This window comes from Grampus griseus (genome assembly GCF_964374135.1).
Source record: "Grampus griseus genome assembly, chromosome: 4".
Classification (NCBI taxonomy): Eukaryota; Metazoa; Chordata; class Mammalia; order Artiodactyla; family Delphinidae; genus Grampus; species Grampus griseus.
Genome location: NC_138997.1, coordinates 98,298,732 through 98,370,820, shown reverse-complemented (window position 1 = coordinate 98,370,820; position 72,089 = coordinate 98,298,732). Strand labels below are relative to the sequence as shown.

The following is a 72,089-nucleotide window of genomic DNA, read 5'->3' as shown; positions in this document are numbered from 1 at the left end:
TGAGGTACTGGGACTTAGGGTTCAACATATGAATTTGAGAGAGGGTCACAATCATCGCATAACAGTTTCTGAGTAGTATTGAATAACATCAATAAAGATGTTATAATAAAGGCCATATCTAACAAACCTACAGCTAACATCATACTCAATGGTGAAAAGCTAAAGGCATTTCCTCTAAGATCAGGAGTAAGACAAGGATGTCCACTCTCACCACTTTTATTCAACATAGATTTGGAAGACCTATCTATGGCAATCAGAGAAGAGAAAGAAATAAAAGGAATCCAAATGGGCAAAGAAGAAGTTAAACTGTCACTGTTTGCCAATGACATGGTACTATACATAGAAGATCCTAAAGACACTACCAGAAAACTACTAGAGCTCATCAGTGAATTTGGTAAAGTTGCAGGTTACAAAATTAATACACAGAAATGTGTTGGTGCTTCTAAACACTAACAATGAAAGATCAGTAAGAGAAATTCAGGAAACAGTTCCACTTACCATTGCATCAAAAAGAATGAAATATCTGGGAATAAACCTACCTAAGGAGACAAAAGACCTGTACTCCAAAAACTATAAGATGCTGATGAAATCCACAATGACACAAACAGATGAAAAGATATACCATGTACTTGGATTGGAAGAATCAATATTGTCAAAATGACTATACTACTCAATGCAATATATAGATTCCATGCAATCCCTATCAAATCACCAATGGTATTTTTCACAGAACTAGAACAAAAAAATCTTAAAATTTGTATGGAGACACAAAAGACCACAAATAGCCAAAGCAGTCTTGAGGAAGAAAAACGGAGTTGGAGGAATCAGGCTCCCTGACTTCAGACTGTACTATAAAGCTATAATCATTGAAGCAGTATGATACTGGCACAAAAATAGAAATATAGATCAATGGAACAGGATGGAAAGCCCAGAAATAAACTCACGCACCTATGGTCAATAAATCTACGACAAAGGAGGCAAGAATATACAATGGAGGAGAGATGGTCTCTTTAATAAATGGTGCTGGGAAGACTGGACAACTACATGTAAAAAAATGACATTAGAACATTCTTTAACTCCAAACACAAAAATAAACACGAAATGGATTAAAGACCTAAAAGTAAGAACAGACACCATACAAATTTTAGAGGAAAACATAGGCAGAACAATCTATGACATAAATCACAGCAATATCTTTTTCAATCCATCTCCTAGAGTAATGGAAATAAAAACAAAAATAACAAATGGAAGCTAATTAAACTCAAAAGCTTTTGCATAGCAAAGGAAGCCATAAACAAAACGAAAAGACAACCCACAGAATGGGAGAAAATATTTGAAAATGATGTGACTGACAAGAAATTAGTCTCCAAAATTTACAAACAGCTCATGTGCCTTAATATCATCAAAACAATGACCCAATCAAAAATTGAGCAGAAGACCTAAATAGACATTTCTCCAAATAAGACATACAGATGGCCAAGAGGCACATGAAAAGATGTTCAACATTGCCAATTATTAGAGAAATGCAAATCAAAACTACAATAAGATATCACCTCACACCAGTGAGAATGGCTATCATAAAAAATCCACAAAAAATAAATGCTGGAGAGGGTGTGGAGAAAAGGGAACACTTGTACACTGTTGGTGAGAACATAAATTGGTGCAGCCACTATGGAGAAGAGTATGGAGGTTCCTTAAGAAACTAAAAATAGGGCTACGATATGATCCTGTAATCCCACTCCTGGACATATACCTGGAGAAAAACATCTTCTGAAAGGACACCTGCACCCCAATGTTCATTGCAGTACTGTTTACAATAGCAAAGACATGGAAGAATGGATTAAAAAAATGTGGTACATATATATAATGGAATATTACTCAGCTATTAAAAGGAGTGAAATATTGCCATTTGTGGCAACATGGATGGACCGAGAGATTGTCATAATGAGTGAAGTAAGTCAGACAGAGAAAGAGAAATATTGTATGATATCGATTATATGTGGAAACTAAAAAAAAGATACAAATGAACTTATTTACAAAACAGAAACAGACTCACAGACTTAGAGAAAGAAATTAAGTTTACCGGGGGGAAGGGTGGGGGAGAGGGATAGTTTGGGAGATTGGGATTGACATGTACACACTGCTATGTTTAAAATTGATAACCGGAGAGGAGCTTCAAGATGGCGAAAGACTAAGATGCGGATATCACCTTCCTCCCCACAAATACATCAGAAATACATCGAGATGTGGAAAAACTCCTACAGAAAACCTACTAAACGCTGGCAGAATACCTCAGACCTCCCAAAAGGCAAGAAACTCCCCATGTACCTGATGTAAAAGAAAAAAGAAAAAACAGAGACAAAAGAATAGGGACGGGACCTGCAACAGTGGGAGGGAGCTGTGAAGAAGGAAAGGTTTCCACACGTGAGGAAGCTCGTTTGCAGGCAGAGACTGTGGGTGGCTGAGGGGGGAAGTTTCAGAGCCACAGAAGAGACAGCAGCAACCGTGGTGCGGAGGGCAAAGCGGAGAGATTCCTGCACAGAGGAGTGGTGCTGACCTGTGCTCACAAGCCCGAGAGGCTTGTCTGCTCACCCGCCGGGATGGGTGGGGGCTGGGAGTTGAAGCTCGGGCATTGGAGGTTGGATCGCAGGGAGAGGACTGGGGTTGGTGGCGTGAACACAGCCTGAAGGGGGCTAGTGCGCCACAGCTAGCCCAGAGGGAGTCCGGGAAAAAGTCTGGAACTGCTGAAGAGGCAAGAGACTTTTTCTTGCCTCTTTGTTTCCTGGTGGTCGAGGAGAGGGGATTAAGAGCGCCGCTTAAAGGAACTCCAGAGACGTGCGCGAGCCACAGCTATCAGCGCGGACCTCAGAGACAGGCATGAGATGCTAAGTCGGCTGCTGCCGCCTGTGTGAGACCACAGGTCACTCTCCACACCTCCCCTCCTGGGAGCCTGTGCATCCCACCACTACCAGTGTCTCGTGCTCCAGGGACAACTTCCCCAGGAGAACCCACGGTGCACCTCAGGTTGGTGCAACATCACACTGGCTTCTGCCGCCGCAGGCTCACTCCGCATCCGTACCGCTCCCTCCCCCAAGCCTGAGTGAGCCAGAGACCCCGAACCAGCGGCTCCTTTAACCCCGTCCTGTCTGAGCGAAGAACAGATGCCCTCAAGTGACCTACATGCAGAGGCGGGGCCAAATACAAAGCTGAATCCCAGGAGCTGTGCAAACAAAGAGAAAGGGAAATCACACCCAGCAGCCTCAGGAGCAGAAGATTAAATCTCCACAATCAACTTGATGTACCCTGCATTGGTGGAATACCTGAATAGACAATGAATCATACCAAATTGAGGAGGTGGACTTTGGGAGCAACACTATATATACTTTTTTCCCTTTTTCTCTTTTTGTGAGTGTGTATGTGTATGCTTCTGTGTGTGATTTTGTCTGTATAGCTTTGCTTTTACCATTTGTCCTAGGGTTCCTTCTGTCCGTTTTATTTTTTTTATTATTTTTTATTATAATATCAGCGCTTATTACCATTGATGGATTTGTTTTTTCGTTTGGTTGTTCTCTTCATTCATTCTTTCTTTTTTTTAATTGCATAAATTTTTTTAAAATTAATTTTTGCTTTTTATTTTAATAACTTTTTAAAATCTTATTTTATTTTATATTTTTATTTCTTCCTTTTTTCTCCCTTTTATTCTGAGCAGTGTGGATGACAGGCTCTTGGTGCTCCAGCCAGTCATCAGGGCTGTGCCTCTGAGGTTGGAGAGGCAAGTTCAGGACATTGGTCCACCAGAGACACCCCAGCTCCAAGTAATATCACATGGGGAAAATTTCCCAGAGATCTCCATCTCAATGCCAAGACCCAGTTCCACTCAACGACCAACAAACTACAGTGCTGGACACCCTATGCCAAATAACTGGCAAGACAGGAACACAATCCCACCCATTAGCAGAGAGGCTGCCTAAAATCAAAATAAGGTCACAAACATCCCAAAACATACCACCAGACCTGGACCTGCCCACCAGAAAGACAAGATCCAGCCTCATCCACCAGAACACAGGCATGAGTCCCCTCCACCAGGAAGCCTACACAACCAACTGAACCAACGTTAGCCACTGGGGGCAGACACCAAAAGGAATGGGAACAATGAACCTGCAGCCTGTGAAAAGGAGACGCCAAACACAGTAAGTTAAGCAAAATGAGAAGACAAAGAAACACAGCTGATGAAGGAGCAAGGTAAAAAACAAACAGACCTAAAAAATGAAGAGGAAATAGGCAGTCTACCTGGAAAATAATTCAGAATAATGATAGTAAAGATGATCCAAAATCTTGGGAATAGAATGGAGAAAATACAAGAAGATTTTAACAAGGACCTAGAAGAACTAAAGAGCAAACAAACAATGATGAACAACAAAATAAATGAAATTAAAAATTCTCTAGATGGAATCAATAGAAGAATAACTGGCAGAAGGACGGATAAGTGACCTGGAACATAAAATAGTGGAAATAACTACTGCAGAGCACAATAAGAAAGAAGAATGAAAAGAATTGAAGACAGTCTCAGAGACCTCTGGGACAACATTAAACGCACCAAGATTTGAATTATAGGGGTCCCGGAAGAAGAAGAGAAAAAGAAAGTGACTGAGAAAATATTTGAACAGATTATAGTTGAAAACTTCCCTAATATGGGAAAGGAAATAGTTAATCAAGTCCAGGTAGCACAGAGAGTCCCATACAGGATAAATCCAAGGAGAAACAGGCCAGGACACATATTAATCAAACTATCAAAAAATAAATACAAAGAAAAAATATTAAAAGCAACGAGGGAAAAACAACAAACAACATACAAGGGAATCCCCATAAGGTTAACAGCTGATGTTTCAGCAGAAAATCTGCAAGCCAGAAAGGAGTGGCAGTACATATTTAAACTGATGAAAGAGTAAAACCTACAGCCAAGATTACTCTATCCAGCAAGGATCTCATTCAGCTTTGACGGAGAAATTAAAAACTTTACAGAGAAGCAAAAGCTAAGAGAATTCAGCACCACCAAACCAGCTTTACAACAAATGTTAAAGGAACTTCTCCAGGCAGGAAACACAAAAGAAGGAAAAGACCTACAATAACAAACCCCCCAAAATTAAGAAAATGGTAATAGAAACATACATATCGATAACTACCTTAAATATAAATGGATTAAATGCTCCAACCAAAAGACATAGACTGGCTGAATGGATACAAAAACAACACCCATCTATATGCTGTCTACAAGAGACCCACTTCAGACCTAGGGACACATACAGACTGAAAGTAAGGGGATGGATAAAGATATTCCATGCAAATGGAAATGAAAAGAAACCTGGAGTAGCAATTCTCATATCAGACAAACTAGACTTAAAAACAAAGATTATTACAAGAGACAAAGAATGGCACTACATAATGATCAAGGGCTCAATCCAAGAAGAAGATATAACAAATGTGAATATTTATGCACCCAACATAGGAGCACCACAATACATAAGGCAAATACTAACAGCCATAAAAGGGGAAATCGACAGTAACACAATCATAGTAGGGGACTTTAACACCCCACTGTCAACAATGGACAGATCATCCAAAATGGAAATAAATAAGGAAACACAAGCTTTACATGATACATTAAATAAGATGGACTTAATTGATATTTATAGGACATTCCAGCCAAAAACAACAGAATACATGTTCTTCTCAAGCGCTCATGGAGAATTCTCCAGGATAGATCATATCTTGGGACACAAGTCAAGCCTTGGTAAATTTAAGAAAATTGAAATCGTATCAAATATCCTTTCTGACCACAACACTGTGAGACTAGATATCAATTACAGGAAAAAATCTGTAAAAAATACTAACACATGGAGGCTAAACAATACACTACTTAATAACCAAGAGATCACTGAAGAAATCAAAGAGGAAATCAAAAAATACCTAGAAACAAATGACAATGAAAACACGACAACCCAAAACCTATGCTATTGAGCAAAAGCAGTTCTGAAAAGGAAGATTACAGCAAAAAAATCCTACCTTAAGAAAAAAAGAAAGGTCTCAAATAAACAACCTAACTTTGGGGGCTTCCCTGGTGGCACAGTGGTTGAGAATCTGCCCGCTAATGCAGGGGACACGGGTTCGAGCCCTGGTCTGGGAAGATCCCACATGCCGTGGAGCAGCTGGGCCGTGAGCCACAACTGCTGAGCCTGCGCATCTGGAGTCTGTGCTCCGCAACAAGAGAGGCCACGATAGTGAGAGGCCCATGAATCACGATGAAGAGTGACCCCCGCTTGCTGCAACTAGAGAGAGCCCTCACACAGAGACAAAGACTCAATGCAGCCAAAAATAAATAAATAAATAAATTAATTAATTAAAACAAAATCAAGAAAACCAACCTAACCTTACACTTAAAGCAATTAGGGAAGAAGAACAAAAAAACCCCCAAAGTTAGCAGAAGGAAAGAAATCAAAAAGATCAGGTCACAAATAAATTAAAAGGAAATGAAGGAAACGACAGAAAAGATCAATAAAACTAAAAGCTGATTCTTTGAGAAGATAAACAAAATTGATAAACCATTAGCCAGAATCATCAAGAAAAAAAGGGAGAAGACTCAAATCAATAAAATAAAAATGAAAAGGGGGAAGTAACAACTGTCACTGCAGAAATACAAAGGATCATGAGAGATTACTACAAGCAACCATATGCCAATAAAATGGACAACCCAGAAGAAATGGACAAATTCTTAGAAATGCACAACCTTCCAAGACTGAACCAAGAATAAATAGAAAATATAAACAGACCAATCACAAGGACTGAAATTGAAACTGTGATTAAAAATCTTCCAACAAACAAAAGCCCAGGACCAGATGGCTTCACGGGTGAATTCTATCATACATTTAGAGAAGAGCTGACATCTATCCTTCTCAAACTCTTCCAATATATAACAGAGGGAAGAACACTCCCAAACTCATTCTACAAGGCCACCTTCATCCTGATAGCAAAACCAGACAAAGATGTCACAAAGGAAGAAAACTACAGGTTAATATCACTGATGAACAGAGATGCAAAAATCCTCAACAAAATACTAGCAAACAGAATCCAACAGCACATTAAAAAGATCAGACAATATGATCAACTGGGGTTTATCCCAGGAATGCAAGGATTCTTCAATATACGCAAATTAACCAATGTGATGTACCATATTTACAAATTGAAAGAGAAAAAGCATATGATCATCCCAATAGATCCAGAGAAAGGTTTGGACAAAATTCAACACACATTTATAATAAAAACTCTCCAGGAAGTAGGCATAGAGGGAACTTTCCTCAAAATAATAAAGGCCATATATGAAAACCCACAGCCAACATCGTCCTCAATGGTGAAAAACTGAAACCATTTCCACTAAGATCAGGAACAAGACAAGGTTGCCCACTCTCACCACTCTTATTCAACATAGTTTTGGAAGTTTTAGCCACAGCAATGAGAGATGAAAAAGAAATAAAAGGAATCCAAATAGGAAAAGAAGAAGTAAAGCTGTCACTGTTTGCAGATGACATGATACTCTACATAGAGAATCCTAAAAATGCTACCAGAAAACTACTAGAGATAATCAGTGAATTCAGTAAATTAGCAGGATACAAAGTTAATGCACAGAAATCTCTTGCATTCTTATACACTAATGAAGAAAAATCTGAAAGTGTAATTAAAAAAACACTCCCATTTACCATTACAACAAAGAGAATAAAACACCTAGGAATAAACCTACCTAAGGAGACAGACCTGTATGCAGAAAATTATGACGCTGATGAGAGAAATTAAAGATGATACAAATAGGTGGAGAGATATACCATGTTCTTGGATTGGAAGTATCAACTTGTGAAAATGATTCTACTACCCAAAGCAATCTATAGATTCAATGCAATCCCTATCAAACTACCACTGGCATTTTTCACAGAACTAGAACAAAAAATTTTACAATTTGTATGGAAACACAAAAGACCCTGAATAGCCAAAGCAATCTTGAGAAAGAAAAACAGAGCTGGATGAGTAACACCCCTGGACACCAGACTATACTACAAAGCCACAGTAATCAAGACAGTATGGCACTGGCACAAAAACAGAAATATAGATCAATGGAACAGGAGAGAAAGAATAGAGATAAACCCATGCACATATGGTCACCTTATCTTTGATAAAATAGGCAAGAATATACAATGGAGAAAAGACAGCATCTTCAATAAGTGGTGCTGGGAAAACTGGACAGCTACATGTAAAAGAATGAAATTAGAACACTTTCTAACACCATACACAAAAATAAGCTCAAAATGGATTAAAGACCTAAATGTAAGGCCAGACACTATCAAACTCTTAGAGGAAAACATAGGCAGAACACTCTAGGACATAAGTCACAGCAAGATCCTTTTTGACCCACCTCCTAGAGAAATGGAAATAAAAACAAAAATAAATAAATTGGACCTAATGAAACTTAAAAGCTTTTGCACAGAAAAGGAAACCATAAACAAGATGAAAAGACAACCCTCAGAATGGGAGAAAATATTTGCAAACGAAGCAACTGACAGAGGATTAATCTCCAAAATTTACAGGCAGCTCATTCAGCTCAGTACCAAGAAAACAAAAAACCCAATCCACAAATGGGCAGAAGCCCTAAATAGACATTTCTACAAAGAAGATATATAGATTGCCAACAAACACATCAAAGAATGCTCAACATCATTAATCATTAGAGCAATGCAAATCAAAACTAAAATGCGATATCGTCTCACACCGGTGAGAATGGCCATCATCAAAAAATATACAAACAATAAATGCTGGAGAGGGTGTGGAGAAAAGGGAACCCTCATACACTGTTGGTGGGAATGTAAATTGATACAGTCACTATGGACAACAGCATGGAAGTTCCTTAAAAGACTAAAAATAGAGCTACCATATGAAACAGCATTCCCACTACTGGGCATATACCCTGAGAAAACCTTAATTCAAAAAGAGTCATGTATCACAATGTTCATTGCAGCTCTATTTACAACAGCCAGGGCATGGAAGCAACCTAAGTGTCCATCGACATATGAATGGATAAAGAAGATGTGGCACATATATATAATCAGATATTACTCAGCCATAAAAAGGAACGAAATTGAGTTATTTGTAGTTAGGTGGATGGACCTATAGTCTGTCGTACAGAGTGAAGTAAGTCAGAAAGAGAAAAACAAATACCATATGCTAACACATATATATAGAATCCAAAAAAAAAAAGGTCATGAAGAACCTAGGGGTAAGATGAGAATAAAGATGCAAACCTACTAGAGAATGGACTTGAGAACACGGGGAGGGGGAAGGGTAAGCTGGGACAAAGTGAGAGAGTGGTACTGTATATATGGACATATATACACTACCAAATGTAAAATAGATAGCTAGTGGGAAGCAGTCGCATAGCACAGGGAGATCAGCTCGGTGCTTTGTGACCAGCTAGAAGGGTGGGAGGGAGGGAGATGCAAGAGAGAAGAGATACGGGGATATATGTATATATATAACTGATTCACTTCGTTATAAAGCAGAAACTAACACACCATTGTAAAGCAATTATACTCCAATAAAAACATTCAAAAAATAAATAAATAAAATTGATAACTAAGATGGACCCACTATATAGCACAGGGAACTCTACTCAATACTCTGTAATAATCAAAATGCGAAAAGAATTTGAAAAAGAATAGTACATTTATATGCATAACTGAATCACTTTGTTGTGTACCTAAAACTAACAGAACATTGTTAATCAACTGTACTCCAATATAAAATAAAAAGTGAAAAGAAAGATATCATAAAGAGTCTTTCACATGACATCTACTAAATAAACATGACATTTTTTCTGAAAAAGAAAGAAAAGGGAACACTCTTGCACTGTTGGTGGGAATGCAAATTGATATAGCCACTAAGGAGAACAGTATGGAGGTTCCTTAAAAAACAAAAAATAGAACTACCATACGACCCAGCAATCCCGCTACTGGGCATATACCCTGAGAAAACCATAATTCAAAAAGAGTCATGTACCACAATGTTCATTGCAACTTTATTTACAATAGCCAGGACATGGAAGCAACCTAAGTGTCCATCAATAGATGAATGGATAAAGAAGATGTGGCACATATATACAATGAAATATTACTCAGCCATAAAAAGAAATGAAATTGAGTTATTTGTAGTGAGGTGGATGGACCTAGAGTCTGTCATACAGAGTTAAGTAAGTCAGAAGGAGAAAAACAAATACCGTATGCTAACACATATATATGGAATCTAAGAATTAAAAAAAAAAGGGTCATGAAGAACCTAGAGGCAAGATGGGAATAAAGACACAGACCTACTAGAGAATGGACTTGCTATGGGAGGATAAGCTGGGAGAAAGTGAGGGAGTGGCATGGACATATATACACTACCAAATGTAAAATAGCTAGTGGGAAGCAGCCACATAGCACAGGGAGATCAGCTCAGTGCTTTGTGACCACCTAGAGGGGTGGGATAGAGAGGGTGGGAGGGAGGGAGACGCAAGAGGGGAGAGATATGGGAACATATGTATATGTATAACTGATTCACTTTGCTATAAAGCAGAAACTAACACACCATTGTAAAGCAATTATACTCCAATAAAGATGTTAAAAAAAAAAAAGAAATTGACGTGACGTTTCGGACTTTATTTAGCTCCCACACACAAAAACATGTAATATCCTTGATGATGCCGTAGCATTATTATCTTTGAAAGGAACGATATTTTTATGCTAGTGGCTCCAAAATGTATGAAGTCATTGCTGTATATTGATATATTGAAATGAGTCCTTGGTGCTTTTGTCTTGGTGTCTGTTGAAACAGTTTATTATCTGAGTTCTAATTGCATTCTTTCTGGGTAAATGAACTTTTGCAGATGACCTACATGCCTAGAAAAGTAATGATGGTATGAAGTCGGATTTCTTTCTTGCTCAGGTATATGTAGCCTCATAACACTATGCTTATACCCATGTAACAATCTTACTCTTGCTTGGAATCTGAAATTCAGTTGCTCAACAGTTAAAATTCACAGTATAAGGTCAATCATTATGGATGATACTAGCTTAGAGCTAAGCCTCCTCCTTGTCTTTGTTTGTATGTCAGTGGGATTTCTCTGTGAGCGTAAAACCCATCAATATCCATCCAAGGAAACTAGCTTGAAGAATAATTGAGAGTGCGTGCGCGCAATGATCAAACAAAGGTTTTTGTACTCTCAGAATAAATTTCAGGGAATGTAAAGTAAATATCCCATTTCAGCAACTAAATGCAAATGTTTATATAGTAGGGTAGACTACAAATATGGACTCTTTCATCAAATGTCAGTAACGGTGGTTATAATAGCTGTCATTCCCCAGGAGAAGCAATATAGTATAGTTGTTATAAGCATAGGTAGCTCAGTGGTTTCTCTCACAATCCTGCTTCTGCTATTTTTTGGGGGGGGCCGGGGCAAGTTTTCTTAACCTCTTTCTGACTCAGTTTACTTTCCTAATGAATGCAGATGATGAAAATCATGCATGATCGTAATGAGACTTAAATATGAAAATGGATTTAAATGTCTTAGCCACAGTGAACAGCGTATATCGAGTTCTCAGTAAATATTAAGTTTAAATCTTATCCTGTAATGCATTGTAAAATGCAGTTTTCTAGCAGATCTGAAATATATCATAGAGGTCAAGTAATATTCCTGACTCTTTGTATTGAACACCAAGTTTCACGTTATCCTGAGTCTTATTACAAGAGTCCTAAGTTTTACTTCATTCATATGTTATTGTCATGAATGGAAATTTCCCCCAGGGGCATTATGGTTGAGCAATACTTGAACATCCACAGCACAGAAAAGCAGGGGAGATACGCTTTTCCACAGATTTCATTCCATTTATCATTTTCATTAATTTACAAGAAAAATTACTTGGCATATTTTCTATTTGCTCTTTTTTCCTTTACCAATCTTACCTATAGATAGCTGCTTGAAAAGGAAACAAAAAAATTAGTTCTTGTTAATTATTGTCAAATTATTCACAGATGTGCTCAATACTATTGATGACATCTTAATAGTATCTAACTGAGATGTGCTTTTAACTTAAAAAATGGTGCCCAACAATTTGTAATAATAATAATGAGAGAGAGAAGCAGATACAGAGTGGAAGAAGAGGAGGAAGGGGTGGAAAAGAAGAAGAAGAAGAAAACAAGGGAGAAGAGGTGGAGTAGCAGGGGAAGAAGAACAATAAGAAAGAGGAAGAGAAAAGGAGGGAAAGAGAGATAAGAGAAGATAAATGCCCCAAGTCTGATACTTGGAAGTTCAAAGTAAGAATATGTTTAAACATCTTTTCCTCTCACCTGGAATCATCATCTTCTTCAGGAAGCTATTATGTTAAAAATGCTTATATAAGTAGAAAAGATTCAATTAAATTCCATTCTACAGATAATTAATGAAACATATGTATTCAATTTCCTGTGAGATTTAAAGAAAAAATGTATTTTTGTTTATTGTAAAATTAAAGTGGGTTTTGAGTCACATTTAGGTTCAAATCCCAGCTCCAACATATGTGACTTTCCCTTGGGAAAGTGTCTGTTTCTTCTTGTACATAATGGAGGTAAAGTATTCTATTTTAAAGAATTGTTTTAAAGAAAAGTCAAACAATGTATTTGAAGTACTGAGAAGACCAAATACACACCAGATTTGTAATATATTTTAGTTTTCTGTCTGCTTGCCTTTAAGAAACTTGGATTTTCCTTGATGTGATACAGCATGAGTATCTGATACTTTTAATCCACTACCAGGTTGTACGTGGTTATGGAGCAAGATAAGCCACTCAGTAAGGCATGCAGAGAATTTAGGAAAAGGACCATGCTGGAGCCTCAGGGACCAGAAGGGACTGGGGTTGGTGGCTGAAAGGAAAAGAGGGGGAGTCTTTGCAGAAAGGGAGATTGGTGTTTAAGCAGGGCAATGAAATCAGAGGCAGCTAGGAAAGATGAAGAAGAGGCTAACATTTCTTAATCTCCTGTGGTTGAAAAGCATCATACACAGCTTCTTTGGCAGAATTGTTGGTTCAGATGATGACAAGAAGACAATGCTCCTCTGATGCAGTAAAATCACCAAATACGAACCTAGGAAAACAATGCCATTGTTGATAGCTCCTGCAGGAGGCTTTCTTCCTGGGACCAGATCATGACATCTATAATTGGGGAATCTGGAAAAAGGGCAAAGGAAGCTATGTTAATTTTCCTTTTAAGACAATGAACAGTATTCATAACCATTTATTGAGTGTTTCTATTTTTCAGCCATGGTACTGAGCACCTCAGAGAATTTACCATTAATTCTTACATTTTTAATTAATTGTTAATTAAAGAGAGAAAACTGAAGCTGTAAGAGTTTAAGCAACTTGATCAAGGATCCACAGTTGTAAGTGGAGTGACCAAGTCTTGAATCATGACTCTTCTTTCCCCCACGAGTACTAAAATTTTATTTTTTAAATATGATAGTACAGTAAAATTGACTTTTTCACTTTTATAAAATTAATTGACTTTACATTTTTAAAGATGTACAGATTTGTGTGACTACCACTATAATCAAGATTCAGAACAATTCCATCACCCTCAAAAATTCACTTGACCTACATCCTTATAGTAATCCACTAGTCCTACACTTAACCTCTGGTACAAAATCATACAGTAAATAACTGTTTGACACTGGTTTCTTTTACTACATACAGTTCCCTTGTGACTCATACAAATTGTTGTGTGTATCAATAGTTTGTCCTTTTTTGTTACTGAATGGTATTCCAAAGTATGGATATACCACTGGCTTTTTTTGTTGTTTTTTTTTTAATCCAGTCACTCACTGAGCAGGATGAATTCAGATTTATTTGATATTTTCTATCACAAATCTAAGGGGACTTTTCTATAAGCCCTTAGGAAAGTTTTATATCTCATTAATAATTCAGAATGTTGATTTTTCTTAATCTTACTTCCTTTGATAACAGTCTATCTCTTCTTTCTCGTCTTACGTACATAAGTCAGTAATAGTGTAATGGTTGGAAGTATATATTCTCTAGCCAGAATTCTCAGGTTTAAATATGTGCTCTGCAATTTACTTGCTATGCAACATTGGTAAGTTAATTAATCTTTATGGGCCTCAGTTTCTCTATCTGTAATTTAGGAATAATAATGCCTATGTCATCAGGGTCTTGTTAAGATTAAAAGAAATGATACACACAAAATTCTTTGAAAACTGCCTGCCACAAAGTTATTACTGTAAAATGTCAGCTGTCTCCAGACACCTGTACTTGGGTGTAGTGAAAATATTACACCAACAAATTTTAAAAGTTTTTTATATGTGTATGCATATAGGGAATTAACAGGTTTAAGTTGAATTTCCAATGTTAAGTACTGACCATGAGGCTAAAAAATTAGACATGATACCATATAACAAGCTTTTAGAGTAGATAGAGTATATGAAAATTCATCAACACTACCTATGTCTTTTGGAGAACAGCTCTGAAAACTGACAGTGAGAAATGGATCAGATTTTATGATGGAATTATGTTTCTAAATTCAATTGCATTTCAAGCAGCAAAATAAATGTGCTGTTCTTTGCTGCAGGTTGACAAAATGGCATTGACTCTACTTCCATTTCTTATGTTATCCCCATTCCTTAATTTCTTAAAAGAGAATAGCAAAGAGAGAAGACTGTAAAAGCAAAGACCTCCTTTTCCTTTGTTCTTTGTTGTAAAAAAAAATTTTTTTGGCATCGATCTTTTAAAAGTGGTTATATTTCCTTTCTTCCTAATTCAGAAAGCTAAAGGTGGGCTTGTGTTCTGTATACAAAGAATATTCACTTTTTGTATTTAACTAAAGCTTATATAAATCTATTTGGATCACTAATATATCGTAATTACATTGAAAATCTGTTAAAATATGGATTTTCCTTGAATGTTCAAGTGCCTCTGGTTTACAAATAAAGCCAAAACATTTAACCTGAATACTTTTGGACTAGGACAGAACATGACATATTTACTTTCCTCCTGAAAACAAACAAAACCAAAACTATCTTTCATCATATCCATAAATAAAGAAAATAAATACAGACAAAAAATAGAGTGACACATGCTTACAACACAAAAATCATAATCCATGCTGGTTCTTCCCCATAAAGGGAAATGTATATATGTTCTTTTCTCCTTTATCCATTAATTACTAAAACCATTTACACAGCACTTTTCATATACTTTCACAAATTCCTCATTTCTGAAAAAGATCTCCATTTATCTGTCCCTGACTATAGAACACTTGACATTGTCTTTATGCCTAACTTCATAAACTATAACCATGTTTTCCAAATAATATGACTCTTTGACATTTGACTTGTGTCTTCTTTGAAGTTTTCTTTGATTTACACATGTTATTTTTCTGCCATCCATTCTGAAACTACTCTTAAGAAGGCCAGATTTATCTTATAAATGGATTCTAATCATAGTCTTTCAGTAATCTTCCTGTTTTTAATGTCTCCTGTTTGCTTATCCTACTTACAGCCCCAAATACATTCCTAAATCTCTCCTTTCTCACCTCTCTGTTCAAAAGCTTATTCCTTCCCCATGCTTCCTCAAACTATAGTCATCCAACAATTCATTTGATAGCAATTCTCACCCACCTCTCTATTGTTTGTGTCAAACATTGTGTAGTCATACTTAATTTTTGCCTTTTCTCAAGTTCACTTGCACATCAGTCACTGAGATGATCCATTATGCTCTACGTCAATTGTATTGAGACTCCAAACTATTCTCTCTCCTCTACTGCTACTTCCCTATGGATTAAGCAATAGCTTATACTTTATTTATCTATAGCTTCATAGATTGCTCCAAATTACTTCAAAACTTTTTTTGTGATTTAAAGCAATATTTTACTTTTCTCCATTGTTCTCTGGGTTGAGTGGGCTCAGCAGAGTGATTCTCACTTGAGGTCTTTCATGCATTCACAGCCTGATAACACATGAAGACTGGATGTCCAAGACGGTTTATTCACTTGCCAGGCCGTTGATCCTGGCTATTGACTAGAGCTCATCTGGGTCTGTCAACTGGATGATCTACATATGGATTTCCCATGTAGTCTCTGTTTCTCACAGGATGGAGACTAAGCTCTAAGCTGGAGCTTCTCGACAGTGAGATTTAAGAAAATTATTTCAAAGCTGTGGGACTTATGAAGACCTTCTATTTCTCCCATATCATTTAATTACTCAGACAAGTTATTAAGTCTGCCCCAGATTCAAGAGAAGAGGGATGAGTGAGCCCCCAGCTCTTAAAGTTGAGAAGCAGCAAGTGCATAAATCAGGGAGGGAAAGAATTAATCTAGATTACCTTGGGGACTCCTGATCATAGCTTCTTACTTGTCTTTGTTTCCATCTTTGCTGCCCTTCACTTAATGGTTGCTGACTCATCAAGAGTAGTTCTAAATGTTTGTCAGAACATATTAGTCCTCTGCTCAAAACCCTGTAATGGTTCTCAATATAAGTCAGAGTAAAAGCCAAAGTTCTTACAATGACCAACAAAACCCTACACACTGGCTCTCTGTTGCCTCTTTAAACTTAGATTCTACAACCATTCAATTGCTACTTTTCTTTAGTCACACTGGTTTCCTTATAGTTTTTCTTAAACACTCCAGGCATTTTCCTGAGTTAGGGCATTTGCACTGGCTATTCCCACTGCCTAAAATATTCTTCACTTACATACCTACATGGTTACATCCCTCATGTGTTTCCAATCTTTATTTAAACCTCAGTTTCTCAGTGAGGTCAAAGTGAATATCTAATTTAGAATTACAACTCCATCCCAGTTTAGGGCTCCTCAGTAAGGTAAGCGTCTTCACTAATTTCTGTTTTGATAGTGATCTTGATTTGTTAAACAGTTTGGTGCACTCTTACTTCTATACAATCTATAGGAAATTAGTTTTGGAGAACATTTTTCTTATTTGGAAGTATATATACCTGGTATGTATCCTCAAGTATCTATACATGTCTTAGATGTGCTGCATCAGCATTACCACACTTGAAGAGGCCAGGGTCTTCTAGAACAAGTATTTTAGTCAAGTACTTTCCTTCTACCTTAGTCAAGTACTTTCTTTTCTCCATTCATTTTCTCTTTCTTTTCCTGGTATAAGAAATGTCTTTGACCATTTTCATCAACTTACCCATTTTCAAATATCAACTTCTAACCCTGCTTTAACTCTTCCATATATATCCATGCTCCAAACTCTTATTGTAAACATAGTTAGTTTCAGGAGAATATCTTTTAATTCGATGGTTTTCAAAGCATGGTCCCTGGTGGTTTCTGAAGCTCTTTCAAGAAGTCTTTTGGATCAAAACACTTCAAAATAAAACTAAAATCTTATTTGTCTGTTTCACCCTCTTGCTCTGCAATAAGGCAGCATTAAACCCATACCAATTGATGAATTAGGTTCTGCAATACAGCTCAGAATATCATATCCTGTGGCTTTAAATGGGGTAGAAAAAAGAGAAAAAACCACACATCCATGTTTTCCAAATAGAATGCGCAGAAGAAGAAAAAGTGTAATTGTAAAACTGGTTTAAAAAAGTGTAATTTCAAAGTCAGATAAAAATGTAAATTGATACAGCCACTATGGAGAACAGTATGGAGGTTCCTTAAAAAACTAAAAATAGAACTACCATATGACCCAGCAATCCCACTACTGGGCATATACGCTGAGAAAACCATAATTCAAAAAGAATCATGTACCACAATGTTCATTGTAGCTTTATTTACAATAGCCAGGACATGGAAGCAACCTAAGTGCGCATCAACAGGGGAATGGATAAAGAAGATGTGGCACATATATACAATGGAATATTACTCAGCCATAAAAAGAAATGAAACTGAGTTATCTGTAGTGAGGTGGATGGACCTAGAGTCTGTCATACAGAGTGAAGTAAGTCAGAAAGAGAAAAACAAATACCGTATGCTAACACATATATATGGAATCTAAGAAAAAAAAAAAGGGTCATGAAGAACCTAGGGGCAAGACAGCAATAAAGACACAGACCTACTAGAGAATGGACTTGAGGATACAAGGAGGGGGAAGGGTAAGCTGGGAGAGAGTGGCATGGACATATATACACTACCAAATGTAAAATAGATAGCTAGTGGGAAGCAGCCACATAGCACAGGGAGATCAGCTTGGTGCTTTGTGACCAGCTAGAGGGGTGGGAGGGAGGGAGACGCAAGAGGGAAGAGACATGGGGACATATGTATATGTAAAACTGATTCACTTTATTATAAAGCAGAAACTAACACACCATTGTAAAGCAATTATACTCCAATAAGGATGTTTTAAAAAAAATTCAGATAAAAAAAGATCTTGTGTAAAACTTTGAGAAATAGATTACCAAAATGTTTGTTTCAGTCAGAGGAGTTCCTGTCCTAATTATTAACACCTAATCCTGGTACTTCAGTCTTTGACTATGTTTCCTGATTGCCCCATTGTCAACGATACATGGGGTGTTAGAATGAGAACAAAGTTAAGACAAGGTGTCAACTACCACATCTGGAATGGATTGAACCCGCCTTCTACCCCTACTGTTAACACCCTCTTTACACCTTTCTTTTGATACTGCCTAGGCCAGGAAGGGGTAAATTGGTGGACAGGTAAGACTGTACAGCTGGAAGTACTTGTCTACTGTATTTATAACCTTCTTGATGGGAAGAATTATTCTATACTATGGATAGAATTGATTTCTGCTTCTGTGGACAGTTTCATCTACTTAATTGTCAGCCCACTCTCCTTTGCTGCACGTATCCCCAAATAAGTCAATGGGACAACTGAATCAAATAAAATACATTGAGTCCCTGTTTTATAGATAAAATGAGAGATCTTTTATCAGAAAACATATTGAGAGATTAAACAAACACAGGGAGTAGATTTTGAACAGCTTTCCAGAAAGATAATGGGATTATACTGAGTCACATTTTCTTTTAAAGTTCTCCTTATACATCACCTGTTCATACTTGCAAGGCAGCTTGAGTGGTATAAGAGGGAGACTGTAATCTAAAAAGAAAACAACCTCTACTCATACCAAGGATGTACCTAAGATTCCAGCTGTCCTGGTCCAGAACTGTAAAAAATGTAACATTAAGAGACTATGGAGAGAGCCTTGTTTCTATTGGTACTGAGAACCAGCAGATATAAGTTGTCCAAGTCATGACATTTACCAGGCAAAAGTGCCCCTTCATTTCTGTAGGTGCCATTTTCTTCGAGTGTAAAGTAAGAAGGATTCTAAGCTCCTATGCAGATCTGAAAATCCTATAACTTTAAGTAAATATGTACTTTTAAGCCCATGGATATGGTGGAAATGCCAGCTACAGGCACTTGTCCTCTGAAGCACATCAGTCTGTGATGATGTGTCTGTTTTGAGCTAAGCTGTCACTCTGATTTCTGTCTCCCAGTCCCTGTCCCTGCAGCCACTCAAAGGACAGACCCACTCAACTTTGCGACATAAACCAAAGAGAAGTGACAGTCATGCAGAGGTCTCAGCCACCAACACGTGTCTTGCAGGGCGTTGCCATAAGCATTCAACCCTTGGAGCCACAAGGGCAATAAACTAAGTCAAAGGAAGCAAATGCATCTACTTAAAAATATGGCTGGCTGACACTTCATAGTGTATCTTGAAAGGAAAAGAGAAATTCAGTGATCTAAAATGATGGCAAAATGGATACCTAAAAGATCATATAATCTTTGGATACTTTTGGTTTCACTGTAGGACACTAATATTTCCAAATAAGAGGAATATAATTGGTATTTACTTCCTTTAGTCATTCAGCGGATTCATATTAATCAAATAAATTCATCAGAATGCATTTTGATATAACCTGACTCCATAGAAACTTTATTGCAACTTAGCCTTCCTTTAAATGTTTGCATGCAATATGTGACTGATATTTTTAATCAAAACCACATTCGTGTACCCTAAATCCCCTACAGCCCTCATTAAAAATGAAAAGTCTTCTGTCTTATAACTCCTGAGGTCATTGAATTTCCTAAACTCACCCTTACCCCTTCCTGAATTTTATTTTACTACTTGGTCAACAGGAACTGTTTGCTGCATTTGGAGATTTTAGGTCTTATTTGTCTAGTGTAAAAGTTGGCACTGAATCCTAAACTAGATTTGCCACATGGGCTTTATGGGGAGATTCTAGGTGAAATGAAATATTTTGCAAAGATAATAATACTCTCATAGTCTCCATGTAGTAAATTGTCAAGTGTAGTGACAGTCTTTAATACCATTTTCTCCTTTTATTTTTTTAGCAGTGAGCAATAAATATTTTCTCCTACGCCCAACACACACATAAGTTGACCATTATTTTCTGATGAGAGGGATTTGTTTTGCTTAGACACATAAAGCCTTTTAAAAATAAATATATATATATACACACACACAGACAAGGCATATGAAAAGGCATATCTCTATGTGATGGTATAAATTGGCTGACTGTTTAATCGTCTGTATTTTCCAATTTTCTCTTATTATACATTATTTACAAAGTTTCTCTAGAGAAGATTCTTCAGATGTTGTACACATTTATACACATCTATTGCTGAAAATTTCTCCAAATAACAATGGACGATGCTAGGATATTTTTGATTGTTGGCATAGATCTTCACAAGAAGCTGAGAGGGGATGGAAGCATTTGGGATTCAGAGGTAAAAGAATTGGCATCTAAAAGCAACACAGAGGATGTTTTCTTAGATGCCCACGATTAGGAACATTTTCTCCCTTCCTTTACCTTCCAAATCATAGCAGGTTAATGACATTGCCTCCATAGGGAAGCATGAGCCTGCCATCTCAACAGTTGGAAGAATTAACTTGACTTCCAAGGGAAGCTGCACAGTAGTACCAAGCAATAAAGAGCCTGGAGCCCAGGAATGAGAAACAATTAGACATCACTTTATTAATGCTTAATGATGCAGAGCAGGCATACAGCAGAGCTGATTTGTGTTCTGTCTTGGCCAATGATTCTCACATAATGCCAGTGTGCTATTATAAATGTCTCTGTTCTGTTGGCTAGGGATCAAAGAAGCCAGGAGATGAAATTTTCCGGGGAACCTTAGTATGACATATTGGAGAAAAACCAGAAAATGAGCAGTATGGATACCACTGTCGATCTCAGTGCAGGTTGGGGAAATGTTATATACTTTTTATATTTGGTTTCCTAAGCCTAATTCTTAATAGGCATGGTTAAATCCCACTGAGAATTTCTGTTCCTAATAATGCATTAAGCATCTCAGTTGGAAGTTTCCATAAAACATTTTCCCCTCCTTTTTTCCCTATCATACTGCAGTGAAAAAGGATTAAGAGTATACTGCACAGGTGCAAGTTGCAGCTGTTGAGGGTAAACTCTGTTCTACTATATTAATTCATATCCCACCAGGGGAATTGGAGAATAGTTTAGTTCCCATAAAAAGAAAAAAAAAGTTGTCTTCATCAAGGAAGAAAGAAATTTCTTATCCAGAGTAAAACACTGTTTGTGGCCAGAGGGGTCTTTATAAATACAATTTCCTAACCCAGTCAAACAATCATAGAAATAAAAACTCCTTGGTTTTGGTTAAAAATTATTTATTTAAAGTTATATATATGTGTGTGTGTGTGTGTATGGGTGTATGTGTACACATATACAGTATGCTGTACATATATGGTATAATGACACATACACAGAAAACCTCAAGAAGCTACATTTTAATAAAATGTTTAGTGATCAAGGTCAAATAAGCAGAATCACATAGTCAGAGCCTTTTATTGTGCTTAATTCCTGGGTCAAAAAAAATCAATGACAAAATATACATTTATATTACATATTCATTTCAAAAGTAGATCATATATCAAGGCATCCTTGCCATAAAAATATGGTTCCATCTTCTTTATTTCCTGTAGTCTCATGTATAACTGTGTATGTTTATTGCTTGTGTTCACAGCCATGACCTCCAATGTATAAGCTTTGAACTATTAAATGAAGGTTTACATATGCTCAGTCTGGTAGGAAAGAAAGAAAGAGAAAGAGGGAGGGACGGAGGAGAAAGAGGAAGGAAGGAAGGAAGGAAGGAAGGAAAGGAAAGGAAATAAATGGAAAAAGAGAAGAGGAAGAGGAGAAGGGAGGGGGAGGGGAAACGGAAAAGGAGAGGTCTTGCAGCACATTCTCCTTCCCAGACTCTCTGGCTCCAGGGTGATTTTTAACTTCTAGGAGCCTCAGTTACTTCAGAATGGATAATAGTTCCTGACCTGCTTGTCTTCCAGAATAGTCATAAGAATCCAACAAAATCATGATCAAAGATCTACTGTAATCTATAAAGATGTATATAATCATATTATGCTCTTTGTAACCCGTATCACCCTGTGCTGTGATATTTTCATAAAGTCTTCTTGGCTTTCCTATAATGTTTCAGAAGAATCCATTGCCTCTCCAAGAATTGTGTAACTTTTACATTGTTATGGTCACTTTCAGCTCTGTTTTCCTCACAACTATACTAAACTCTCTAACCTACGGGAGCCATTTTATTTTGTGACTATTCTCTTCTCTCACCTGACTCAGATTTTAGTTGAAATCCCTTGAGTTCATGAAACAGCAGTCACACAGGGCAGGTTTGCCACAGAAGTTGACATTCAGTGTCTGTACATCCTTTGACCTTCTCTGTCAGGGACAGTTCTCACACTCCATATTTCTTTGTCCATCTCCACTAAGTCATCTTCCATTCCCCCTCTCTTTCCCTTTTCTCTTTTCTCATCTTTCAACAACTCCCAAGTTCATGTTTATTTTTAAAGAGCCATATATCTGCCACTGATTTCTTATCTCATCTAAATAAGGACATGTGAGAAGATGAAGGACATCTCAATTTTAGCACCCAACATAGCAAATAGAAAAAAGACCATGTGTTCTAGAAAGAAATGGTGACAGTCCATTTTGGATAGGAAAACCGATTTAAAGAACTGTTTTATATAATGTTTTATTTTATTTTCATATTTTATATTCCCAAGTCTAAAAATCACAAGTATGCGGTGCATATGTCCTCATTTTCTCTTTACTAAACCCATGGCAGACGTTCCTAAACAAACATGACCTTCTGTCTAGAATTCAGAAATGACATTAGAATTCTTGTGAATAGAGAGCTTCTGACCAACTCTGGTACTCTATAGATTGTACCTCTTTTCCATCCATACCTTAGAACATCTGTACCAAGGCAGGAATGAGAAGTACTGCATTAATTCTTTCAATAAGTATATACTTATATGTTGGGTACTTTGATAATTGCTGAGAATACACAGGTAATATTTTCACAGAGATGATAGTCTAGTGGAGGAAACACCAATGCCAATAAATAAGTGGCAGGAAATTTAACAGATGATATGACTGAAGTATGGTTGAGGCCTTGTAAAGGCACATAAGAAGGGGTGATCAGTGTACAACTGAGATTAGCAAAAAACTCACAATGGAAGAAGTACTTTATAGCTGCCTTGAGAGTAAATGGAAGTTTAAAAGATGAATAAGTTAAGAGACCAGGAAAGGCATTCTGGGAAAGAGAAATAATATGAAAAGTGTACACACACACACACATACACAAACACACACACATATATGTATATTACCTCTACATATATAAACAAATGCAATGATAGTGATTTTAAAAATAGGTATTTTACAAATAAAACTCGAACAGTATTTTTGCTATTCAATATTTTAATTAAATTATATGGTAAGTATGCTCACACCATATTCTTCTCAATGATAGTGATTTTTTTATATTGTGTACCAATGCATCTTTAACGTCAAAAAGAGTAATTGGCACAGAGAGGGTGCTTAATAAATATCTGATTAATTTAATTGAGAGATATATGAAGAAATGTCCTCTTTCTTTGTAGGCTCTATTTACCTTGTTCTTATACCACTCCAATGGGAAACTATTTTGGGTTCTATGTATATCTTCACAGAACTTTTAGGTAGCCAAATGCAAAGTATAATGCTTTTTGATCTGTTTGATTTTTTGCCAGCTTTCTTAAGGTATAATTGGCATATAGTAAATGACAAGTGTTTAACATGCATAATTTCATAACTTATAGACACACCCACGAAACCATCTTCAAATCAAGGGAGAGAAAATATTTATCACCTTCAAAAGCTTCATTGCAGCCCTCTGTTATTTCTCTTTCCCCCAATCCCTGCCACCCCTACCTCTATCCCCAGGCAACCACTGATCTACTTTCACTATAGATTAGTTTGTATTTTCCAGAGTTTTATATAAATGAACATACAACATATATTCTTTTTTTTTCTGGCTTCTTCCATTCAGCGTAATTGTTTGAGCTTCATCCATGGTGGTACATGTTCCTTTAACTGCTGAGTAGTGTTCTGTAGTACTGTAGACCCATTTGTGAGTTTTAAGCAATTGGATGAAATTGTCATTTTACATGCATTGAATTCAAAATGAGCTAAATCTAATCCTATTGCTAGGCTAGTTTTCTACTACTCTCTGCTCTTCTTTGTAGGAATACTATATTATTTTTTTCCCATGAACTGACTGTTTTGGTTAAAGGCCTTTAATCTTTCCATATGCTAATCACTAGCTTAGAAAAACATCCCCTTGACTGTTCATGTAGTGAATGCCTATTTATCATTAGGAGCTCTGCATTTGAACATCTCTAAAATACACTCTATCTGATGGGAGTGTTCAACTTCTGTTCTTTGTTATTTCAGAAACTTGTGAAGATGCTGGAATTACCCAAGTTACCCAGTTCTGTGGGTATGCCACTTAGGAATTTCTGTGCATTTCTTTCTTACAGAGCTGCAGCAATGCTAAGGTTTTATAGCGCTCCAGAGATTTTGGCAAGAAAGAGAACTACTGAATTTTAATTTTAAGATATATTTTAAATATATATTTTAAAATATTTCTTTCAGTATTTTGTATTTACACTTATGGAGTAGTATTTCTTTCCCTTGCCAAAATATTTTAAAAAGTTATCACTCAATTTATATTTGTCATAAAATGGGTTGCATTTGAGAATTAGAGAACTTCACTACATCAGGATCGAGTACTGCTTATAAGAACATTCCTTTTAACCTTAGGACTTCGGATGTAGTGCCTTGAATGTCATCTATAGCAGATATGATTCAAAACTGTGCACTTGGGCTTCCCTGGTGGCGCAGTGGTTGAGAGTCTGCCTGCTGATGCAGGGGACACGGGTTCGTGCCCCAGTCCGGGAAGATCCCACATGCCGCGGAGCGGCTGGGCCCGTGAGCCATGGCCGCTGAGCCTGCGTGTCTGGAGCCTGTGCTCCGCAACGAGAGAGGCCACAACAGTCAGAGGCCCACATACCACAAAAACAAAAAACAAAAAACAAAACAAAACAAAACAAACTGTGCACTTAGTATTTGCAGAGACTTTGCTGTTTTAAATATTTTTGAGTGTAAATCCCACGTGAAAATTTTATGAGCATTGATTTTGTAGACACACATAGGTTCTAATTTCCAGCTCCAAGATTTACCAGTCATGTGTCACCACATATCTGACATGTATGTATATATGCAAGTATGTACCTGTGTATGTATGTACAATATGTATGTGTGTGTCCAAGGGTTAGCTCAGTACCTGCTATATATTAAGTACTCCATACTTGATAACTATTATTAAGTGTATCCGGGTTTTGGCCTCGCATCCTCCTTCTGTCAAGCATACTTATGTATGTAAGCAGAGGGTTTAGACCAATTGACACTTTGGAGAGCTTCCCCAGTGCTGTATCTTTCTGCTCCTCTCCTAGCTCTGACTCTACCTATTCTCTTGGACCATTCAGCACCTCTGGGAACTCAGACAAATATATCTAATGCATGCAATGACAGCAGAGTCTCCACAGAAACCACCAGGAGACAAAGCTGGAAATGTCTTCCTTCCCCCTGGCATCTTTTCCCTTCCTTCTCCCAAAGCCAAAACACCAGCTGTACAAAGTATAGACAGAATTACATACTGAAAGTTCGGGCTACGGTATTCAAAAAACCCGAAACCAAAACAAAAAACAGTGAAGGATTTTGTGTACAGTGGAGATGGAATTCAGGAAAACTTCCAGCTTAGGCATAGATTCCTCCACTATGATTTTTTGTTCACTGGTTCTCAAATGGACTGGTTCCATTATTACAGATGTCATAACAAGAGATCTGTAGTCCAAATCCAGTCTGAAAAATAAAGAGCTTGAACAAAAATTGAATTACTGATAACTATTCCTTTTAAGATTAGAAGAGCTGACATAAAGATCTGAAATTCTAGTCTATGTTTAGATATCAGGAGACCTGGTACTCATGAGCTTTATTGTTGCTTGACAAGAATCACCTATAGCTTAGTAGGGACTGCTGTGTTTTAATTAGCTACATTCCTCATCAGTGCCTATGGTTTTATATCAGGTATGTTTCATTTGTTTACATCATCACTTATCTGCTTGCTCCTCTCAATAGAAGGTGACAGTGAATAGTCCAGATTAAAACCTGTTTTTGGAAAGGAAATGTTTCTTAATTAGTAAGGTAACTCAGCTTTCTTCAGATTCAGTGCTCCCATTATCCATTCTTTTTTTATATTTTTATTTAATATTGGAGTATAGTTGATTAACAATGTGTCACATTGTTACAGTGTACAGTAAAATGATTCAGCTATACGTATACATGTACCTATTCTTTTTCAAATTCTTTTCCCATTTAGATTATAACAATGTGGAGCAGAGTTCCTGCTATATTATCCATTCTTAAGAGCAGTATTTCCCATGGGGCAGCACATAACTGCATCAAAAGTACCTGGAATGCTTATTAAAATGCTATTTCCTTGGCTCCTAACTGGGCCTACTAAATCAAAATAACTGAGATTAAGGCCCAGGAATATGAATGTTTAATAAATTCCTAAGATAATCGTACATAAATTTAAAGACTGCTGTCATCCCCAAAACTTTAGAAAATTGATTCTTCTGGGCTGACATTAGGCATGAGTAGTCTGTTATGTTGGAAAGACTCTGGAATTAACATATTTCTGGGCTCTCTGGTGTAAGAGCATTTCAAGGTCTTTTAGGTAAATTATTATAAATCATTTTATTTGCATCATGATTACCATTATCAATTTCATCATCATCTTTATCATAACATGTACTCTGAGTTGGCACACTCAGTACTTTAGAAGAATTCCCTATACAACCTGAGCACCAAGGACATAGGTGAGAACAACCCCAGGGATCAAATGACAGAGTATATATTTTAGTTTAGAAATATTTTAGTACAGTGGTTCTCAACCGGGGACAATGTTGTCCCTCAGAAAACATTGGGCAATGTCTGGAGATATTTTTGATTGTCTTATATTATGTAAGTGATGTTAGTGGCATTTGGTGAGTAGAGAGGCCAGGGATACTGTTGAATATCCTACAGGGATGCTGTTAAACATCCTAACACACAGAGGAAAGCTTCCCAAAGCAAAGAATTATCAAGCCTTGAAATGTCAAAATTGTTGCGCTTGAGACATCCTGCTTTAGAATTTTCTCTCAGATTGTAATGCACTAAACGCCAAGAGTATTTACTTTGGATCATAGTTCCACTTCGGCTCATAATTCCACTTCTAAGTGACGGCAGCAGAAATTTATCCTGGCTCCTGGGGCACAGGAGCATGGGAACTTAAGGGGGGTCTAGGATTGGAAAATACCTACAGTGGTACTTAATTACATAGAGTGTATAATCCAAACTGTTTGGCCTTGTGGTTCAAAATCATTAGCACACATCAGAACTGCCTAGAGGATCATTAAAACCCAGATTTCTTAGCCTCATCCCCAGAGGTTCCAATTGAGTAGGTCTGCAGTGTTGCCAGTAATTTGCATTTCTTACATGCTCCCTGGAAGTGCTGATGCTTCTGGTCCAGGGACCACCCTTTGAGTACCACTGTGTGTCACTCTCTGTCTGTCTGGTCCCAGTCTGTCTTTGGAACCTTATTAACTGTCTCCAGTCAAGCATTTGCAGCAAAATGAGGTGGAAATCCTCTTTGATTCCTCTTACATATGCTGCTTATTTCTTTATTTATTTGCTCATTTTTACATAGGTACTTTAATTCTGTTTTTATTTTTCTCAGAATGGCCTTTATTGTCATGTTTCACAGCATCTCCTTTTAAGAAAATAGTGCCAGGAAAAAAAACAAAGCACAAATCAATAAGCAGCTAACAAAACAATCCTTTTCCTTCCCCTTTAGCAGACTTAGCAATTATTGATATAATAACTGACAGTATTTTTCTCTTCATTTGGTTAGAGGCAAATTTACATCCAACCTCCTAAACAAAAATTAACTGAATACTGTGAATTACAATTTGCTAATGTTATACCTTTCTTACTTCCTTTTTCTTTTTCACTCATTATTTTCCCCTACCTCCTGTTTTCTGCTCCTTGCTATTTTTAAATTTTGTTTTATAACATGTTTATAAGAATTTTATATCTTTTGAAAAACAGGGCAAGGTATAAATTATGAATAATACAGCCTTCAGGGTGTCTTAAAATGCTACCACACGCAAGAATTTCCCTGCTTTCACGATCTTAAAATAATATTGTAATGATTCTCTCTTCTGAATGCTCATAGAATGTTATTTATACCCCTTGTATGTCATGTTTTTTAATGTTTTAATGTGTTATATTATTCAGTATTTGATAACTTAGTAGAAAATATGTAACATAAACATAAGTCAAGATACAGCAATAGGACAGAAGCCCCTGAACTCACCTTGTAACTTAGGTAATCTAGTGGTACAAACACTTCTGGGATCAACCTTGACATGTGACCTTGTCCTGTAAGCAGGTGCTTCTCTAGGACTGATTTTAACTTTATAGCTGAATAGAACTGCCAGATTACAGTGTATGTGTATGATCAATTTTGTGACATACTCTGGATTGTTTTCCAAAATGGTTGTGCCACTTTCCACGTCTCACGGCACCAGATGAGAGTTATTCTTTCTTTAAGGCTTTAGCAATACATTGGTAGGGTCATATTTCTTAAATTTTGCTAATTCATTCAGAAGGAGTAAAATATCGATAGTATTTCATTATGGTCTTGGGTTGTCTTTCTGTGATTGAAATTGGAAATTAATTTATCTTTATTTTATTTTTTGCCTATCGCATTTCTTTCTTTTAAAGAGATTATAAAACAGTTATTATTTTTTTTGTGATAACTTAAGTACAACAAATACAACATTTGTTTCATAAGACATTAAATGATGTCACCAACATACTCTCTTTTGCTCTGGTCCAGGCTACTGGTTTCAGAGAAAATAAGCAACACTTATTGCACAATCATTTTATTGCAGGAAAATGATTTTTAAAATGGCAGAATTAGAAGGGCAAGACATTCCTTTAAGCCCTGGTTTCCCAATCTCAGTTGGCCATCTCCTACATTCTGTTAAGATTATAAACACCAGATACAACTCTAATTGTCATGGACATAAAATGAAAATAATTTTATTTCCAAGGCCAATTTATGTTAAAATTATCTTCTAATTAAGAGGGATCTGCCAAGCCCATTTCTTCTTTCTTAACCCTGTTTTGTAAGAGATCTTGGGCCTCACAACCATGTTTCTACTACAGGAGCCTGTTTAACCTGTTTCTAAATCTGATTGTATCTGAATGACCCAAGATTTATAATCAGACTACCTCTTCCTGATATTTGGGAGTGGGTTTGAGGGACACTGAAGCGTCTGGACAGGTTGCATGAACAGAGGACACAGAAGCTCAAGAGAGACAGGGCGGCAAAGTAAGACATGCATTCAGAAGGAGGGCAAACCATTCTGCAAAGACGGGGAAGATTAAAGTAGACACACAGAGAAAAGCTGAGAGGAAGATAGGGAGCAGTTGCCTGGGTTCATAATGGTTTTCCTTGGGTTGAAAATAATCACTATTGGGCTTCCCTGGTGGCGCAGTGGTTGAGAGTCTGCCTGCTGATGCAGGGGACACGGGTTTGTGCCCCGGTCTGGGAGGATCCCACATGCCGTGGAGCGGCTGGTCCCGTGAGCCGTGGCCACTGAGCCTGCGTGTCCGGAGCCTGTGCTCCGCAACGGGAGAGGCCACAACAATGAGAGGCCCGCGTAGAGAAAAAAAAAAAAAGAAAATAATCACTATTAGTAATGATACTTTTTGAGAATTTACTATATGCTGGCAACTGTTCCAACCATTTTACCCATGATATACTGACTCTTTCAACGCTTACAGCAGTAAGATGACTAAATACTCTTAGCAACCCTAAAAATGGAAGGAGAGTTTATCTATCTATGGTCTCAGAGCTTGCAATGAGAAGAGCAACAATCTGAACTTAGGCTGAATGACTGCAGAGCCTAAGTTTGCTCTCTTTCCCTCTCTCTTTTAACTTTTATTTTAACTCTGTTTCTTTTTTCCCAACAAGTTTTATTTTGAAAAGTCCTTCTTGGTCCCTAATATTTTTTTTTCTTTTTACATCTTTATTGGAGTATAATTGCTTGACAATGATGTGTTAGTTTCTGCTTCATAATAAAGTGAATCAGTTATACATATACATATGTCCCCATATCTCTTCCCTCTGGCGTCTCCCTCCCACACTCCCTATCCCACCCCTCTAGGTGGTCACAAAGCACTGAGCTGATCTCCCTGTGCTATGCGGCTACTTCCCACTAGCTATCTATTTTACATTAGGTAGTGTATATATGTCCATGCCACTCTCTCACTTCGTCCCAGCTTCCCCTCCCCCTCCCATGTCCTCAGTCTCTCCTCTACATCTACATCTTTATTCCTGTCCTGCCCCTAGGTTCATTAGAACCTTTTTTTTTTTTTTAAGATTCCATATATATATGTGTTAGCATACGGTACTTGTTTTTCTCTTTCTGACTTACTTCACTCTGTTTGAAACTCTCTAGGTCAATCCACCTCACTACAAATAACTCAATTTCTTTTTATGGCTGAGTAATATTCTAATGCATATATGTGCACATCTTTATCCATTCATCTGTCTATGGACACTTAGGTTGCTTCCCTGTCTGGCTATTGTAAATAGTGCTGCAATGAACATTGTGGTACATGACTCTTTTAGAATTATGATTTTATCAGGGTATATGCCCAGTAGTGGGATTGCTGGTTCATATGGTAGTTCTATTTTTAGTTTTTTAAGGAAACTCTATAATGTTCTCCATAGTGGCTGTATCAACTTACATTTCCACCAACAGTGCAAGAGGGTTCCCTTTTCTCGACACCCTCCCCAGAATTTATCGCTTGTAGATTTTTTGATGATGACCATTCTGACTGGTGTGAGGTGATACCTCATTGTGGTTTTGATTTGCATTTCTCCAATAATTAGTGATATTGAGCATCATTTCATGTGTTTGTTGGCAATCTGTATATTTTCCTTGGAGAAATGTCTACTTAGGTCGTCTGCCCATTTTTGGATGGGTTGTTTGCTTTTTTGAGCTGAATGAGGTGCTTGTATATTTTGGAGATTAATTTGGAGATTAATTTGGAGATTAATTTGGAGATATATTTGGAGATTAATCCTTTGGTTGGTTCGTTGGCAAATATTTTCTACCATTCTGAGGGTTCTCTTTTCATTTTGTTTATGTTCTCCTTTGCTGTGCAAAAGCTTTTAAGTTTCATTAGGTCCCATTTCTTTATTTTTATTTCCATTTCTCTAGGAGGTGGGTCAAAAAGGATCTGGCTGTGATTTATATCAGAGAGTTCTGCCTATGTTTTGCTCTAACAGTTTTATAGTGTCTGGCCTTGCATTTAGGCCTTTAATTCATTTTGAGTTTATTTTTGTGTATGGTGTAAGGAAGTGTTCTAATTTCATTCTTTTACATGTAACTGTACAGTTTTCCCAACACCGCTTACTGAAGAGACTGTCTTTACTCCATTGTATATTCTTGCCTCCTTTATCAAAGATAAGGTGGCCATATGTGCGTAGGTTTATCTCTGGGCTTTCTATCCTGTTCCATTGATCTACATTTCTGTTTTTGTGCCAGCACCGTACCGTCTTGATTACTGTAGCTTTGCAGGATAGTCTGAAGTCAGGGAACATGATTCCTCCAGCTCCGTTTTTCTTTCTCAATATTGCTTTGGTTATTTGCGGTATTTTATGTTTCCACACAAATTGTAAACATTTTTGTTCTAGTTCTGTGAAAAATGCCATTGGTAGTTTGATAGGGATGGCACTTAATCTGTAGATTGCTTTGGGTAGTATAGTCATTTTCACAAAGTTGATTCTTCCAGTCCAAGAACATGGTATATCTCTCCATCTGTTGGTATAATCTTTAATTTCTTTCATCAGTGTCTTATAGTTTTCTGCATATAGGTTTTTTGTCTCCTTAGGTAGGTTTATTACTAGATATTTTATTCTTTTTGTTGCAATGGTAAATGGGAGTGTTTCCTGAATCTCTCTTTCAGATTTTTCATCATTAGTGCATAGGAATGCAAGAGATTTCTGTGCATTAATTTTGTATCCTGCTACTTTGCCAAATTCATTGATTAGCTCTGGTATTTTCCTGGTAACATCTCTAGGATTCTCTATGTATAGTATCATGTCATCTGCAAACAGTGACAGTTTTACTTCTTCTTTTCCGATTTAGATTCCTTTTATTTCTTTTTTTTCTCTGATTGCCGTGGCTAAAACTTCCAAAATTATGTTGGATAATAGTGGTGAGAGTGGGCCTTGTTCCTGATCTTAGAGGAAATGGTTTCAGTTTCTCACCACGGGCAATGTTGTTGGCTCTGGGTTTATCATATATGGTCTTTACTAGGTTGAGGTAGTTTCCCTCTATGCCTACTTTCTGGAGGGTTTTTTATCATAAATGGGTGTTGAATTTTGTTGAAAGCATTTTCTGCATCTATTGAGAAGATCATATGGTTTTCATCCTTCAAATTGTTACTCTGATATATCACATTGATTGATTTGTGTATATTGAAGAATCCTTGCATTCCTGGGATAAACCCCACTTGGTCATGGTGTTTGATCCTTTTAATGTGCTGTTGGATTGTGTCTGCTAGTATTTTGTTGAGGATTTTTGCATCTATGTTCATCAGGGAAATTGGTCTGCAGCTTTTTTTTTTGTGACATCTTTGTCTGCTTTTGGTATAGAGGTGATGGTGACCTCATAGGATGAGTTTGGGAGTGTTCCTCCCTCTGTTATATTTTGGAAGAGTTTGAGAAGGATAGGTGTCAGGTCTTCTCTAAGTGTTTGATAGAATTCAGCTGTGAAGCCATCTGGTCCTGGGCTTTTGTTTGCTGGAAGATTTTTAATCACAGTTTCAATTTCAGTGCTTGTGATTGGTCTGTTTATATTTTCTATTTCTTCCTGGTTCAGTCTTGGAAGGTTGTGCTTTTTTAAGAACTTGTCCATTTCCTCCAGGTTGTCCATTTTACTGGCATAGAGTTGCTTGTAGTAGTCTCTCATAATCTTTTGTATTTCTGCTGTGTCAGCTGTTACTTCTCCTTTTTCATTTCTAATTCTGTTGATTTGAGTCTTCTCCCTCTTTTTTCCTGATGACCCTGGCTAATGGTTTATCAATTTTGTTTATCTTCTCAAACAACCAGCTTTTAGTTTTTTTTGTTTTTCTTTTCAGTACGCGGGCCTCTCACTGTTGCGGCCTCTCCCATTGTGGAACACAGCCTCTGCACTCGCAGGCTCAGTGGCCATGGCTCATGGACCCAGCCAATCCGCAGCATGTGGGATCTTCCCTGACCGGGGCATGAACCCATGTCCCCTGCATCGGCAGGCGAACTCTCAACCACTGCACCACCAGGGAAGCCCCCAGCTTTTAGTTTTATTGATCTTTGCCATTGTTTCCTTCATTTCTTATTCATTTATTTCTGATCTGATCTTTATGATTTCTTTCCTTCTGCTAACTTTAGGTTTTTTTTGTTCTTCTTTCTCTAATTGCTTTAGGTGTAAGTTTAGGTTGTTTATTTGAGATTTTTCTTGTTTCTTGAGGTAGGATTGTATTGCTATTAACTACCCTCTTAGAACTGCCTTTGCCTCATCCCATAGGTTTTGGGTCATTGTGTTTTCATTGTCATTTGTTTCTAGGCTTTTTTTGATTTCCTATTTGATTTCTTCAGTGATCTCTTGGTTACCTAGTAGCATATTGTTTAGCCTCCATGTGTTTGTGTTTTTTACAGTTTTTTTTTCCCTATAATTGATATCTAGTCTCATAGCATTGTGGTCAGAAAAAATATTTGATATGATATCAATTATCTTATATTTACCACGGCTTGATTTGTGACACATGATATGATCTATCCTGGAGAATGTTCCATGTGCACGTGAGATGAAAGTATATTCTGTTGTTTTGGGGTGGATTGTCCTATAAATATCAATTAAGTCCATCTGCTCTAATGTGTCATTTAAAGTTTGTGTTTCCTTATTTATTTGCATTTTAAATAATCTGTCCATTGGTGTAAGTGTGGTGTTTAAGTCCCTTACTATGATTGTGTTATTGTTGATTTCCCCTTTTATGGCTGTTATGGCTGTTAAAATTTGCCTTATGTATTGAGTTGCTCCTATGTTAGTTGCATAAATATTTACAATTGTTATAGCTTCTTCTTGGATTGATCCCTTTATCTTTTTGTAGTGTCCCTCTTTGTCTCTTGTAATAGTCTTTATTTTAAAGTCTATTTTGTCTGATATGAGAATTGCTACTCCAGCTGTCTTTGATTTCCATTTGCATGGAATATCTTTTTCCATTCCCTCACTTTCAGTCTGTATGTGTCCCTAGGTCTGCAGTGGGTCTCTTATAGAGAGCATATATATGGGTCTTGTTTTTGTGTCCATTCAGCCAGTCTGTGTCTTTTGGTTGGAGAATTTAATCCATTTACCTTTAAGATAATTATCGATATGTAAGTTTCTATTATCATTTTCTTAATTTTGGGAGGTTTGTTATTGTAGGTCTTTTCCTTCTCTTGTGTTTCCTTCCTAGAAAAGTTCCTTTAGCATTTGTTGTAAAGTTGCTTTGGTGGTGCTGCATTCTCTTAGCTTTTGCTTGCCTGTAAAAGTTTTAATTTCTCTGTCAAATCTGAATGAGATCCTTGCTGTGAAGCGTAATCTTGGTTGTTGATTTTTCTCCTTCATCGCTTTAAATATGTCCTGCCACTGTCTTCTGGCTTGCAGAGTTTCTGCTGAAAGTTCAGCTGTTAACCTTATGGGGATTCCCTTGTGTGTTATTTTTCCCTTGTTGCTTTTAATATTTTTTCTTTGTATTTAATTTTTGATAGTTTGATTAATATGTGTCTTGGCATGTTTCTCACTGGATTTAACCTGGATGGGACTCTCTGTGCTCCTGGACTTGCTTGACTATTTCCTTTCCCATGTTAAGGGAGTTTTTGTCTATAATCTCTTCAAATATTTTCTCAGTCCCTTCCTTTTTCTCTTCTTCTTCTGGGAACCCTATAATTCGAATATTGGTGCATTTAATATTGTCCGAGAGGTCTCTGAGACTGTCCTCAATTGTTTTCATCTTTTTTCTTTATTCTGCTCTGGGCAGTTATTTCCAGTTTTCTCTCTTCTGGGTCACTTAACCGTTCTTCTACTATTGATTCCTTCTAGAGAATTTTTAATTTCATTTATTGTGTTGTTCATCACTGTTTGTTTGCTTTAGTTCTTCTAGGTCATTGTTAAACGTTTCTTGTATTTTCTCCATTCTATTTCCAAGATTTGGATCATCTTTACTATCATTACTCTGAATTCCTTTTCAGGTAGACTGCCTATTTCCTCTTCATTTGTTTGGTCTGGTGGGTTTTTACTTTGCTCCTTCATCTGCTACATATTTCTCTCTCTTCTCATTTTGTTTAACTTACTGTGTTTGGGGTCTCCTTTTTGCAGGCTGCAGGTTTGTAGTTCCTCTTATTTCTGGTTTCTGCCCCCAGTGGGTGAGTTTGGTTCAGTGAGTTGTTAAAGCTTCCTGGTGGGGGGGGGGGGGACTGGTGCCTGTGTTGTGGTGGATGGGGCTGGACATTGTCCCTGTGGTGGGCAAGGTGCATCCAGTGGTTTGTTTGGGGGAGTCTGTGAACTTAGTATGACTTTAGACTGCCCATCTGCTAATGAGTGAGGTTGTGTTCCTGTCTTGCTAGTTGTTTGGCATGGGGCATTCAGCACTGGTGTTTGGTGGCCTTTGGGTGGAGCTGGTTCTTAGTGTTGAGACGGAGATCTCTGGGAGAGCTCCCAGCAATTAATATTACCTAGGGCTGGGAGGTTTCTGGTGGTCCAGCGTCCTGGACTCAGCTCTCCCACCTCAGAGGCTCAGGCCCGACACCTGGTCAGAGCACCTAAACCCTACCAACCACATGGCTAAGAAGAAAAGGAAGAAAAAATAATGAACAGACAGAACCCCAAGACAAATGGTAAAAGCAACACTAAGCAGACAAAATCACAAAAAGAAAAATATACACACACAGTCACAAAAAGAGGAAAAAAAGAAAGGAAGAGAGCAACGAAACCAATAAACAAACCACAAATGAAAACAATCACTAAAAGCTAAACTAACATAAACATGAATCCAAAACCAAATCAAACACAGAAGGCAAACCCCAAGTCTACAGTTACTCCCAAAGTCCACTGCCTCAATTTTGGGAACACTCGTTGTATTCAGGTATTCCACACATGCAGGGTTTATCAAGCGGATTGTGGGATTTAGTCCACTGCTCCTGAGGCTGCACAGAGAAACTTCTCTTTTTCTTCTTTATTCACACGGCTCCTGGAGTTCAGCTTTGGTTTTGCCCCTACCTCTGCCTGTAGGTAACCCTCAGGCATCTGTTACCCACCCAGACAGGAGTGGGTTAAAGCAGCAGCTGATTAGGGCTCTCTTGCTCACTCAGCCCAGGGAGAAGGAGGGGTAGGGTAGTCATAATTGTGATGCGGGGACAGCCTGCGGTGGTAGATGTCAGTGTGTATTTGCAACAGCCTCAGCTATGCCCTGTGTTCTCCCATGGAATTTGGCCTTAGATCATGAGACCCTGGCAGTGGCATGCTGCACAGGTTCTTGGTAGGGTGTGGGTAGTGACCTACGTTTGCACACAAGACTCTTGGTGGCAGCGGCGGCAGTAGTAGCTCTCCTTTGCCCACCTCTGGGGTCCAAGATGATAGCTGCAGCTCACGCCCATCTCTGGAGCTCACTTAGGCAGTGCTCTGCCATTTGTGAGCACATGGAGCAGGAAGCCCCTCTCCTTGCGCACCTGAAACGATGGTCTCTTGCCTCTCGGCAGGTTCAGACATTTTCCCGGACTCCCTCCCGTCTAACTGTGGCGCACTAGCCCCCTTCAGGCTCTCTTCATGCAGCCAACCCCAGTCCCCTCCCTGGGGTCTGACCTCTGAAACCTGAGCCTCAGCTCCCAGCCCCCGCCCACCCCGGCGGGTGAGCAGACAAGTGTCTCAGGCTGGTGAGTGCTGGTCAGTGCCGATCCTCCGTGCGGGACTCTCTTCACTTTGCCCTCTGCACCCCTGTTGCTGCACTCTCCTCTGTGGCTCTGAAGTTCCCTACTTGGCTGACTCCAAATCTGATAAATTTTTCTGGCTTTCTGCTGGTTGTGTTCAATTTTCTGCTTATGGCATACTTTGATCCCGACTTTTATGCTTCAGTACCAGGTCACAAGCATGTACCTGATTGGGTTTGGATTGTAGTGGGCATCCTCAACTTTGTAGCCTGCGCTCTAGATGGTGTGGATGGAAAGCAAGCCTGTAGAACCAATTCCAGCACCTCATTAGGGGAGCTTTTTGACCATGGCCTGGATAGTTGGTCATGTGTTTACTTTGTTGTAACTGTGTATTCCATTTTTGGACGAGGATCATCTGGTGTCAGTGTTTTTGTTCTTTATCTCCTGCTCTGGGTAGTTTTATTTTCTTTCTTCTTGTCCCACTGGGAAAAGTATAACACAGGGATTCTTTTCCTGCCGTGGGGATATGACGTTAGCCAGGTGACTATTTCTTTTGTCTACATAGTGACTGCGATTGTGGGAGTTGAAGCCTGGTATGAACCTTTCCTTTTTAATTTCTTTTATAGAGACCTATTCACTGCAATGATCATTGGTTGTGCATTATGCATGACTCTTCCAATGAGTTTATTAAACTTTTTCAGAAGCTATAAAAATAACACCTTGAAACACAATTCAGTCTATGAAGCTGATGCTAGTGACCCAAGCCTAGCTGATAAAAAAGGACCATGTTGGTTTTATTTTTGTTGTTAAAAGGAATATGTATATAACCTAAGTTGGCCAAATGAAGTTCAATTTTATGATTTTCTTAGCACTATTAAGATATAAAACTCTTCTTATAAATTTGAAGGTAATTTGAAAGGAGTTGCTGGAGTTCAGCATAAGAAATCTGAAAACTCTAACCAACCTACTAGAAAGCATAACTGAGAAAAGTAGAGAGAAAAAGGAAGGGAGGGAGGGAGGAAGGGAGGGAGGGAAAGAAAGGGCTAGATGGGATGATATTGAGTAATACATGATTATATACTTTTGGCACCTAGATACCCCCATTCCCAAAGGAAGCTATATCTCCTAGGCTTTTCATTTATAAGTGTCATTGACTTTCTTGTTTTATTAAGGCTGTTTGATATTCTTTAATTTGCATTTTAAGGAATCTCAATTTCTTGGAAAAGACTGGAAAACTGAGATGAAACTGGAATGCATTTGTTTGAGACAGGGAAATATTCCAAAGTGAAACAGATAATAACTGATATGAAGAGATTTTACCAACAATGTTCTCATGCTGAAACCCATTACACTTTGGAATTTGGGGTCAAACAAAACTGTGTGCAAATCTTAAATCCATTACTTACAGGCTATGCAGTCCAGCTCAGAGTCTAGCAGCACATAGAAGGTGCTTAATTAATTATATTGAATAAACTAATAAATAAGTGGGTGAATAAACTTGGCAAGGTTACCTAAGTCTCTTGTAGAAAAAAGGCTATGGGACTATAATGTTGCATTGTAATCTAAATGTTAAGTTCCGTGCAATTCCTGAGCACAATACAAAATCTACAATAGCTTCCCTTCGCTACTTCTTAGTGATAAAATTGAATAAAAATGAACATATCCAGGACAAACTTAAAGGAAAAAAGAGAGAGAACGAAAGAGAAAGAGAGAAGGGGAGAAATAGAAAAAGAAAGAAAGAAGAGAGGGAGGAAGGGAGGGGAGAGAGAGAGAGAGAGAGAGAGAGAGAGAGAGAGAGAGAAGGAGAGAGAGAGAGAAGTAAATCCTTTGCAATTTAACTAAATTTCTGAAAGAGGTTTGCATATAACCCTTACATTGGGTTTAACAACCTTCTAGAAATGCCTTTTACCCACTTTATCTTCAGTCACTGACTACCTCTGGGCATTGGTTTCTATAGGTAGTATTCAGAAAAGAAACCACTTTATGATATGAGTAGGATTCATATCCTTTGCCATAAGGGAAGTTGATATGATATTTTGCCAAAAGAATTCATCTGTATGCACCATCACTATTCTCCAAGGGAGTGATTGCTGTGCCGCATAGCAAATTATACAGGCTACAGACTGACAAGATCAGAAGGAAAGTGCCAAAATGGAAAAGGTTACCATAGGTATCAAATAAGATGTCACCCTGATTAACATATACACAGGTTTGTGATACATTTATAGAAAATATTGCACTTGGGGAGTTACTTTGTGTGAAAATTTCTGCAACAACCTGGTTTCATCATTTTCTGCTGGCAACCCATATTTATAAATTATTTTTCACAGAACAGTTGTAATATTGCAAAGTATACATGTCTCAATTGTGCTCTTAAAATAACTGGTCTTGGAATTGGAAATATACAATTAAAAATAAAACTAGGATTTTAATAGAGTGGAGTTAATTTAGAAGATTTTTAACCAGCAGCCTGGGATAGGCAAGAATTGGCCACATTTCACTTCTTATAATTGACATAAAGGAAGAATAAAGAACTTCCTTCCTGAAGTGGCAGGTCAAGTCTTGATGCATTCCTTTGCTTTCTGGAAGTTTATGTATGCGTGTGTGTGTGTGTATATGCTTTTTGAAGAGTTGGGAGGAGTCCAGGGACTTTGTAGGACCCCAGGTTCAGCACTTATATATATACATGTGATTCTCCCTGCAACAGCAATAAGTGTCACTAAAACTCATCACAGTAGCTTTGCATTCCCACAAGTGGCCATTCTATGCTTTAGCAGAGTGTTTCTTCAAGTATAATCCCAGGACAGCCCTCTTCACTATCACTTGGAGTGTCTGTTTAAATTGTGTTTCCTGAGCCCCACCATAAACCCATGTCATTTCTGGTAGGGCACTGGAAGAATGTGCAGTGGGAAATTTGCAATTTGAAAACCCCTACCATAAACAACACAAAGTAGTATACTGCAGTGACTAAGGGAAGATATTAGAACCCAATTGCCTGGTTTCAAATTTATTTTCCACCAGCTAGTTATCAGTTGTGAAACACTGAGCAAGTTACTTATCTTCCTTGTACTTCAATTTCTTCATCTTTAAAATAGGCACAGATACATATTATATAACAATACCTAAATTACATATACATTGTTAAAATTAAATAAATTGATAGTGTAAACAGCTTAGAGAAATGCTAAGCTCCAATGTTAATATTATTTTAGAGGTTACCAGGTATAGAAATGATCTTAACTCATAAGGGTTTTCCCAAATTCTCCCACTATTTCATAGTATTGCCTTTGTTTTGATTTCTCAGCTCCATGAATGTGAAGATTATGTTAATTTGCTCACCTCTTTGCCCAGTGCCTACGATATTGTACTCTGAATAATTTTTAAAATTTGAGTTAATTTAACTGCCCGCTGTTTCCTTATTAGAACCAATGGCAAAAGAATAATGGTTAACAACTTACTGTCTCATAGGAAATTAAATTTAATATTTTAGGATTGAGAAAAGTGTGTGGACTCTTCAAACCCAGAAAGTTTCTGGACTTTAGCAAAACTTTCCTCATAAAAGACTGGCTTGCACCCCTTTATCTTGTTGCTTTTGTTTTTCCTTCTCCTTTTCTCATAAAAGGCCCTCCATAGTCTTCTGCTTGACTCCCACCTTCATCTACTCTTATTTTCCCCGGTCTCTTGCTCAGCTCTGGGTCTGGACACATGATTTACCTGTTTTACCAAGGACCAAAACTCTTTTAGCTAGGAGTTACCACACCTGCTGCACTTTCTGCCTGAAAAGTTTCTCGAAACCTTCGCCATCTCTATTCAAAATAGTTTGTCAATGGATCTCTGTCTCCCTCTGTTCAGTGAGTATCTAGTGGTGAGGAACCTTGTCTCATTCGTCCTTACATCACCAGGGCCTGACACTGGGCATCAAACACACTCCCACTGAAAAAAGAAAGGAACCCAGAACACGACAGCATAAGATTCTTCCATTTGCTTATGTTCTCCTCTCAATCATCTTCATGGACATCAACCTAGGTTATGATTATCTTAGGAGAAACTTGGCATTGAACCTGTTAGGGGCAAGACTGGCCAGCAAGAAAGAGAATGATCAGGCTGAGGAACCCTCAGAGGAACCATTCCATAAAGCCCTTTTGACGCTGCAAGCCTTCTCCTAAGCTGGTCTCAGAAGTCACCCAACCCAATTCTGTTGTGTTTTCTTAGTCACAGGCTAATGGTAGGGGTCTTCTCAGATTCGAGGAAAGAGGACTAACAAGAACATGCATTTCTGTGGGGGACTTGATTCATCAATTGGAAGGCTGAAGTTCTTTCAAGGCAAGCCTGATCTTTTTCTGCCTCCTCAGATAAATTATGAATAAATATGTTATCATGAACACTGCAGAAACGTTTAGATCTGCTACACTTGGTTTCAAAGCCCAAATCCATCATTTACCAGGCACCTGATATTATCTATGAAAGGGAACTAAAAAATATCATACCTATATTATAGGGTTATTGTGAGAAGTAAGAAAATATGGGCACAACTTCTGCTGTAAAGTAGGCACTTAGTAAGTGGTAGCTGTTGTTAATATTATTTTGATAATTTAATAAATATGTATTTGTTAAACATTTGAAAGAGATAAAGTACAAGATTTATGTTTTTTCCTCTAAAAAATATCTCTAAATCAACCCCATTCTGAATGTCATTAAACAATATAAGATTATATATTTTCAGCTCAGTTTCAGTGTATTTTATATACAGGTCACCCTTAAATTTGAAATGAAATCAATAACATTTAAATGCTCTATTGATTTAAATCTCCCAACGACCGTGTGTAGTCCAAAGCTTGTAAATATTCTTTTACCCAGAAGAATTGTTGATAACACAGTGTTCCAAAATACTTGGCCTATTATTAAATTAAATATCTTTTTCTAACTAATGAAAGTAACCTGCATATCAAGAACACACAAACCTATCAATTTTCACAATTTCCTTATGAGAAAATATTGCTATTCCAACTTCTTCCTTTATTTTTTTAGGAAAGTCAGGCAGAGGGGTTAAGTGACATGACCAAATCCATTCCATAAGTTCATGATGGAGAGAGGATTGGTGTTGTGTCTCTAACTCTGAGTCTGTGGCATTGTTACTAAGTGCAAACTGCTGTACTGGCTCCCTACCAGATGCTACCAAAAGTAAAAAAAGACTGCCTTGCAAAGCATTATTCTACTTGGACTGTCAAGGTGTTATATTTTGATTAGAGAAACAAAAGTAAAAACCTCTGTTTGAGAAAACAAATGGCAAGAGTGTGTTCTGATTAAAATCAGAAACACTGACCCCTGAAGATGATTCATTTTTAGAATTATAGCAAAATGAATTTCCAATAATTCAGTGTTCCTTATGACTTCAAGCTGCCCAAGATATTTAGAGGTCAATGAATTCAGCCACCTATTGCTAAGCAAGACCCAAATACACTTCAATGCAACAAGAATGGACCTTTCCCTTCTTAAAATTGCCAGCCCCAAATTTCTCTTAGCTCTGTTCACAACATAGATAATAAAGCATCTGATCCTTTATCCAGAAAACACTTTCTCATCCATCTTTTCCACTTTTCTTATTCTGAAAATGAAGGAATAGAAGTTCAGAGTCCTTGTCCACTGCTCTTGTCCAGTGCCAACTTTGTCACTTCACCACACCTCCTGACTGTGCTACAGACAACATCTGACACTTCCTACATCTGCAATTTAGGCAATTTAAATTAATAACAGAACTTTAGGATTTATATTATCAATATGAAATATCAATTTCAAAAATAGCTGAGAGTTTCATAATGACAAGGACCATCTTTTCTTTCTTTTTTTTTTTTTTGTGTGGTATGCAGGCCTCTCACCGTTGTGGCCTCTCCTGTCTCACAGGCTCTGGACACGCAGGCTCAGCGCCCATGGCTCACGGGCCCAGCCGCTCCGCGGCATGTGGGATCTTCCCGGACCGGGGCACAAACCCGTGTCCCCTGCATCGGCAGGCGGACCCTCAACCACCGCGCCACCAGGGAAGCCCCATCTTTTCATTTTTAATCCCCAGTTTTCCTCATATTGTTTGAGAGATAGAAGGCTTTCAAAATATACATGGTAAATGAAAGAATGGAGGGATATATGAATTAATTACCTCAATCTTACTACTATTTAGATAGGCAGATAGTACTATCTGTACTTCTCTAATTTTTGCATATTAAGTCATCACCTGAAGAACTGACTACAATCTCAGACAGAATAAAGAAACCTTTTGGCAAGATAGGTCATCACTATCAAGAAATTTCTCCTTTTATTCCAGCATTGTTTTTTCTGGAGTATGTCAACCTAGTGGTCTCTTCCATAACTCAGCTACCTTTTACTGCATGTACAATGTGTGTCAAGGACTATGCAAAAACCCTTATATATTACTTAATTTAATCTTTACAACAACCTCATTGAACAGACTTTCAGAATAAGGCTTTCAGAACTGAGTCTTATTGACTTGTCTAACATGACGTGAAAGGTAATGATGGGATTAGCTAGCGATTCTACATTTTCTGGCTCCAAAGCCCATGGCTTTATACATGATACTCTTCTGTCTTAAAGTAGTATTGAAAGATGCTTTTCCCTGTTTCTGAACTGGATCTGTATCTACTTTCTTACCAAGTCTTGTTAAGGGAGACAGTATTGCCGAACTGGTTGATCTAAACCAGAGACATTTGTGGGAACATATTGAATAAGTGGGCTGAGTTTCTGTGTCTTAAAGGTAGTAGAGCAGTGAGATTTCCTCCACTCTTCACCTTTGTGGTCATAGATCAGTGAGAGGCCTAGGTTCATTTCTGTAAGAAAGGAAGAACCACATCTTCCCTCTGCTTTCTCCTGAGGCATGCTCAGGGCTTAGTGGTCTGTCAAGGGTAATGCTTCACTTGGGTTTGCTCCACCTTACTCCTTTCCCTCTGGTACTGGTGAGTATGTTCTTATCACATTACCATAGGAAGATTGTACCCTGAGGTCAGAGAGAAGACAGAAAACAAGAAAGAAAGAACTTCCCTTTTGTCTTCTAATTTAAACCAGTGAGAAAGTGGAAAACAACCCTGTTAACAATCAGAGTGCAGTATTCCCAATAGAATATAAATAATGCTCAAACAAGGACAACACTTAGGCCACTCTGCCCATGTTTGGATAGATGTAGACAAGACCCTCATGACCAAAGAAATGACTAACCATCCTCATCTCCTGATATACACCACCTTTCTTTGAGTGATTGCTGTGTCTTTACTGTGGCAATTCTAACACTATTCTACTTGCCTCCAAATTTAAATTGATTATAATATCTAGTTGCCCTCACATTTTTTTTTTTGGTTGGTTTGTTTGTTTTTTTGCGGTACACGGGCTTCTCACTGTTGTGGCCTCTCCCGTTGCGGAGCACAGGCTCCGGACGCGCAGGCTCAGTGACCACGGCTCACGGCCGCGGCACGTGGGATCTTCCCGGACCGGGGCATGAACCCATGTCCCCTGCATCGGCAGGCGGACTCCCAGCCACTGCGCCACCAGGGAAGCCCTGCCCTCACATTTTAAATTTTGTTTTTTAATTGCTATTTACTATATTTTATTTATTTATGTTTTAAATTTTTTGCCGCACTGCACAGCACGTGGGATCTTAGTTCCTTGACCAGGGACTGAACCCATGCCCCCTGCATTGGAAGGCGGACTCTTAACCACTGGACCACTGGGGAAGTCCCTGCCCTCACTTTTTGATAACATCGGAACCCAAACTGGTTCCTGCTTAGAATCCTCTAACACAAACACAAATCCTATAGTAAGCTACTCCTGATTCACTCTTCCCACCTAGGTTCCCCTTGGGTAAACCATTTCTCTCTGCAGCAAGCTAAATAACCTAACCATTCTTTTGACTGGGGAGATGTTCCTGGTGGGCTTTCACTATGTGTTCCTCAAGCCACACCACGTTCTCCAAATGTTATAGCAGCTCTGTATTGGGGGATTCTGGGTCCTTGCCTAGCTATAAATCAAAGTTATAAATGGTTTTCTATGCAATTACTGTGCTCCATGATAAAGCTCCCTCAGTGAAGAAGTTGATCAGGAAAAAAAAAAGTGAATAATTTTCAAGAACAGAACAGCATTCTGAATCACACGAGTTGGTAGTTTCTTTCCATCTGCCTTGCCCTTTTTTGTCTGTCTTTGGTGGACAGGACCAGATTAAGATCTTTAGAGCTGGAAAGCTTTTAAAAATATTACTGTTTCCTTTTGTTTATTTTTGCCACTACTCAGTTCTTCCCATAAGCATTTACTTAGTCTGAGTATTAGTTAATTAGCCCATTCTGCTTTATGCAGTTGTGGAGGACCTTTGCTAGGACTGTTGTCATAAAGTCACACCCTCCAAACTAAGGGGAAAATCAACAGGAAGGAGAAAAAAGGCTCCACTTACCTTAAGCCTAAACTACTGTTTCTTTTTAACTGAAAAACACTGTTTGGGGTGAGATATGTGTGTGTGTGTGTGTGTGTGTGTGTGTGTGTGTGTGTGTGTGTATGGGCGTGTGCAGGGGGAAGACGGATTATTTGTTACTTGTTTAGCCACAAATAAAAAAAATAAATTGTAAATAGAAGGGAAAGGGAGTTTAATATAAAATTCTAGAAATAAAACCTATGGTCTTGCAGCTAGATGCTGGAAAACACTTCTCAGAGGACTTTTTGTATATCAGCAAGGGCAAACATTAACCAAGTTTTTATAGTAACATGTGATTAGTGCTTTGATGGGAAAATACCAGCGGCTTGGGAGCTTAGAGAAAGGGGACTTATTTAGGGTCTCCCAGAGACATTGCGACTGATATCTGAAGAATGGGTAGAAGCTTGCTAGGGAAAGAAGCTCAGGGCACACACAGTCTACATGAAAGTCAGGAAGCAAGGAAGAACTTTGAGTGGAGGAACAGAAAGAAGTTCCATTGCATAAGGAATGAGGGGAGTGCTATGGGATGAGGGTGAGCCATGATAAAGGGTGTGGACTCAGTGGCTATCTTCATTGTTCCAGCCTAAATATGACGACCTTCTGGGGAGAGGAGGAGACTTTTTGTTCATCCTCATTTGCACCCTATCTTCAAAAGGTGTTTTACCTGAGGTCTTGCTCTCTTTATGCTAGTCAGCTTTCATATATCTGCTTTTCTTACCTACAGTGTTATTCTCGCTCTTCATTCCTGAGCTGCCCTCTGGCTGCTCAACAGCCAGCCTGGTGTGTCCCTGAATAACAGATTTGCATTCTCACCTGGTAAGTCTTTCTGGTCTCATCTTGCTGGGACACAATCATGCTCAGATGCTCAGAATATGTGAGCAAGGCAGTATTCCATTTGTGACTTGGAAGAAAGTTACTTAACTGCTCTGTGCCCCATAAAACATAATAATAGTTCTTTCATATAAGGTTGTTCTAAAGATTAGCTGAATTATTTTATGTAAAGCAATTACAAATAGCTAGTACATAGTAAGCACTCAATAACTATTGTATCTAGTTATCTGTGGAGCATATGCATTGTTTTGTGTCTGTTCAACATCCATTGCCACTTCTTCTAATAATAGTACTGAAGTGTACTTTGGAGAATTATTTCTCCCCACTTTAAGTCCATGGCTTGGCTTCACACCCTGGCTCCAGGTGTGAGCACATGTTCTAGACCCAGGCCAATCCCAATCAGTGATTCGTTCATGAATGGATTGTGACCTACTCCAAGTTAACGAACCTTGATCCTATGGCTTTTTGTCAGAACTGCAAGGAAAGAGGATCTCTTTTTATACTGGGATTGCTAGATAGAATGGAAAATAAACCAGGAGTGCTCACTAAGATGGAATTTCCTTCCTGAGAAAGAAGCCAACACAGAGAAAAGCAGTCCCAAAAGATAGAGACCAACAGGTTCCTCACAAGAGTTTTTGAGCACTGGATTCAGCTACAACTTGAGCAAACATCTTATTTACATTTTTTGTTAAATTAGTAAAATAATTGTATCTGATTCTACTGTCAGTTTGAACAAGGTGACTTCTGTCCAGAAGAGCTCTAACCTTCTGACTTCACCCAAACATTTTCTGATTTGCAAGCTGCTCAAGGAGGGATGGAAGTGCTGAGTTCACAAGCTGACCCAGGGGAACACTGCTGAGCGTAGTTATTACTAATGCATGTATTTCATATTCCTTCACAAATTTTAAATCTCTTTCTCTCCTCAAGTCAACTTGGATCTATGGACCCAAAAACTCAAAACACTTGCAACTTACCAGAGGCTTCCGATCCTGTTTTCCTTCACATCCTGGGCTCTTTTGCTTTTCTCGGTTATGTTAGACTCTCAAGTTTTTTTTTTTTGGCCCCTCCTCTTCAAGTAAACAAATTTATACCGTGTGTCCATTTGTACCCTTACTAAATTATCTTTCTTTCTCATTCTTCCTTGCTGCCCTACCCCCATTACAGTCTTTCTCAGATCAGGGAAATGTTTTATCCAAACTTCAACTAAGACATCAAGAAGATGAGTGTTGGCTAACATACAGGTTCAGAATAGAACCAAAGGGCAAAGGGGAGCTTAAAGAAATGCTAAAATAGCAACCTGAATCTGTGAGAAGAAACAACTGATATTAAATGAAATGGGGATTGGGAAGGAGAAGGAGGTCAGTGCCTCATTGAAAATTAAATGAGAAATCCACCCTATAGTTTTCTACTATAGCAGAAATAGAAGCGAATACAGCTAGCCTTTGCATCAAAGGGCAGGAGTACTTGAACATGAGCAGATGAGTCCAGAAGCTATGAGCACTGAAATCAGAATCAGTCAAATTAGCTATTATATTTTGGTCAGCTCTGTTAACAGACTAGTGGGGAGAAATGACATGCTTTGTTTATATATTTCTAAAAATATGTACACAAGTTATCTGTTTTTTCCTTCCTTAAGAGCTCCGGGTTTGATTCTCAGCTCTTCTACCTACAATTGCTTCACCTTGGAAAATGTTCTAAACCTCCCCGACCATCTATATCTATAACATAGAAATGATTATCATCATTTCCCCAACTCAGAGGACTATTGTCAGAACTAAACAAGACACTGAATATAAAGACATTTTACAAACAATAAAGTACTACAAAAATAATAATTATACCTATTAAAAGTATTATCATCATTGCTATTATTTTGTGGATCAAAAGTTCAAGCAGAGACTCAAAAGAGTACAATGGACCTCTAACATGCAGATTGTTTCATAACTCTCCATATCAGTGGGCACATTCTTTTCAAAATGACAAAAGTGATACATCAGGAATTAGAATAATTCTTCTCCCAAGAGGAAGGTACTGAGTTTATGATGATTGATTGTGACATTGAAAATTAATTATTTTAATGATACTGAAAATGCAATTTATTCTTTTCTGTATTTAGATCAGGTGGAGGAATTTCACATTGACCTGTAGAAATGGTGGTAATGCTCTTGCAATTCAAAATACAAAAGGGAACATTGTAGACTCATAGAACCAATCTTCAAATGATATTTTACAAATGGGTTTGTTTATGCATTTTTAAAATCCCCATATTTTTAAACATATAGTTTATTTATTATTAAATATTGGCAATAAATAAAGTAAGAGGAAAAATCAAATCATAGGTATCAGCTATGCCTAAGTATTTCCAGCTAGGCTTGACGTGTTCTACAATAGATCTAGATTTCAGGCTCCAAGAGATTGAGAAAACATATGGAAATTCACATTATTTACCCTGACTCTATAATATAAATACATGGTTTCAGACACTTTGGGATAGAAAGCTTAGATTCAATATTTACTACCTTTGTTTCCTCAAACTTAACAACTGCTTTGGGTCTCAGTTTTCTCATCTGTAACTTGGGGACTCTAATAGTCTTCTTTGAAGACTAATGTCTATACTGGATTCTATACAGAATAGATATTCAATACAGCAGCATGGTCTATCCTATCCTGACTAAATCATAGGGAGAGGCTAGAAACCAGCATTTCACTTCCTTCCTGAAGACACAATTGGAGGTTGAAACATGATAGGATCAGTTTTTTTAAAAAAACATATGCTATTATTAGAGTTATTATTACTAGCCCTCCCAAATTTGAAAAACGAAAGAGCAAATTATTTTATATTGTATACCTCTTGCCTGTCCCTATAGTAGAATAAGGTTCTCTTTCATAATCTTGTGATGTGGAATGGTGATTTTCTGATTTTCTTAAAACCTTACATAATCTTCCTCTACTCAATTAAATACAACTTCGAAAGTCTTTGTGTATTACTTTTATTCAGATCTCTAAACTCTCATCCATTCCATGCTCTGCATATTTCTGACTCAATGACCCTTTCCTTGCAACTTCTCTAAATGTTTTTGCATTTTAGTAATCTTCTCCATTCTTTCTACCCATCAATATTTTACACATCCTTTGACACTCTGATTCATTTTTTTACTGTAGCAAAGCCTTATTTCTCCTTTAGAGAAAGAAGGTAGTAGAATGAAAAGAATAGATTATTTAGGATATAGAGTAGGGATTAGTATTATAGGCAGAATAATAACATTCTGAAAATGTTCATATTCTAACCCATGGAAACTGTGACTATTTTACAATAGATTAAATGGCAAAAGGAAATTAAGGTTTCAGGAGAAAATAAGGTGATTAATCAGCTGACTCTAGGAGAGGGAGATTATACTGGTTTATCTAGGTGGGCCCAATATAATCACAAGAACCCTTAAGTGTAGAAGAAGGCAGAAGAGTCAGGGTCAGAATGATACATCATGAGAAAGACTCCACCAACCACTGCTGCTTTTGTAGACTGAAGGGAACCACAAATCAAGGAGTGCAGGAGACTTCTAGAAGCTAAAAAAGTCTAGGAAACTGATTATGTCCTAGAGTTTCCACTAAGGGATGTAGTCCTGCTAACACCTTGACTTTAGCCCAGTAAGAGCCATTTGTGACATCTGACATTCAGCTATAAAAGTTCTATAATATAATGCTTTTGTGTTGTTTTAAGCCACCAAGTTTGTGGCAATTTTTTAGAAAATAGAAAACCAATATAGCCAGTGGATGTTTTCTGTAAAGGGCCAGATAGAACATATTTGAGATTTTGCAGGCCATCCAATTTTTTTTTTTATCACAACTACTCAAATCTGTCATTGTAGTATGAAAGCAATCACAGATAATACATAAGTAAAGGGCCATGCCTGTGTTCCAATAAAACTTTATCAGTAAAAACATGTGACAGGCCAGATTTGACTTTTGCTGAATGCTAGTGAAGTTTCTTCCAGAACCTTGAATCTTGGGCAAGTTATTCAATGTATTTATGCCTTGGTTTTCTTATATGACCAGTGGAGTCACTTATACTCACTTGTGTCAGAAATGAAGAGCTGTCCTCAAAAATTCATGTTTCCCTTTCCATAATGGAAGTTGTACCTGGGAAATAGTTGCCCTGCCAAAACTACCCTTCCTGCATTCTTTATAGCTGGTATAGCTATGACTCGCTATTGGGATGTGAGCTGACATGATCAGCAGAATGTCCATGCTTGTCCTTATCAACCTGCCCCATGACTCTCCTCCAGGGATTTTTTTCTTCTGGCTGGATGTAATGCAGATGACCTAAACAGTATTCTTGAATGACACATAGTGAAGATAGAAACCCTCGGTTTTGGGGTTCCTGAATGACTGCATGGAAGACAGCTGATCTGTATAACTATTAACTGACTTCAAAATATTGTGTGAGCAAGAAGTAAACTCCCAATCCTTTTGTGCCATGTAACTTCTGGAGTCTATTTGTATAACGGTTATTATACTCTAAATAATATCTTCATGTTTAAAGTTATAATAAAGATTAAATAAAATATTATGTAAAAAACTATACATAGCACATGGGATTTAGTAGTTACTTAACAATTAATAGTTAACCAGTGCCTTATTTCTTAATTCCTCCAACACTCTATTTTGCACTGCACAATGTAAGTTTAAACTAGGATACTAGTTTTGTCTCCCTAATTTGACAGGGAACATTGTCTTCTATTTTTGAGGTAACTTGACATAGTATTTAAAATATGAGCTTTGAAGTTTATTATACCAGGATCCACTCCCTCACATCTCTCCACTCCCACAACTGTTTATTCTTTGGCTTTAACGTCTCTTAACCTCTGTTTCATGTGTAAAAAATGACACATAGCTATTATGTTTAGCTCTTCTATAGCATTCATATATGTCAGGATTTTAGTACATGACAATGCATACTCATTGAGTCATTCACTCATTTATCAATTATTCAATATTATGAAAGTTGATTTTGGAGAAGGTTGCTTAATTTCCTTAATTTATTTCTGATATACTATGGCATTGCCACAAGAAATGTGAGCTTTAAAGACAGATAAACACAAGATCAGTTTATATTCTTTACTGATACCTCTTTTGTTTCAGAGAGTGGAGACAAATAATAACTTTGGAGGGGTAAATCTTGGGTTGGAGTTTTACGCCCCTATCATTGCAGCCCAATGATCACATTTTCATATAGTTACTCTCATATAGTCTCCTAACTTCAATTTTCATACTATAATTAGAGAAACCTGAAAAAGGTTTAAAAAGAATTAAAGCAAATGTATAAAAATGTCTAACATAGAACCTGGTGCATAGTAGGTACTCAATAAATGATTTTTATTATCATTATTATCACTATTATTTTTGGAGTAAATTACAAAATCTTAAGAATAATCACTTTTTTCAGATTGGTTCTTCATTTTCATTATAAACAAAATTATATTGAGTTTCTGATATTTTCTAAATACTGAGTTCAAAACCCAAAGTCCTTGTTCCAGGAGTTGATGTAATCTGACTGCAATATACTGAACTTTGCAAGGGAGTAACAGGCGTGCACATGTATTGGCTAAGTCGTGAAGATGATAAACGATTTTCATTAAAATTCACCCTACTCTATGTAAACCCAAATACTGTACACAGTTAAATCTTCTGATAAATCAAAAAAGTCTATGTGAAAGCTTATTACAAAAGAGAAGTCATTTGAAAAGTGAGAATGGTTAATCAATTCATTTGCATATATATTTAGACTTTCTATTTAGTTATCCATCAAGCAATCACGGAAATATAAATCACCATTTCAGGTTAGTTTCATATTATCAGACACTACACAACCCTGGGACTAGGAAAGCAATAGATCATCACCAACAATATTTACTGAACTGTCACAATCTGAATAGGAAAATAAAGAACCCACCATGCCAATAATGTCAAGAGCCTCAAGAAAGTTCTGTCCTCTTTTTTCAATTGATCAAGGACATTGTTTTAACCTCTATTCCAATAGGGAGAGACAGTTGACAACTCCTTAGCCCCAGTTTTTTATTCTTTCTACACAGCAGATCTGAGTGTGCATTTGCTTTTTTAGTTCTGCACCTGGAGGTTCTAAGAAGTTAAATCATCTTCCTGATCTTCTGCTTTCAGTTTCCAGGGTTGTTATTCCTCTAGTCCCCAAACTCTAGTTTCATATATATATACATATATATATATATATATATATATTTGTGTGTGTGTGTGTGTGTGTGTGTGTGTGTGTGTGTGTGTGCGGGCCTCTCACTGTTGTGGCTTCTCCCGTTGCGGAGCACAGGCTCAGTGGCCATGGCTCACGGGCCCAGCCGCTCCGTGGCATGTGGGATCTTCCCAGACCGGAGCACGAACCCGTGTCCCCTGCATCGGCAGGCGGACTATCAACCACTGCGCCACCAGGGAAGCCCTCACATATATATTTGACTTTGATTTTCTTCTTCTTCTTCATAACAATTAGCCATCACCCTTGGTAATTCCTTATTCTAAACATTGATCATACTACTTCTTTATTGCCTCCATTAAGTTCCTCAGTAAGTTCTTTAACACTGTAACACAATTATTTTGAGATAGTCATATAATCTGTAGCTATGACACCTTATTTTCAGAAAATATGTATACGTGTAGCAAACTCAAATGCCTCTAGGGTCAGGCAAATAGCAAAACGTGTGACATCAGTGATGGATACAAGCACATTTTGCATATTGTGCAAAATGATATTATTCACTTGCACAAATACATAGTCTCCTATTTTTCTTGAGAATCTATGCTTTTGCAAATTTTTATTTATTACTTGCTGATTATGTTTTGTTTTTATTAAATTACATAATCTAAAAAGTCAAATGCCACTAAAAGTGTCATAAAGAAAAACAATATGGGCAGGATCAAGATAACAGAGTATGAAGACTCTGATCTCACAACCTCACACAAACACACCATAATTACAATTATATGTAAAACAACTCTCTCTGAGAACAACCTGAGGATTCTCAGAAAGGATCTTCTACCTCCAAGGATATAGAGAAAAGATCACACTGAGGTGTGTAGGAGGGGAAAAGAGGACCTTTAGTTTGGACCCACATTCCTGGTGGGTGATTCAGAAAAGGACATGCATATCACAAACTGGAGGATCATTCCTGGGGAGTGAGGAGTTTGAACCCCACATTGACCACACCAGCCCTAGGATCTGGCACCAGAAAAATGGTCAAGTGGGATTTACTGCAGGGATACAAGGATGGTTCAATATCTGCAATTAAATAAATGTGATAAACCATGTTAACAAATCAGATTATAAAATCATATGATCATCTCAATAGATGCAGAAAAAGCATTTGATAAAATTCAACATCCATTCATAACAAAAAATAAGCAAAATGGGAGTAGAGGGAATATAACTCAACACTGTAGAGGTCATTTATCACAAACCCACAGCTAACATCATACTCAATGGTGAAAAGCTTTCTGCTTTTCCTCTAAAAGCAGAAACAAGATGAGGATGTCCATTCTTGTCACTATTTAACACAGTATTGGAAGACCTAACCACAGCAGTCAGACAAGGCAGAGAAATAAAATTCATCAAAATTGGAAGGGAAGAAGTAAAACTACCAGTATTTGCAAATGACATGATATGGTATTTAGAAAACCTTAGAGACACCACCAAAAATTATTAGAACTAATAAATAAATTCATTAAAGTTGCAGGATACAAAATTAACATAAAAAAATCTGTTGTGGGACTTCTCTGGTGGTGCAGTGTTTAAGAACATTCCTGCCAATGCAGGGGACACAGGTTTGAGCCTTGGTGCAGGAAGATCCCACATGCCGTGGAGCAACTAAGCCCGTGCACCAAACTACTGAACCTGCACTCTAGACACCACAAGCCACAACTACTGAGCCTGCATGCCACAACTACTGAAACCCATGCACCTAGAGCCCATGCTTCACAACAAGAGAAGTGACTGCAATGAGAAACCTGTGCACCACAATGAAGAGTAGCCTCTGCTCACCGCAACTAGAGAAAACCCGTGCAGCAACAAAGACCCAATGCAGCCATAAATAAATAAATAAATAAATAAAATTAAAAAAAAATGAATCTGTTGTATTTCTACATAGTCATAATGAACTTTCAGAAAGAGAAATCAAGAAAAAAAATCTCATTTATAATTTCATCAAGAAGAATATAATACCTTGGAATAATTTAACTCAAAAAACAATAAGACATTGGTGAAAGAAATTGAAGATGATAGAAATCAACAGAAAGTTATTCCGTGTTCATGGATAGGAATATTTAATATTGTTAAAATGTTCATACTACACCAAACAATCTACAGATTTTATGAAATCCCTATCAAAATACCCATGCATTTTTCACAGAACTAGAAAAAAATTATTTAAAAATTTGTATGGAAACGTAAAAGACCCCAAATTGCCAAATCAACCTAGAGAAAGAAGAACAATGCTGGAAGTATTATGCTCCCTGATTCCAAACTACATTTCAAAAGTATAATAATTAAAATAGTATGCTACTGGCACAAAAGAGACACATATATCAATGGAGGAGTGTAGAGAGCCCTCAAATAAACCCGCACACATAAGGTTAACTAATCTTCAAGAAATGAAGAAAGAATATAACGGGGTAAATATAGTCTCTTCAATAAGTGGTGTTGGAAAAACTGAATGATTACATGTAATAGAATGAAAGTAGAAAAATTTCTCACACCATATACAAAAATAAACTCATAATGGATTAAAGACTTAAATGTAATACCTGGAACTATAAAATTTGTAGAAGAAAATATATGCAGCATATTCTTCAACATTGGTCTTATCAATATTTTTTAGATCTGTCTTCTCAGTCAAGGTCAACAAAAGCAAAAATAAACAGGGCCAAATCAAACTAAAAATATTTTGCAAAGGGAAGGAAACCATAAACAAAATGAAAAGGCAACCTACTGAATTGGAGAAGATATTTGCAAATGGTATGTCCAATATGGGGTTAATATCCAAAATATATCAAAAGCTCAAACATCTTAATGTTAAAAAAAACAAACAATTCAATTAAAAATGGGTAGAAGACCTGAATAGGCATTCTTCCTGAAAAGACATACAGATGGACAATAGGCACATGAAAAGATGCTCAACATCACTAACCATTACAGAAGTGCAAATCAAAACCATAATGAGATATCACCTCACACTTGTCAGGAGGACTATCATCAAAAAGATAAGAAATATGAAATACTGGTGAGGATGTAAAGAAAAGGGAACCCTAGCACACAGTTGGTAGGAATGTAAATCGGTACAGCCATTTTGTGCGGTTCCTAAAATAATTAAAAATAGAACTATGGTATGATCCAGCAATTCCACTCATGTATACTTACTGGAAGAAAACAGAACCACTATTTTTGGAAATATATACACACTCCAATATTTATACCAGCATTATTTACAATATCCAAGATATGGAAGCAACATAAGTGCCCATTGGCAGATGAATGGATAAACAAGAATTGATAAATAATATACAATGGAATATTACTTAGCCATAAATAAGAATGAAATCTTTCCATTTGCAACAACATGGATGGTCATGTCAGGGATTATGCTTAGTGAAGTAAGTAGGACAGAGAAAAACAAATATTGTATATCATTTATATGTGGAATCTAAAAAACAAAACAAGTGAGCAAATATAGCAAAACAGGAACAGACTCACAGATACAGAGAAGAAAGTAGTGGTTACCAAAGGGTAGGTGGGTGGGGGAAGGAAAGAAATAGTTGAAGGTGATTAAGAGTTAGAAACTACCCGTTATAAAATAAGTAAATCTCGAGGATGCAAGGTACAGCACAGCCAATATGTTATGATAACTTTGTAGGGTGTGGAATCTACAAACTATTGAATAACTATGTTGTATACCTGAAAGTAACATGGTACTGTAAATGAAATATACTTCATAAATTTAAAGAAAAGAAAAAAATTCCTTGTCCTAAGCTTTCCACTCCTAATTTTTGGTTGCCCAAGGAAAATGCTTTTAGTAAATTTACCTGTTCCATGTGGTACTTATATTCATATTTCATAAGAATATTCTTATATTATTGTTCTGATTATTTGGTTTTCCACTGATATTCTACTCTGGAAGATGAGTATTTAGCTTACATAATCTCTTCCTCAAAATCCTACACTTCTAATATAATTAGAGTAGTAGTTTTCAAATGTTAGCATGCATCAGAATTAGCTGAAAGGCTTGGTGAAACAGATTGTTGGGCCTCATTGTCAGAGTTTTTGACTCAGTACTTCTGATATGGCACCCCATAATTTGCATTTCTAACAATTTCTCAGGTGATCCTGAAACTCATGGTCTAGGAAATATTTTGCAAACCACTGAATTTTATAGTATTATTATTTGTAAAATTAAAATTTGCTTTTTCATTTTCATGACCTAAATATTAGATCTGTGCCACTTAGTGTACTATAATTATGTTTCTATTATTATGCAACATTTTCTTATCCTAGAGTTATCAATAATACTTTTTCATACTCTTTTTTCCAAAGTTTCCACTAGAACCAATATTTTTTTCCTGGTCAGAGACATTCAGTAACATATCAATTTATTTAATTTTAGAAACATTTTTTTCTGCCATCCTCTGTTTTGAAAAAATCTGCCTCATTCCAACCGCTTGTACTTTATAGACCTCTATCATGGCTCTTTGCTCACAACATTCAGAATTTTTCCTCGCATCTCTCCTGGATTGGATTTTCTGTTTCCCAGACCCTGTTTCTTGCTCTTTCATATCTTTCACACTCATTTTGCAGAAGTACATCCTCTAGTAGCTTCTCTAAAATGAATTCTTGTATGAATGTACCATTATTTTATATACATGTTTGATTGTTAGTTTGGCTAGTTATAGATTTATAGGTTAGAAATTATTATCTGTCAGAATTTTAAAAACTTTGCTTAATTTTTCTTTTTCAGTGCTGCTGTTGAGAAATCTGACATTATTTTTATTCTGGAAACTTTTTATATGGTGTGTGTGTGTGTGCAGGTAAATTGAAGGTGTAATATCACTGAAAAACTGTGACATTGTAAATCCAAGTAGACTAAGGCAGAAACTTATAGAGCTGTTAGATGTAAATAACACAAGCTAGCAAAGCTTCTAAGTGTCGTGAAAAGAAAATATATTTCCTTCAAGTTACCTCTTTTCTCCAGTAGCAGAATATAATTGGTATTTTGTGTGTGTGTGTTCTGCAGGGAGTCCTGTCTCCCATGTTTATGTTTCTTCAAGAAATTTGAAGACATTTTTCCTGACTCTATGTGGTCCCAAGTGGGCTATTGATGACAAAATTCTGTCATGACCTTTGGGATAGGACAGGGGAATGATTCTGGCTGGCTGATAAAGCAGTGTTCCTATACATCAGGTTTAGGAATGGGTACATAACCCAACAAGACCAATCTTGCTGGTGTGCTAAAATTAGGAGAAAGGTCCCCTTCTAACAGGCTTTCAGAAATGTGAGAAAAAGCTCTTGGTAGTCAATATGCTTACCAACTGGCAAGAGCCTTTCAGAGAAGAAAGCCATATAAAGAAACTCAGTTTGATAATACAGTTGAGCCCAGAATCCACTTCTGCTCTTCCCTGACATAAGAAGCAATGTTTCCTTTTTACTTAAATATACAGTTCATTTTCTGACATTTAGAATGGATAAAGCCAGAAGAATACACTTTCTATCCATCCCCATGGATAAGCCATTTATGCCATTAAACAGAATATTTAACATGATACTTAGATTCCATACTTGCAAACAGAAAAATTTTAAAGGGATCAAATTGACTCTCAGTAGTATGTTCTCAAATGTTAGTTTATAATTCTAAAAACTTTTTAAACACAAATATAAATCAAAGCCAAGGTGATAAAGTGATGTAGTATAAGCATTTGGTAAACTATAAAGAAGAATAATTATTATTATTACGCATTGTAGTTATTATAATTTTTATTAATATCACTTCTATTGTAATGCCACAAGTTTATTATTCTTCATGCATCTTCCGATTAGAGCTTATGACGTATTGTTCAGTGTGTCTGACGTCACAATATTTTTATTGTAACATCATTTATTAATGTGAATATTATCATCATATAGGACAAAATTTTTGAGAAATCATTGTATTTCTGGAAAGTTTTATCATAACCAATCACGATGCCACAGGCCTCTCTTGCTGCTATTATTTCATTGAACATTTTAGTGCCTCTGCTTTGTATGCTTTGCCTCTTATCCCCTTCAATCATAATCTCACTTTAATTGCCTCTTCTCAGGCAAATACAAACATTATCTTCCTTACTCCTAGAATTAATAACTTCTGTGATGACTTATCATCTTTTTTGTTCTTCAGTTCACCTTTCCAATTAAAATGGAAATTAAATGGGACTGAATATGACAACCAAAATCATGCATGTAGATTTGGTGGATCTGGATGCCATTGAGTGCAACAGGACTCTTTATATTTGAGTCTTTTTCCTATTTTTTGTTTCCCACAAGCCACTAGGAAAAAAGTAAATATATGTTGATTGTCTGCGTTGATTCTTTATACTGTATATGTATACAAACACATACACACCACAGGATAGATAAATAGATAGTCAGATGATAGATAGATAGACAGATGATAGATAGATAGAAGAGATAGATTGATCCTGGAAGGCTTATTATTCGTTGGCAGTTTCATTTCTCAACCCTGAATTTCCTAATCAATTTTAACTGACAATTTCATTTTTTTCTTTTGTTTACTCACATTTGTTTTCACTTTTTCAATCCTTTTCTTGTTCAGGTATGATTCTTACATTTATCATTTTTATGTTTATTTTGCTTCGGTCATGTGAACTCAAAGGCTGCCTGGCAAGGCATGCTTCATTGGCTCTTACAATGTCCCTCAGTGCTCCAACCATTTCCCTCCTATGCAGAAGGGTCTCATGACCTGACCCTCTGATATTCCCATCTGCATGCTGAGTGGGGCTTTGATTCCTGAGCCAATCTTGACCAAGGCAAGAATGACAGAAACTGCTTCACTATGGGCTTGACCTTCTCCAGATTCAAGGGGATCCTAACAGGGGATCATCCTACTATACCTAGGAGATAATGATGTCCCCTAAATTTCCTCCTCATTTCCTTTATTTTCACTTCTGTTGAAGGTATATGACCCCACAATTGACTTCAGGATATGTATTGCTTCCACCCCAGTGCCCCATCTTACAGGACTAGAGCTTTGATATTTCCTTGTTTACATTTCAAAATAGCTTCTGCCCATTCATCTCCACCTCTCTATTATTATTTTAAAGTTATTTTTAATAAATAAAAAGTAATTTGTGGTCATGGTTAATAAAAATAAACTATGAAGGAAGCAAAAATAAAATAATTAAAATCACTAATAATTTCAACCTAGGAGAGAAGCATTGCTTAACATTTTGAATATATTATCTCTTTTAAAAAATTTTATGCTACAGAAGAATAACTATTTTTTAAATTCAGTTTATATTGCACCTATTTTTTTTTAGTTAACTGCTTTTGTGCTTTTAACAATATATCATGAATGTCTTCTTGAATTAATGAATGACCTCTCTATTATCTTGTACTACCATAACAAAATACCACAGATCGATTCATTTAAAAACAATAGAAATTTATTTTTTTCACAATTCTGGAGACTAGAAGTCCAAAATGAAGGTGACATCAGGGTTGGTTTCTAGTGAGTCTTCTCTTCTTGGCCTGTGCATGGTCACTGTCTAGCTATGTTCTCATATGGCCTTTCTTCTGTGCAGAGAGAGAGTGTGAGAGAGAGAGAGAGAGAGAGAGAGAGAGAGATCTCGTGTTTCTTTCACTTCCTGTAGGAGCACTACAAATCTATCAGATTTGGACCCCACCATAGGGTCTTCTCTAAAGGTCTTACCTTCAATTTAGTCACATTGGGGGTTAGGGTTTCAGCATATGAATTTTGTGGGAGACATAATGCAGTCCATACAGATTCTTTAATGTAAGTTTTAATAGTTAATTATATGTATACCATAATTGGCCTGAGAAATCACATTTTATATACTTGGGCTATGTCCAATTCTCTTTCTCTTAATTTTTTAAAATGATAACTAATACTGCAATGAACCATCTTTTTCATATATAGCATTTTACATTGTTTCTTAATAATTTCCTTTGGATAGAATATTCCTAGAAATAAAATTACTTGGATAGACTACTTTTAAGTTTTAAAATTCACACTACCATACTAATTTATTCTCATAATAGTTGTGATAAGCATGCCATTTCCCTTCCATTTACCAGTACTGGTTATCAATATAATTATTTAAAATATACGTTGTTTTGTTACATCAATGTTTGTTGTATCAAATTATTATTTTCATTTACTTGATTAGTGATGGAGCTCATCATGCTTCAACACTCCTCCTTTGCAAGTGACTGAAGCTATTTTCCTAAATCCTATTCTTTTTTTCTTTTTATTGAGGGTAGTCGATTTATAATATTGTGTTAGTTTCATGTGTACAGCAAAATGATTCTGTTTTATATATATATATATAATTTTCAGATTATCTTTCATTAAGGTTATTATAAGATATTGAATATAGTTCCCTGTGCTATACAGTAAATTCTTGTTTCTTGTCTAATTTATGTATAGTAGTTTGTATCTCAAATCCCATACTCCTAACTTATCCCTTCCTTTCTTCCTTCCCCCTTTGGTAACCATAAATTTGTTTTCTATGTCTGTGAGTCCATTTCTGTTTTGTATATTGATTAATCTGTATTATTTTTTAGATTCCACATATGAGTGATATCATATGACATTTGTCTTTCTCTGATTTACTTCACTAAGTATAATATTCTCTAGGTCCATTTATGTTGCTGCAAATGGCAATATTTCATTTTTTTATGGCTGAGTAATATTCCATCTTGTGTGTGTGTGTGTGTGTGTGTGTGTGTGTATATACCACATTTCTTAAGCCAATCATCTGTTGATGGGTACTTGAGTTGTTTCTATGTCTTAGCTATTGCAAATAGTGCTGTTATGAACATTGGGGTGCATGTATCTTTTCAAATTAGAGGTTTCATCTTTTCTGGATATGTGTCCAGGGGTGAGATCTTATGGTAGCTCTATTTTTAATGTTTTAAGGAACCTTCTTACTGTTTTCCATAGTGTCTGCACCGATTTACATTCCCAACAAAAGTGTAGGAGGGTTCCGTTTTCTCCGCATCCTCTCCAGCATTTGTTTTTGTCGACTTTTTAATGATAGACATTCTGACTGGCGTGAGGTGATACCTCATTGTGGTTTTGATTTGCTCTTCTCTAATAGCGATGTTGCACTGGCTGAGGCAGTGTTTGTAGAGTTTCTCCACTGTAAGTCACTTTTATCTACTTCCCATATTTTAATAATTGGAACAAAGTCATTAAATACAGCCCGCACTAAAAGGGTTGGGAGTTTTAAGTCCACTTCCTTGAGGAAGAATAGCTACTTAAACTATTTGGAATTCTTCTGTATGTAGGATTTGTCTGTTCTCCCTTATTTATTTTTTCAGTAATTTATTTACTTCAGTATGGACTTATGGATATTTATTTATATTTTGAAGTATAATCTAAGAGTACATTATTTATTATTATTATTTTTTGCTCAAATTATTCCAGGTTTGGAATCTGAAGCCCTTTCAGGTTGGTTTCCATGTCCCACTGACATGGCCTCATCCTTCTGTTTCTTTGATTATTTTCTCACTTTCTGGCAATGGAAGATGCTCCAGATTAATACTGTGTAATTCCTGACCTAGCCCTTGGACCAGTCATTTCTCCAAAGAGCTCTGGCTCCTTTTCTGGAGAATTATATAAGAAACCAAGATCAAGGTACTCTGATTTTGTCTCATGTTTTGTTTCCTGAGTTGGATAGCCAGCCATGTCGACCACATCAAACTTCTTTCCACTTATTACATTTTTCACTCCTGCCTAGGACTGTATTTGTGCTTTGTTCTTTGTATGTGATTTAATGGCACTACTATAGCCAAAACCTGAACTGGATATAATGTCAGTGCCCTATTTCTTGCCCTACACCACTGCCCATGCTGAGCCTTACCAACAAAACTAGGCTGGCTTCCCCATTCTTGACTATATCTTCCTGAGTTTCATCCATTTTTTTCCTCAGTTCATTTGTCTTCTCTATAAGTCCAAATTATGACTGAGTTCCAACAGCTTCAAGTTAGAGCCCTTCTGTACAGTAACAAGCAGTAATGTCATCATTATGGGGCCTGGCTACAGGTAGAGGATTTTGGAAAAGATACACAGATAAAGTTATTCTGCAAACACAACCATTAAGAAAGTCCTTACTGATAGCTTTGACACAATTTATAGGAATTATAGATCTATGCCCTAGTTGTTTCTCTAGGCATGGGAAGTTCTCTGAATAATAGTGTTTTCTAAAGGTTGAAACAAAATTTGAAGCAGCAAATCAAAATAATAGGTTAGTTGATAATGCTTTTAAAATTTTTGGTTTACTTTTCTTCTGTTATAACTTCATATGAATTATAGTCAGTAGATTTAAAAAATTAAATACATCCAATAAGAGTGATGATGCCCGATGGAAACTTAAAATTCATTCAAGGATTAAATTATTACCAACATGCCCTTTGAGAAGTTTCATGAAGTATTAAAGGACACAGCTAATGTTTTTGTGGATGGCTATCAGAACAGGGCAGAGTTGTCTTTTTGGTTCACATAATGAAAAAATTAATGCATCCTATCCTTTACCATAAGATTATTTACCTGGAATTCTCTATAGTTTAAGAAGCTGCAGTAACAAAATTTTTCAAAGTCACTTAAGACTTTCCCCTTGAATATATTTATTAGCCATCATTTTGTTCCAAATTTTTTTCTTTTCTTTTCTAAAAAGAGGTATATTGATTTTGCCTAAATCAGTCAACTTTAGTGAAAAGAAAGGTGACCATACACATATGACATGTACAGTGGTTGTCTCACAGAAGGGCATACTTCAGTTAAGTGCCATTGCTGAAATTAGGTCAAGATATTCAAAATTCAATGATATAATCTAGTTCCTTATTTAATAAATTAGACATTTCAAATAATAGTCATAACTCAATTTTAAAAGAGATAATTTACTTTTATTTGCTGGGTCTTTGGTATTTTCCTCCTCCTCTCGGGTAACCACAATGATGAACTCTGGTTACATTTCAATAGATATATTTTACATAGTGCCTGTAGTGGCCCATAGGAAGAATGTACAGAAGCAGAAAACATAAGGTGATGAAATGAAGATTTCATCTCTTCCAAAATTATAAAGAAGTTTCTCACTAAGTTGTTTGAATACAAACGGTGGTTAGTACCATGAGTTCAGATTCCAATTCAGATTCCCAATCCAGTCCCCTTCACTTACCAGCTTTGTGACTTTGGGCAAGTTACTTAACCTCTCATCTAGCAAATGGAACCAATGCAAATGCAAGTAGTTTCATAGGATTGTGTTATCCTTTATAGGAGCTTAAATGAAAAGCATTTACCACAGGCCCAGTACATAGAAAGTGTTCAGTTCAGATGAGGTATGATGATTAATTAATTTTTTTTTTTTTTTGCGGTATGCGGGCCTCTCACTGTTGTGGTCTCTCCCGTTGCGGAGCACAGGCTCCGGACGCGCAGGCTCAGCAGCCATGGCTCACGGGCCTAGTCGCTCCGCAGCATGTGGGATCTTCCCGGACCAGGGCACGAACCCGTGTCCCCTGCATCAGCAGACGGACTCTCAACCACTGCGCCACCAGGAAAGCCCGATGATTAATTTTATATGTCAATTTTACTGGGCCGCCAGGTGCTCAGATATTTAGTCAAATATTTTTCTAAGTATCTCTGATTTTGGATGAAACTAACATTTAAATAGGTAGTAAAATAGGTTGCCCTCCCCAACGTGACTGGGCCTCATCCAGTCAGTTGAGAGCCTAAATAAGACAAAATGCTTGACCCTCCCCCCAAGTAAAATAAAATTCTTCCTACTTGGTACATCCTGCATTTGAACCCTAACTGAAACATCAGCCTTTCCTGGGTCTCTAGCCTGTCTGCTTTTGGACAAGAACTATACCATCCACTCTCCTGGTTGCAGCCCTTTGGACTCAGACTGAATCTGCACTATCAGCTCTCCTGGGTCTCCATCTTGCAGACTTACTCTGTCGATCTTGGTACTTTTCAGTCTCCATAATCATGTGAGCAAATTTCTCAGAATAAATCTCTTAAAGGGTAAAATAGAGGGGGAAAAAATGCTGAGGTTTTAAAAAAGTCCAAGTGTGCTAATTTCTATGATGTTCCCTTCAGTTGTCATTCTTCCCTCCTATGTTGACCTGTCAGTGTCACACAGTCATTAAAGTGCAGGCAGTGTTGGTGTAAATTTATAATTGGCATAATCCTTATTGCTGACATGTCAATATTTAACTTGCATTAACCTTTCCTTTGAGGCTGACAAATTGTGCATCTGTGGCTTGTTCAGTCTAATTTTTCATGTCATTGCCTTGCAAAGCATACAGATTTATAATGTCACTGTGTGATGGATGCAGGTCTCTCCTCTGCCTTGGAGAAGGGTTTCAACCCACTTAGATGATCCATTGGTTATTTATTTATTTTCACTTCCACCCACCACCTATTTTAACAGGCTGTCAGTGAATTTACCTCCCCAAGGCCCATAGTTTGAGGACGAACGGAGGGGTACCCCTGTCAGGAGTCATTAACATGCTGCTGCTAAGGCACCTACACATTGTTCTGGCCTGTCTCACGCAGAGCAGCCTTCATCTGTGTGTGCATGTTGTCGCTAAGAATTTGTTGACAGAAAATGAAGACGGGTGAAAGAAAATTAGGTCAGAATAGTGTGTGGGAGACAAAGTGACGTTCTTGTCAGTTTTACCTAATCTCCTAGAACAGAGCGACCAGAGTTATAATTTCTCTAGGATGTGGGCAGCTGAGACTTAAACTCAATCATTTCTGTCTTTTTTTAAAAAAATTTAATGTTATTCCCTTTCCCCACTCCCCACAGGCTTTGACTGAAAAAAGTGGACAAGTATCCAAGAATTCTTATTTGAAACTCTTGGACCTGAATGCTAAGGATTTGGGACTAAAGGGGATTTGGAGGGCTGAGTCATCCCATAGGTGTTCAAAGACAGGTTTATGTAAAGATCAAAAAGGATGGCTTGCGAGCAAACATTTCCTCCAAGTTTCACAATACTATATAATGCTAAGCCACTCTCTCCACTTCACTGGACTATTTTAGAACAGTGGAGTTATCCAATCTTCCTCCAGCAAGTCTAGTACCGTTATTTAAAACTATCTAGGATAAAGATGGGATATACCCAGACCGTATATTTAGGAATGGATAGTTATTTTAATTTACATTTTATAGAATGTTTGAAGAAAACCCAAAGGAACTGACACTGAAATTTCATCTCAGTTCAGCAAAGTATTATTTACACAAGTACTATTAAAATGGAGCAATCATTGGTCTATTTCTTGGATCCTCAATTAAATTCTCACATATTTAGAATATCTTGAATGATTTATGGAAATTAAAATGGTTAATACCTGTGCTTGAAATAATGCTCCTTCTATCCTTCTAATTGATCACTTGCATGTGGGTCCCTCTTGGTCTTAAGAACCCCAAAGCAAAACTGATATCATGTCTTTAATTATTGCATAAAATGTTAGTTTTGTACCTCAATTTCCAAGCAACCACACATCACATAAACAAAGCTAATAAATTCAAAGGCACAAAGAGTGGCCCCAGATTAATCCTTGTCAATGCTAAGACTATGTCAACAATCATATTTACAGTTAGGTTTTATTTTATCGTAATGAATCATGATACATTTATTTACCAAACAGAGACAGCCATTCCAAGCAAGGAAGAAAACACATAAACAAATTAGAACTATATTATGTTTTTATTCTTTTTCCCTTAGTCATGAAATCTGCTCTTCAAGCATTAACACTAGTGTCTATGGAAGCCCAATACATAAAATAGGTAAAAACAGAAAAACTTTAGCTGTAATAAGGACTATGTTCTAAGCCCAACTCACAAACATGCCCTGTGTCCAACCAAGTTCTTCCATGGTCTCTATATCATGCAGAATTTTAAAACTCCGAATTCCATAAGTGAGAAATTTGCGACTAGAGAATGTTGAGTTGCCTGATATGTACTTTAACTAGCAGGACTAGAACTAGAAATCAGATCTCCTAACTTCTAATCTATTAGTATTTTCAGTAGAACAGGTCAGGAAACTTTCATGCTGTCACAAGTTCTTTTATTTATTCAACCCAAAATTTAATATGCATCTTTTATGTATTAGACACTATTCTAGGGGCCAAGGATATGAAAATTTTCAATAGAAAATTCTTACCTTCATACAGTTTACATTTTAGTAAAAGAAACAAGCAATAAATACATCATTATGCAATATAATGTTGATGCTTTATAACACAGTAAGAAAAATGGAAAAGGTAACAAGGCATGTAACTTTTTGATAAGGTTGCAAGGGAAGGTGTTTTAGAAGCAGAAGTATTTGAGGAGAAACTTGAATGGGATAAGAGAATGAGTTGTGGGGAGAATATTTAAGGCATAATGAATAACTGGTGCAAATGTCCTCAGTTAGGTGTGTTTTGGGCACACTTAAGAGCAGCCAAAAGGGTAGAGGGTCTAGAATGCAATGAGTCAGGGGTGAGGAGTAGGGAGGAGACTACATTGGAGAGGGAGCTCTGGAGGTCATGGAGATAATTTCAGATTTATTTGAATCTGTTGGAAAACCATTTGATAGTTTGAATTCAGTCTGTGGCACGTTGTGGCTTTCGTTCTTGAAAATAATTATTCTCTACTTTCATTCTTCTGCCATGTAGCTGTTCAGTTTTCCCAGCAGCACTAATTGAAGAGACTGTCTTTTCTCCATTGTGTATCTCTCTACTGGATAAAGGATGAAACATAGGGAAGTAAAATCAGAAACACTTATATGTACTAACAAAGAATAATGCCACATTTTTAGTGTTTATATAATATCTTCTCCCTAAAGTCATTCTACACAGTTAATTGAATTCCTACAATTATTCTGAGATATAAGAAAACACACAGTATTAATTCCATTTAACAGATTGGAAGCTGAGCTTGTAAAGTAAGACATCAAGTAGTCATATTTCAAGAACAGAGCTTTATCAGCCACACAATAATGACTATTTTACACTGCATTGGAGGGTGGGGGAGGTAGGCAAGAGAGAGCGATAAGCTTCTACTTAGAAGAGAAAGGGAAGATCAGTTGCTTTTTAATTCATTCAGTACTTATTTATCATATATCACGTGTCAGGCACTGCATTAGGCACTGGGGATACAGAGGTGGAAAAAGTCAATTCCTGACCTAACAAAGTCTGCTCTAGGATATAATAATGACCTTTAGTCTTTTTGCCTTTTATTACATGCTTGCCAATTTAGAAGTAGCTCATGCTTCAATCTCCTAATAATCCATAGATAATGAAATTAAAGAGCAGAAAAACTAAACAATTTATACAAGGTCACTCAGTGTGCAATTTGTGAGCCTCAGGAGGATTCAAGCCCAGGTTTAACCCCAAAGTCTGTTCTCTTAACTATATGCTTCTTCACCTCTTTTAAACACTCTACATGTTTAAATGTCTCTTGCATTGCTCCCTCAGTTTTTTTTTTTTTGGTTTATAGTTATTTTTTTATCTTGCTGCTTCTTTATTAATAACACAGATCTCAATTAATGCTTAGCATATTTAATTTACTATCACTCTAGCTACAAAGTATTTGTGCATTGTAATAATTTTTCCTTTTTTAATTTCAAAATAAGTATTTTTTCCCCCTTGATAAACCTTTATAAAATATCCAAACAATTCAGGGAGCATGAAAGACTCTCTTTAATCCCATGTCCACTTCTTAAGGCACATCATCATAGAATATTAAAATATACTCCCTCAGTTTTTTAAAATTTCTTTTCTTATTTTTTGCTTATCTTGGCATGTGAACTGTTGATACCTAGCAAATGAGTTGGTAGATACAGAACTTCAATGACCTCGAGCTCATGTAGGTAAATGAGATACAGAGCACTGCATATACTGAGTATACTGAGCAGTCATCAAAGCCAAAATCATACACACACATGCACACACATACACACACACTGGTGTATTGTTAAGAGCACTGACCCTATCCAAATCAATAGCTTTTCTTCAATTTCATAGGTAGTCCTTTCTCACAATCTCCTGCTTCTGTGTCTCCAGAAGTTTTAGAAAACCTGAGAGTAAAGTAATGTCAGTTCCTCAGTTCTCTAGTTTTCCAAAGTACACAGAGGATACATTAGTATATACTGGCAGGACAAAGTTAAGTTTCAAATTTAATCAAAGTCTTCATAACTCAGAGCATGTAACTTCCCTTCTCACCAGCAAGGACTGGGCTGTTGAGAATTCTATATGGCTTTTGGGAGACACGCATTTAAGAACATAAACTCTGGTAGGTCTGTGTCTTTATTCCTGTCTTACCCCTAGGTTCCTCATGACATTTTTTTTGGACTTGAGGATATAGGGAGGGGGAAGGGTAAGCTGTGACAAAGCGAGAGAGAGGCATGGACATATATACACTACAAAACGTAAGGTAGATAGCTAGTGGGAAGCAGCCGCATAGCACAGGGAGATCAGCTCGGTGCTTTGTGACCGCCTGGAGGGGTGGGATAGGGAGGGTGGGAGGGAGGGAGACGCAGGAGGGAAGAGATAGGGGGACATATGTATATGTATAACTGATTCACTTTGTTATAAAGCAGAAATTAACACACCATTGTAAAGCAATTATACTCCAATAAAAATGTAAAAAAAAAAAAGAACATAAACTCTGAACGTGAGTTTAAATGCCAGGTACACTGCTTGTGGGTAAACAATTTAACATTACTGTGCTTCACTTTCATCATTGGTCAATAGACATAATAATAGTGACTACCTTACAAAGTTGTTTTGAAAACTTAGTGAGTTAATAAAGGGAAATAGTAAGTGCTGTTTAAGCGATTACTATTATTTAATCTCAAACCTCAAAGGTTTCGACAGAAAATTGAGTTGTTTTGGTCATGGAAATTTTTTTTTAACATTTTTATTGGAGTATAATTGCTTTACACTGGTGTGTTAGTTTCTGCTCTATAACAAAGTGAATCAGCTGTACATATACATATATCCCCATATCTCCTCCCTCTTGTGTCTCCCTCCCACTATCCCTATACCACCCCGCTAGGTTGTCAAAAAGCACGGAGTTTATCTCCCTGTGCTATGGGGCTGCTTCCCACTAGCTACCTATTTTACATTTAGTAGTGTATATATGTCCATGCTACTCTCTCACTTCGTCCCAGATTATGCTTCCCCCTCCCCATGTCCTCAAGCCCACTCTCTAAGTCTTCGTCTTTATACCTGTCCTGCCCCTAGGTTCTTCAGAACCATTTTTCTTTTCTTTTCTTTTCTTTTTTTTTTTAGATTCCATATATATGTGCTAGCAAACGTTATTTGTTTTTCTCTTTGTGACTCACTTCACCATATATGACAGTCTCTAGGTCCATCCACCTCACTACAAATAACTCAATTTCATTTCTATATATGGCTGAGTAATATTCCATTGTATATATGTGCCACATCTTTATTCATCTGTCGATGGACACTTACGTTGCTTCCATGTCCAGACTATGGTAAACAGAGCTGCAATGAACATTGGGGTATATGACTATTTTTGAATTATGGTTTTCTCAGGGTATATGCCCAGTAGTAGGACTTTTGGGTTGTATGGTAGTTCTATTTTTAGTTTTTTAAGGATCCTCCATACTGTTCTCCATAGTGGCTGTATCAATTTACATTCCCACCAACAGTGCAAGAGTGTTCACTTTTCTCCACACCGTCTCCAGCATTTATTGTTTCTGAGAAACATATATATATATGTGTGTGTATGTATGTATATATATATATATATATATATGTAGAGAGAGAGAGAAGTTGATCTAAGGAGATTGGGAGTCAGGGAAGAATTGTTTTTTGTTTGTTTGTGTCTTTGTTATATGGAGATATGAGTGATCCAGTAGACAGGGATATGTTATGACGCAGGAAAGGGAGGGGCACTTTCAAGAGTGATTCTTTGAGTGGGGGTGCTTCACACAGGTGGTTGAATTGCCTTTAGGAGTACAGTGAGTTCATCCATCAGAATAGGAGGGGAGTAAGAGCAATGGGCCAGGCTGGTAGCTTGATCATAGGATTCTGTGCAAGTCCTCTTCAGATTTTCTCTGTTTTCTGAATTACGAAGCAGGCAAAAATTGAGAAGGAGAGAGCATGTGTTGGAGGATTGGAGATTTAACACCCTCTTGATACACAGGAGACTGAAGGACAGGAAAATTAACCAGTGCTAAACAGCTACCTCCTTTGAATAGTCAGGGATGTAAAATGAGATATATTAGTACACATATGCGTTTTTCTCCAATCACATTCTGCTGTTCCTATGCAGGTATTGACTGTGGAGAGGAGTTGGAATTTAATGAGGGTTAGGGGCTCATCAGATGAAGAAAAGAGGGGAAATAGAGTTGAAGGTCTATGTAAAGTATTGCTTTTATTGATGGATTATGAAGGGAGAAGTAAAGGAGATAAGGAACAATGAGAAAGTAGACTGGTGATTTCAAGTGGGTATAGAAATCAATGGCGACAAACAAGCCAGAGGAAGAGAAATAGAAATATAGGAGGTGATAGTTGAAGAATGAAATCATTAAAATTTAAGTGTGGAGAGGTCAAAATTATTGGTAACATCTGGGTTATGAGCATGAGAATAGATGACTATTCCCCTTACATTCCTTAAAGCATTTAAAATTTCACAATCTTCATAGAATTTCAAGTCCTATAAGAATTGGTTGGGCAGCTTTTTTCTTAAAATTTTTTTTTGCACAGTGCTTTTTAAGAATTTTTCAAATTTCAGTATAAAAGTTGTCACTTTCCCAATCAGTCAAGAGATTCATTATTCAGTATGGTAGTCAATGGCAACACGTGGCTATCTAAATTTTAATTTTAGTTGATTAAAATTAAATACAATTTAAAATTCACTTCCCCAGTGTCATTAACCACATTTGAAAATCTCCAGAGCCACTTGTGGCTAATCACTACTCTTTTGGACCATGCAAATAAGAAAAATTTTTATCATCATAGAAAGTTCTATT

At 37.1% G+C, this 72,089-nt stretch overlaps 1 protein-coding gene across 1 annotated transcript; it reads left to right on the top strand.

Annotated features, from left to right (window-relative positions):
* Positions 1 to 20,706: 20,706 nt before the first annotated feature.
* On the top strand, positions 20,707 to 38,316 carry LOC309822301 (ethanolaminephosphotransferase 1-like; the record flags this gene model as incomplete). The annotated part of the gene is made up of 2 exons (XM_082654029.1): positions 20,707 to 20,790; positions 37,528 to 38,316. 2 exons carry the CDS (start codon positions 20,707 to 20,709, stop codon positions 38,314 to 38,316), a joined length of 873 nt encoding a protein of 290 aa, XP_082510155.1.
* Positions 38,317 to 72,089: the final 33,773 nt, after the last annotated feature.